Raw genomic sequence first — 72,089 nt, 5'->3', positions numbered from 1 at the left:
AATTAGATAGTGGAAGCACAATTTTCACGTGGCTCAAAGACTTTGATAAGGCTTCAAGAGTAAATTTGTCAGCATCTTCTTTGAGCTCGAAAATCTGACTCGGCCGTCAACTTCTTGACAATTTTTAATTTTCTGAACTTCGAGTGGAAGCACATGCTTAGATTTCATTAGGATTTTAGCAGCTTATTCATATCTTGCTTCTGAAAGGTTGCAAACTCCCTTCCCAGTGTTCATTTGTCCTTGTAGAGTGGAGGCGGAGACTGTAAAATGACTAAAAAATCTGGGAGGGTTTTTTTTTACACGTCGCCGAAAAATCGCCGTAAAATGCGAATTTTTCATCAAATGAGCACAACAAGCACTCGTTGGAAAGCTAATCAATTAAGCCGAAATATTCTGCAAACCGCGATTCCAATAAATGCAGTTCACTGGAAAAAAAAGAAAAAAACACATTGGATCTAGAGTCCAGACTCTTAAAAACATCGACAAGAAAAAATACTCTTGATTCAATCAGATTTAAGCTTAAATCAAGAACCAAGCCTCTTAATTTGAGCGGATTTCCTTTTGATTTAAGCTTAAATCTGATTCAATCAAGAGTCCTCTTTCTTGTCAATATTTTCAAGAGCCTGGACTCTAGATCCAATATGTTTTTTTTCCAGTATTTGCCCAACTCTCAGTTTTTTGGGACAGCCTTTGTATAATAATGTGAAATATAGATTATTCCAAGAGATTGATGATTGTTTCATGCAGTGGCGTGGCGTGTTTTGCGATATACATCGGTTGATCTGCCATTTTCACCTATGGAAAAGAATCGATAAACAGGGTGTCCACAACGTTCACCTTAACAATCGATGGTTTACCACAGCTTCAAATCGTCGCTCCTTTGACGTAAGGGCGTATCTCGATTTCCGCATGAGCCCCGGAAAACAGGGAGTTATATGGGAGACAGGGCTCACGTGGAAAATGAGATACGCCCTTACGTCAAAGGAGCGACGAAATGGGGAAATATCGATAGTCGATCATTCACGCCTCGCCCCTGGTTTCATGCCGTAGACAGTTAAGCCCTCCCATTTAAATTTTTCTCTCCTACGAAAAAAAAGAAGGCAGAAAAACAACAAACCACGAAAATTGGTGCGAAAAATTCCGATACTGAGGTGCATTTGGCTCCGACATACTGAGGAGCCTGTAGCGTTGCACAATCGCAGCGGTGCAACTCGCCGTGCAAGGCGCACTGTGAGGGCTTAATTTTCAGATACCTGCAAAGGATCTGTCCAAACGGGGAGTCGCACAACTCTGCCGTGCTAAGGAAAAACACCGCACGAACCTTCAGGCGTTGCCAAATTTTCTTCGATAAAACACGAATTCCCTGGTAAACCTATGAATATTTTTCTTCCAATTTCTCAGAGAATATTTTTTGTATTTCGATCTCAAGTCCCTGAAAATTTCAAGGGGAAATATTCATAATTTTCCTAGTAAATAAACATTTTATCAAAGGCAATTTGGCAACTCTCGAATGTTCATACGGCGTTCTTCCTTACCACGGCAGAACTTCTCCGCGTCATGTCCGCCGCATGTTTCCCCCAAATCGGGCCCGTAACACGATAATTCCCACAGCTTTCTTCCGTGAGAAGTCACTCGGGCTCCCATCTGGCCGCATCTTCGAGCATATTTCACTGTGGGGCCGGCCAGTGTCGTTTTCCCTTGTACGGCGGCGAGTGCAACGACACACCGTTGCCAGAGCACGCGTTCTACAGCGGTTTCAGTAAGGAGGGTAGGCGATATATCGGCCCACTTGGCAACCGTGCAACGCGGGGTTGCCGGCTAGGTACAGTGGACTCTCGATAATTCGAAATTGAAGGGAATCGGCTTTTTCTTCGAATTAGCGAGGTTTCGAAATAAGGAGAGTTCGAATTAAAGAGATTCCATGTGGAAAAATTTCGAATTAGAGAGGTTCGAATTATAGAGGGAAGGCGCCATCTGAATTCGAATTATAGAGGGACAAATGGACAGATGTAGTTGGTTTCAATCGGCTTTTTAGATGGGTACGAACACGATCCCAAGACGAAAATCGTGTGCCTCCTATTCTGCCGTGCTTAGGAAAAACGCCGTATGAGCCTTCAGGCGTTGCCAAGTTGCCTCCGATAGTACCGAATTAACTGGGTAAATTCTGAATTTTTTCCCCAAAATTGTCAGACAATTTTGTACGCAATTTAATCGAAAATATCTGAAAATTTCAAGGAAAAATATGCGTAATGTTGTCAAAAATACATGTTTTATCGTGGGAAATGTGGCAACCCTCGAATGTTTGTACGGCGTTCTTCCTTAGCACGGCAGTATTGCGATATATTCCAAATTTTTAGTCACAAATTTTATTTTATTAATATGTATAAAAAAACGACAACGACGCATCATCGGTTCTTCCAAAATTTCCTGTCGAATTCTCTTTTCTGTCTAGAAAAACGTTCGTTTAACATGATATTTTGGCTAGTTTTATTTTTAAAAAATTGAACATAATCGGAGGTGTTGAAACGTTGCAATGGACGTTCGCATTTTTTTTACTCTAGCCATCGACGTGACATGAAGTTTTCATCTAATCCTGGCGATTTCATCCATCCTAGAATATCGATTAATCAAATCGACTCAATTTTCGTTCAAAACCAAAATTAATTGGACCAATTTTGAATTCATGTAGTGTATGGAAATTGCGAAATCCATTTTCCCCCCAAAATACAACCTATATACTGTCGGTCCCATAGGTTACCATAGGTCCATAGTCCCATTGAGGACCCATACCTAGCTCTTTCGAGAATTCCTTTCGCTAAAATCGCAAGCGATTCTCAGGAAACGGTTGACTCAGTGTTTCTGTGTCTCGAAAAATAAGTCAAACTACATAACTATGAGCAGGGGCGGACTGGTAGTCGAAAAGTTAGGAGGAGACCTAAATGTAAGGGCCCCTCCTGTCGTTCGGGGGCCCCTCTAAGAAGGTCCGGGGCCCTCCCCTGGTAAATTTTGAAAATTTCACACTTTTTAAACACGTAGGCATTATTGGAGTTGGATTCTACAGTACTTGAACTTCAAAATAACCCATTCTCAGGATTCATCGGGGGTTCCTTCATCACAAATGCTTTTTGCGACCTTCCATGTCTCTTAGAGACAAATTTTCAAGGAATTCGGGGCCTTTTAGTGATTGAAAAATATAAGAAAATCACAACATTACGGGAAAAAAAAGATGACTCGAAAAAAATTCGCCCGGCAAATTGTTAGGGGGCGATCGCCTCCCCGCCCCCATGGCCAGTCCGCCCCTGGCGGCACAGGAAAGCCGAAAAACCAAGCGGGGACGCTACTTCAATATTAAACTTCCATCGCCCTGCTAAGGCGCAGGGATACAACTATTTGAACTCTCCGGAACGCGTGAGGTATCACGCCTCAATTGAAGGCGTTTGCGAATCTTCTGTATTTACATGACAAGATTTTCCAAATTTTTTCGCATTATATTGTAGATTTGAGTTCCTTTTATTATTTAGTTAAATTATTCCTGCTACTTTATTTTTAAATATTATGCAAAAATTATCTTTTGGCAAAATACAGTCCTGGCTTTAGCGCCCTTAAACTACGGCCTTAACGATCGAAACTGCAGTAGCGACACAGGAAAGCCGAAAAACCAAACCGGAACGCTACTTCAATATTAAACATCTATCGCCTTGCTAAGGCGCAGGGATACAACTCTTTGAACTCTCCGGAACGCGTGAGGTATCACGCCTCAATTGAAGGCGTTTGGGAATCTTCTGTATTTACATGACGAGATTTTCCAAATTTGTTTGCATTATATTTTGTTGCATTATAGATTTGAGTTCCTTTTATTTTTATTTCACATTTGACATTTTTATTTCACATTGGTTACGAGGAATTTGAACTGCCCGCTCACAAGGAACTCAAAGCTCTACGTGAGTCAAATCGCGCACTACAACGGTTTCAGCAAGCTTCTCAATCGAGCAATGTTCATTTCCCACCATGTGTTTTTCAAACTATAAGTAATTTGCTATAGCTGAGCCAAAGCGTCAAGATGAGGTTGCCAGATTTTTTTATCGCAGAGACGTTCATAATAACGTTTAGCGCGCGATGTGAATCACGTAGAGCATTGAGTTTTCATGAGCAGGTGGTTTGAATTTACGCATCAAGAATTATTGAATATCCTCGTTAGGAGTTGATTTTGGTCATTTTCGTTGTGCGCATCATGTTTTACGTGTAATTTTGGTTAAGAGGCATGTATCAGAATGCTGAAATTCGTACCTTGTCTAGTGGTCCATTGGATTTTTTACAGGCCACTTTCAGTTGTCTCTGAGCCCAACCAAGCCCGACCAGAATTAAGACGTATTTCTATCAAACGGAACTATGTGCATTGTGACATGAGCCCTGTTATGCATGCATTCTTATGGGTCTCGGGGCTCATGACTTAATGCACATAGTTCCGTTTGACAGAAACACGTCCAATTGAGACGTCGCATAGTGGATCGAGTCAATAGGAGAGGTGGGACATCATTTGGAAACTTTAAAAACTTAGAACTCCGTTAATACAATACTTTGGTGTACTAAAAGTGGTTCCATTGGTTTCCTTGAAATTTTCTTCTCGAAGCACCCCTTATAAATTAAAATATGACGAAAAAACCATCAACATTCGCAGTTTTAGTCGAAAATTTCATGTCTGGCTCAGTGTTTTACCTTCCCCTAAAATTTCAGGAGCCATCTTGGTCGGAAAGCCCAATGTTTAGGAGCCAAATTAAATTTTCGGCCATGGCGAATGGCACGGTGCGTATAGAGAGAGCTTGATTGCTATCGCTGCTTCCCGATAGCGAGTTCAATCTGTCAAATTTTTTAGGCGCCAACGATGGCCCAGCTCCCCCCCCCAAATTTTTAGGCGCCAAGGCCCGATTTTCAGGCGCATGGCGCCCGGGGAAGGCAGAACACTGGTTCGACCCCTCTCATTGACTCGATCCACTGCGTTGTAACTTTGAGTATAAAGCAGTGGCATGGCGTGAATTGCGATATATCGATTGTTATGCCATTTAAACCTCTGGTAAAGAATCGATTATTAAGGTGTTCGCTGCGAACACCCCGTTTATCGATCCTTTTCCACAGGTTTAAAAGGCGTATCAATCGATACATCGCAATTCACGCCACGCCACTGGTATAAAGGGACCCTATTCAGGGTTGCCGATCCGATTACCCATTTTTGAGACCACGATTAACCACCGGATTGTTTCTTTCCTCACCGATTACCCACCGGTTCCAATTTTACTCACACTTTACCCACAGACTCCAGCTTTACCCACTTTTACCCACCAGCTTCAACTTTACCCACGTTCACCCACCAACAACACCGAACTTTACCCACGATTACCCACCAGCCTCAACTTTACCCACCGTTTACCGCCAAATTTGAATTTTCTTACGGTTATTTCGTTGGATTTTAGTGAAAAAGAAAATACCCACAGATTATCCACTGTTGCCTGGATTACCCACGAATTACCCATTTCCCACCGATTACCCACCGGAGTTCAAAATACCCACGAAATGGGTAATTGCCCCACGAATCGGCAGCCCTGACCCTCTTTCAGTAGACAGGCAAAAAATTACAAAAAGAATCCCTGACACAAGTTCCTGCAACCGAGAAGCGGCATCAGCGTTGGTACGGCCGTCTGGTGCGAGAGCCCATCCGCGCGGCCGCTCACATAACCGACCACGACCAAATCGGAGATACCACTCGCCCCGTCGCCGAGGACGGCAATGGCAATACCAGTACCAGAAGTGGAGTACCCTTATAAAGCTCTGCCCATCGGCCCCCCTGGTCCCCCAGAGCCGCGCGGTGGCCAATTTCAACGCTCGTGGCGCAGCGCGGCGCACAGTGGCTCGAGTCGATCAGAGAGGTCGGACATGAAATGTTTGACTAAAATTGTAAACAGGGTGTCAACTAAAACAGGCTGGCCAAAAATCAGTGCTTTTACAGTACTTTCTCAGTACGTTCCCAAGATTTTCAGTGCCTCATCAACGGTAAAAATTAGGTACTTATGTAAACTATAAATGTAAACGAAATCCGAAAAATTTCAAACATTTGAATTTCTCGCTCAAATTGCGACAAGAATGACAACAAATTGGACTGAATTAAGCAGAAAGGAACCAACCCACATTTTGGAAAAAATATTGAGTTATGAGTGGTTTTGAACTCGACCACTGCTCTACTATCTATCGCCGAAAATTCAAAATTTTTGCTGGAGCAAATTTTGCAGAAATTGAATTTGAAGTTTATCTTTTACATTGAGTCTTATGCAAGAGCCAAACTTTAAACCTCTTTTTCTCGGTTCGCTCCCGATGTGGCTTGGTTCCTTTCTGTTTAACTCCGTCCAATTATAAAAAATTCCGGACCTTCCTGCGGAATCTTCCGGACCGCCCTTAAAAAATCAGCACTATTTCCGGACTTGTAGACACCCTGGCGAATTTTGACGTTTATTTCGTCACGATTTAAACTTCAAGGGATGCTATTAAAAGAAAATTTCACGAGGAAACCAATGGCACCACTTTTAGAACCTCTAAGTTCTGTATAAACGGAGTTATCAGCGTTTAAAGTTTCCAAATTCTGCCCGACCTCTCAGATTGATTCGATCCTCCACAGTGCGACGTGGAGGCACTGACTTTTGAGCCCAGAGGAGTACTCATGGAAACCGTCTCCGGTGCAAGGAGAACGCATTTGTTTGTTCTCGCATCCCCCCCCCCCCCCCCCCGGCGCGCGTTTACAATTGCATGTAACATCTGTTACCATGAGGGTCTTTCACTTTCGCACGGTGCACTTGCAGTCCAATATGACGATTATGCTCCCAGTCTAAGGAAGAACGCCGTATGAGCCATCAGGCGTTGCTTAATTTTCTTTGGTACCTGAATCACGAACTTTTTTTTTTTTTTTTATAAATTTTATTGATATTAACCAATACAATAAATGTCACTACTACCTAATTAACCTAAGGTATCTATTGACTATTTTTAATATTAAGTTAAAATTTTAAAAGTAAAGAACGTATAATAAGTATTCTAATACGATACTTATTATTCTAACTAACAGTATTTAATACTGCAGTTGTTGTCTTAATATAATATGTACCAAATATAAGTGTAGATATAACTTGTAAAGGGAAAACAAAACAAAAGAGAAAATTAACAATGTTAAGGGGCAAGATTTAATAAATAGATATCACGAACTTTTGGGAAGATTTTCAGATATTTTTCTTCCAATTTTGTACGAAATTTAATCTAAAATGTCTGAAAATTTCAAGGGAGAATATGCTCACAAGAAAACTATAACTAAACAAAGAATTGGACTGCATTTTGCAATTTGGAACTACAAATTCTGGTCCGGTTCAAAACAACGTATGTGCACGGAAAAAAAAAGAATTGCTGATTCAGCAATTCAATTGCTAAAAACAGTGAGTGCAATGTTTCAACGCAGATTTTACAACAAGAAAATGCTACTTCAACCATCCCCGTGGTTAAATTAGTTTACAATGTGGTTAAAGTAGCATTTTTTTGTTGTAAAATCTGCGTTGAAACATTAATTGCACTCACTGTTTTTAGCAATTGAACAGCTGAATCAGCAATTCTTTTTTTTTTCCGTGTGCCATTAGTTTTCCTACGCAAATAGGTAAGTGTTTTTTCAGATGAGCCAGAATTTATGGTTCCAAATGACAAAATGCAGTCCAATGAGGTCTCTGGTAATTTTCAGCATGCGTCACTGGTAAACTTTGGGCGAAGAGAAATTCGAAGTCCACAAAAAAGGTGCAGTATTATAAATGTGCCCTTGAATGTTCATATTTTATATTGAGTCTTATGAAGGGAACAGGTGTATTTTTTCCCTCTTTGCCAATTTTTTTCAGTAATAGTTCGTCCTCTTCATCTTTGGGGGGCCAAAGTAAACATTTCGAATTTCTTGATTGTTGATGGACGCTGTTGATATAAGATAAGAATGATTAACTTACCTTCTTGAAACATTTTCAAATTCTTGCAGCTACAATTCGTCAGCTTCTTTCAAGGGGCGAGCTTCTCATATTCAAAATACGGGGTATTTTTATGATTTGCGAAAAAGTGTGGAACTTTTGTCCATGGAAATGTAAAATCCGGAATAAGGCTAATCTAAAAACAGCAAGATTTTGTAAACGATGTTTGATTACCTATGATTTAATTCGCAAGTCTTCTCTCCAATTTTATTTCCCCTATTTTTGTACTAATATATATGCTAGGGTTAGTGGCGCAAAACCCCGGTTAAAATCGATCATTAAGGTGATTCGATGGACTCCATATTTTGTGTCAGAACGGCATGCTATATATCGCATCGATTGGTTCCATTTTTTCAGCTACTCGTCATTGTTTCTCCCATTTTGAGATCGCAATTCTGTTGTCAGGAGACTAAAGCACTCACTGACCAATTTTAACAAATAAATTCAACGTAATAAAGGCGTGGTTTTTTTAGAGAGAAAATATCGCATTCTAGTGCAGTTTCGATATTAGTATCGAATGCGATGTTTTCTCTCCAAAAAAACCACGCCTTCATTACGTTGAATTTCTTTGTTAAAATTGGTAAGTGAGTGCTTTAGTCTCCTGACAACAGAATTGCGATCTCAAAATTAGAGAAAAATGACGAGTAGCTGAAAAAATGGAACCAATTGATGCGATATATCGCATGCCGTTCTGACACAAAATATGGCGTCCATCGAATCACCTTAAAACTTTTGATAATCATTAAATTTTAAATCTCTTCAAAATTATGTTGCTCGGACTCATAGGATGCAGAATGCAGTCTCGTTATCTCCCCCAAGAACAGCGAGCTCCTGTCGAAAAGAAACAACAAACATACGTAACAGATGTGGTATCAAGAGGTTTTGAAGGCGTTTTATCCCTGTAAAATCATGGGCATCATCGCCGCGCGCTGTGCTGTGTGAAAAACCAAGTTTACGATCGCGTAGAGAGAGGAAGTTGGACGGGGCTCATTAAGAGAAACACATGTTTTTCGAGTGATTTCGAATTCGAATAAAATCTTCATCACCAATAACTATCAATTTAAAGAGGGTCGCAAAATTTAAGTACAGATCACAACATTGCCACCCACTCACAGTGCAATAGTGCATACGTTACTTCTTCGACCTCTCATACGGCCTCTCCCTCTAGATTTGTTTATACTATGCTGCCGTGCTAAGGAAGAACGCCGTTCGAACATTCAAGAGTTGCCAAATTCCCCTCGATAAAACATGTATTTTTGACAACATTCATGCATATTTTTCCTCGAAATTTTCAGATATTTTAGATTAAATTGCGTACAAAATTGTCTGGAAATCTTGGAAACTAATATTCGCAATTTTCCCAGTAAATTCGGTTTTTATCGGAGGAAACTTGGCAACTTCTGAAGGCTCATGCGGCGTTCTCCCTTAGCACGGCAGTATGTGTCCCTGCCTACTTGGTGATTTCAGCTTACAGTCACAAACACTGCTGTGCTAAGGAAAAACGCCGTATGAACCTCCAGACGTTGCCAAATTTCCTTTGATTTAACACAAATTTTCGAGAAAAGTTATTATTCTTTTTCTTCCAATTCTTCAGATTATTTTGTTCGCAACTTCACCTTGAGTTCCTGGAGATTTCAAGGGAAAATATTCATAAATCTCTTAAAAATACACATTTTACTGGAGGAAATTTTGCAACCCTTAAATGTTCATACGGCGTTTTTCCTTAGCACGGCAGAACACCGCAGAGTGCAGACACCCCTCCGGGTCGATTGTTAACCCTTTATTGCATAGCGTTGCATGAAAGCAACAAATGGTTTTCAGCTTTATTTCTATGCTGGAGTATTAAATTGAATCAAAGCAAGAAATAATTTTTTGGGGAACATTATATGTCTGATCTCCTTGCTTAGAAAAAACCATAAAAATCGATTCCAACCGACTATAGTGTCAAATAAAATACTGTATAATGTAGATTTTCTCTCCAAAATCAACGATTTGCTCATGCAACAAAGGGTTAAATCCCTATCGAACGATTCTGATCGATAAATCCTTATCTTAGCAATGCTTTTTATCGAAAGGTCATTCGATATCGATTCAACAATCTAACCGCAGAGGTCGTTCTCTGAGGAGCCGAAAAAGTGCCTCTTATCCACTATTTATGATCTTTTAGATGAGCCATGAAGACTGGTGGCGAAGCGCGAATGATCGATTATCGATTATCGATTATTCCCCATTTGAAGCTTGGTAAAGGATCGATTATGAAGGAGCCGTTGCGAACATCCTGTCTATCAATCCTTCTCCATAGGTATAAATGGCAGATCGATCGATACATCGTTAAGTACGCCACGCCACTGGTAAAGACTTTTGCCATGGACCCTTTTGATCAATGATACTCCACGTTATGAGCGCGCAGAATTTGGTTGATTTCACATCGAAAGAACTTTTAGAATGAAATTCTAAAGACAGGTGTCTAGAGAGACCCCGCAGTTGAAGAATTTTAACTGTTGTGCCGACCGACCTTGAGGTAATCCGAGGGACGCCATTTTTTGTGTCAGAGCGATGTGCGATATATCGCATCGATTTGTTCCATAATTTCAGCTACTTGTCATTTGGACTACACTTTGCAATTAGGAACTATAAATTCCGGCCCGATTTAAAAACAACGTATGTGCCATTAGTTTCCCTGTGCTCATAAGCGTTTTTTCAGATGAGCCAGAATTTATAGCTCCAAATTGCAAAATGCAGTTCTTTTTTTTTCGAATTTTGAGATCGCCCTTCTGTTGTCATAAGACTGAAGAATTCATGTACCAAATTTGACAAAGAAATTAAACGTAATAAAGGCGTGGTTTTTTTAGAGGAAAAATATCGCATTCGAGTGCAGTTTGGATATCAGTATCGAATGCGATATTTTTCCTCTAAAAAACCGCCGCCTTTATTTATTTAATACGTTGAATTTCTTCGTCAAAGCAGGCTCATAACAACAGAAGTGCGATCTAAAAGCCCTGGCCTGGATAGACGATCAACTTCCCGAACCAATTCCGATCAAAGTAGCATCAAAGTATCGGGAGTCATCAGTCTTGAACTCATTAATTTTATTCATTTTAAAATGAAAACTTGGCAGGAATGTTTCCCGTGGCAGGAAATGATGAATGGTGGCACTCCGTTCTGATCTTACTTTGAACAAAAAAGTGTGGCCCGTCAAAATTTGATGGTAGATGGTGACCACCAGTCATCAGCATGTATACTTTGATCGGAATTGGTTCGGAATTTGATCGTCTATCCAGGGCTAAAAATTCGAAACGAATGACAAATCGCTGAAATTGTGGAACTCATCAATGCGATACATCGCACGTCGCTCTGACACAAAAAATAGCGTCCGTCGAATCACCTTAGGTCCTAATTCTTCAACATTTTTGTTTTTGGTTCTTTTAAAAGGGATATCCTCCTTCCTAATTTTATCCTGGACTTAGTTTTTTGATAAATGAATAATTTTCTTCACGCATAAAAGTTTAGCTTCAATTCAATGATGCAGGTGCTGACTTGAGGGGTTCTTGACAATAACCTCCTTGATTTTTCCTTTCTCTGAGTGAAATAAAAAATATCGATGGCCTAAGTGCGAAACCATGTATCTACATTGCAGTGTCTCAAATGAAAAGTAAAGGTGTCTCAAAATTCAAAGTTGAAATGTTGATATACATATGAACTGATAAGAGCCTTATCAGCACCCGACGCCTTAGTTACATGGACTTGCTTCTGATAAATTATAATCTTGATTTTTTTGGTTTATTATTATTATTTATCTTATTTATTTATTTTCTTATTAGAATTTGAGTTGCACATCCGAAATTATTGTGCAGAATTAAAAATTATTACGAGATCAGGATAAAGGAAAAAGTAGAAAAGAGTTTTGCAAGCTGAATGTATTTTTACCGTTTTACAGTTTCAATGACAATAGAAAAACAAGTTAAGGAAATAAATTTGAAACGTGATGACTTGTGATTTAAGTGTAACACATACAATGCATTGGTCTGCACACGTTTGACAGTTCCCTCACAACCAACCAACATACAAATAATAAATTGCTTCACAATTGTTACAGTTGTTCGTTATTGTATATTTACTCTTCAGGAATCATTTCAACATAAAAGATCACGACATAACATGTCATTTTTTGTATTTATCGCATGCTATTCTATTTCTTATCGTACATATAATTTTCAATGGATCTCTAGACAAGGTATGAATTAAACAGTGGCGTGGCGTGCTTTGCGATATATCGATTGTTATGCCATTTAAACCTATGGAAAAGGATCGATAAACAGGGTGTTCGCAGCCAACACCTTAATAATCGATTCTTTACCATAGGTTTAAATGGCATAACAATCGATACATCGCAATTCACGCCACGCCACTGGAATTAAAGCACAGCGCGACTTGTTTTCTCTTCAAAACATCACGTGAAAAACGAATCACACGACGGAAAGTCTGAAAAGCAACTCCTTAACAAGATATAAGTGTTTTCAATTAACATTCGTTTAGTGGCAAAAATACAAACGACGTCATTTGTATAATCTAACTCCCATTTGATCCGTGTTAAAAAGACTTGTTAATATCTCGCTCAGGCGTTAATTTCCGAACTTCCTGTCGTGTGAATCGATTACGACATACAATCTTGAAAAGAGAAAATGTAACGTTTTCTTCTAATTCAGACCTTCCCTAGTGGCCTATTACAAAGAAATGTTAAGGTTTGAAAAATGGCCAGAGGCCATGACCAGAAGCTGCAATTCAAGACCAACATGAATTTTGAACATGATAATTTATACCTCTAAAAAAGTATGATAGCACAACCTGCAAACTGGGAGGGACCTTCTGTATTTGCCCCTACTTAATTCAATCTCATCTTAAACATAGTAACACAAACGAGTAAAAACTAACATATGGACTACGTTCCGCAGAACGTAGGAACTACAATTTGTGGTTTAGCTTGAAAACAACGTAAGTACCATTAGTTTCTTCCTCGTAGACATATGTTTTTTTTTTTTTTTTTTACTTTGACACTTTGACAAGTGCTCTTACTTCTCGTAGAAAAATGAAATATTGTTGCTGGAAATTAAATTTTTCAATCTTTTGATCTGCGCGGCAGAAAACTGATCGCACTGCCCTATTTTCAAATACACCAATTCTGGACTCATAAGAGAAACAAGTTGCTCAAAGAGCAATTCTGAGTAGCGACAGATGCTGAGCACTTGCAAGTCCGGTAAAATATGATCCGATTGGAAAATTTCCCCAGCGGTGAGTTCCGAAATGCGCGGGGCTTCGAGAAATAGGCCTCGTAGTTTTTTCCGTCCATTTTTACACGATCTGTCTGAAAAGAAAGTAAAAGAACTTGCGGAGCTTCCTGGTGCCGATGCTTGTCGCTGATGAGAATGAGATTTAGGTGTTTTTGCTTTCCACAAAGGAGTGAACTTTAAAAATGATAGCGCTAAGAGTAAAAAGTAAGGCTACTCATCATAATTTAGTTCGTATAATTGACTCAGATTTCTGCGAGAGGACTAAGTTCGGTTTTTGACACCCTAGCGACTTCTTCTACTAAAAACGTGATTCACTTCGGGCAAAGATGCACCTACCGTGTTACAGAAAAACGCCGCAAGAGCCCTCGGACGTTGCCATATTTCCCTCGATAAGAAACGAATTTACTGGAAAATTTCTGAATATTTTACCTCTAATTTCTCAGACGAGTTTGTTCACAATTTAACCTAAAAAATCTGAAAATTTCAAGGAAAAATATGCATAGCTTTCCTCAAAGATAACAATTTTCCGAGAGGCAATTCGGCAACATTCGAATACTCATAAGGCGTTGCCAAATTTCCTTTAATAAAACACGAATTTCCTGGTAAACTTATGAATGTTTTCTTTCCAATTTTTGAGATAGTTTTGCTTGCAATTTCACCTAAAGTTAGTGAAAATTGCAAGGAAAAACATTCAGAATTAATACATTCAGTTTAAATGAAATCGAAAGTTTTTCAGGATTAACTATGGAGGAGCGAGTAATTGATTCTGCCAATAATAGCAAAAGTGCGCTTTCTAAGATTTATTCGAGTCGCTCTAATTCGCCTCTCTATAAACGTGCTAAAAACTTTTCTAATGTGGATTCTAATACGGTTGATTTTGATCGGTATGTAGAATCTTTAGAGGCATACATGGGAACTTGTATTACAAAAAACGAGGCAGAAATAAAAAAAATTAACAAAGAATTGGAAACTCTGACCGAAAATGACAGAGAACAAAAGCAAGAGCTCGAGAAAGAAAAATCAATTTTCAAAAAGCTCAATGACCATTACGAATCCTTTTGATCGACTCTGTCGGCTCAGAAAAAGGAAAATACATCCCAAAAACAGTTTGGGAAATAGAGAGAGAGAATGAGAATGTGCCAAAATTTAAACCAATATATAAGAAGGCGCTAACAGATTTTGTGGAATCATTGAAGAGCGAAAATCTCGTCAATGACAGGGCGAAATTCATATTAGAAAACTGCCAATTTAAGCTGAACAATTTTTTTACCGGTGATAACGGAAACGAAGATAATCGAAACATCCCTGGCCAAAATATTAACTCATTAACATTTGGTACACCAAATTACGTTCCCACTCCTATTCAACGCACGGGTGCCTCTCCCAAAACTGTTTCATCGTCATCATACACAGGGGGTACTCATATTGATATGAATTTTGTTAATTTTAACCATCTTTTTGATGAAAATAATTCTCATAAGACTAATGTGCTCTCTGCCACTCTTCCACTGATGCCCACTATGCTGAGTTATTCTCCAATTTTTAATCGTAATGAAGTCTCTTATGCACAAATCTTATCACCGTCATCGTATATGGCTGTTCATGGTTGCAATCAAAATACTGTTGATCTGACTCAACTGATTCCCGATAATTACTTACTTTCCTACTCAGTGCCAAACCCCAGCTACTTTGTAGAAAATGTGCAATTGAACGGTAAAGCTCAAACTGAAGTATTGTGGTGATATAGATAAATGGCAACGTTGCGGCTTGGAGGGCAACAAGGCAGAAGCCACAGCACCACCTAGCCTGAGTTTTAAGCGGAGAAGAGAAATAGCGGCGGCCTGACCGTGTGCGAGGGAGGGAGACATGCAGTCACTGGCGCAAGTCAAACTACCCCTGTTCCCCCCTCTCGCAGCGACAGGCGCAGCCAGGCAACCCGGCCGTGAGCTCCACACAAAAGCCGGGGCCTGAATCTCAACTCCGGTGACTTTTTATGGAGCCATTATCACCGCCCGCTACACCGAATATTCACGCTCCAGAACCGCAGGGGGCTTTGGAGGGCCGTTGGGCTCTTGGCAAAGTGCGGGGGCCACAAGAGTCAGTCAAGAGTGTCCAACCAGGAAGAGCGCTCTTGCGGGGCCCCCAAATCAGCCAAACTGACCAGGGGCTACCTTGCTTGACCAGTGACAAAAGTCACACCAAGTTGCAACACCATATCGCAGCATCCCCTTCCCTGACCCAGATCAACCAATGAGCCAACTTTGGGGGTTGGCCGACGAAAAGTGGAGATGGAACGGAGCATGGATCCGGGGGCTTCTCGAAGAACGAGAGGAGGACACTCTTCTTCGGGACCTCGAGTAGGCATCGAGCTATTTTCTCCTTTTCTCCACTTTTTTTTTTTGGACCTCATATTTTGTGAGATTTTTGCTGTCATCTGACATTTTTGCTACCTGTTTGAGATACATATATTTATGAGATTTTCCGTTGTTCATTGACATTTTGTTACATATATATTTTTTTTGACATTTTATTATACGTTTCCGATCCGATCTCCGATTCTTTTTTTTTGTCTCATTCTATCCACCCGAGACTTTTCCACGATATTAACGCGTGTTATGACCATAGATTTTTGGAGAAATATTACAGTGAATCACTTGACAATTTCACGTCATCGTACATATATCGCCTTGAAACCGATGATTTGTCAATCCCGCAACTTTGGATTCGAAACATTGTCGCGTACATTTGTAAGAAGCCATATGTTCTTTATTTAGAAAAAATTAGCATATGTAGATTATACTTGAAATTATTCCACAGGAATGAGTATATTGCAGATTACATTTCTTATGAAAAAGACCTTCTGTCTTACCTTAAGCAGTTTAAGGATGAATATTATGTATTACGTAATTCAACGGCACCATTCTTATTCAAACTCTATTGGCTATATTTGAGTGACTACGTTGACTCGAATATCAGCACAGCAGAATGTAAATCTGTTTACACCCAAACATTCGTTGATTTAAATTTTTATAAGCCTCTGAAGAGGTTTGCCTCTGTAAACGATTCTTCTCTCTTTCCTAATTTGGATGAAAATTTATCTCCATCTCCCACTTCAGATGTGTCTTATCCTGTTAATTTTGCCACAACGTCGTATTCTTTAACGAGTCACAATACATGTCAATACCTTAAATGTAAAGAAAAAATCCCACCAACAGACACTTGGTGTTATGACCATAGCCTTTTGGAGAATTATTTCACGGAATCACTTGACAATTTCACGTCATCGTACATATTTCGCCTTCAAACAGATGATTTCACAATCCCGCGACTTTGGATTAGAAACATTGTCGCGTACATTCATAAGAAGCCATTTGTTCTTAATTTAGAAAAAATTAGCCGATGTAGATTATACGTGAAATTATTCCACGGAAATGATTATACTGCGGATTACATTTCTTATGAAAAAGACCTTCTGTCTTACCTTAAGCAGTTTAAGGATGAATATTATGTATTACGTAATTCAACGGCACCACTCTTATTCAAACTCTATTGGCTATATTTGAGTGACTACGTTGACTCGAATATCAGCACAGCAGAATGTAAATCTGTTTACACCCAAACATTCGTTGATTTAAATTTTTATAAGCCTCTGAAGAGGTTTGCCTCTGTAAACGATTCTTCTCTCTTTCCTAATTTGGATGAAAATTTATCTCCATCTCCCACTTCAGATGTGTCTTATCCTGTTAATTTTGCCACAACGTCGTATTCTTTAACGAGTCACAATACATGTCAATACCTTAAATGTAAAGAAAAAATCCCACCAACAGACACTTGGTGTTATGACCATAGCCTTTTGGAGAATTATTTCACGGAATCACTTGACAATTTCACGTCATCGTACATATTTCGCCTTCAAACAGATGATTTCACAATCCCGCGACTTTGGATTAGAAACATTGTCGCGTACATTCATAAGAAGCCATTTGTTCTTAATTTAGAAAAAATTAGCCGATGTAGATTATACGTGAAATTATTCCACGGAAATGATTATACTGCGGATTACATTTCTTATGAAAAAGACCTTCTGTCTTACCTTAAGCAGTTTAAGGATGAATATTATGTATTACGTAATTCAACGGCACCACTCTTATTCAAACTCTATTGGCTTTACTTGAGTGACTACGTTGACTCGAATATCAGCACAGCAGAATGTATATCTGTTTACACCCAAACATTCATTGATTTAGATTTATATAAGCCTCTGAAGAGGTTTGCCCCTGCAAACGATTCTTCTCTCTCTCTTAATTTGGATGAAAGTTTACCTCGATCTCCCTCTTCAGATGTGTCTTCTCCTGTTAGTTTTGCCAGAACGTCGTATTCTTTCATGAGTCTTAAACGAGATTTCAGACTTTGGAGGAAGACTAATTTAAATTGGCTATTCGATGTTTCAACAACTTTTCATTCTGAAACTTTATTTGAAATTCAATGAACATACCGTAGGCATTCCTGTTTGACGATTCGACTACTAATATCTACTTACCTTCGTTAGCAATTCTTTCTTTCGTTTATGATTGGTTTTTATCATATATGTTTTTCTTTTCTTGCCGATTAAGTATAGCCAAGAATTTTAGTAATATGGAAAAATATCAATGTTATAGTAGCACAATGTCAGAGATGACGTCACCCCTAGAGGGATTGTATTAGTTTGTAGTCTCTTGTAGATTTTCTCTCACGTTGGTCTCATCATGTAATTTCCTTTTTTTTTTGTATTCCCTTAACGAATAATAAAGTTTATTACGTCCTGGCCATTGGCGTTTTATGGCTTTAACCACGAGTTTTTTTTTGTTGCAACTTTACTACAATGAACACCAGGTTTTTAATTTCAGTGTAACATTTAAATTCTGTAATTTTCTGAATATACGGAGCTGATTGACTTAAAACACGCCAAGTCCGAGTTTTTCCTTTAACTCCATAAATTTTTTATTATATATTAACATTATTTATTTTTTATTATATAACGCAAACGCCGGCGGTCAAGATGACATTCCAAAGATGACGAATGACATCAAACAATCCATTGGGCATAGTAAAGATGCAAAAAACGCAAATTATGATGAGAAAACAACTGAAAGTAAGAACGTCGCGGAGAAGTCCCAAAGTTCAGGGAGCGTTCGCACATTAAAGAGTGACAAAAAGAGGTACTCGAAGGAATCGATTGTACATGCTGAGGATCACAAAAAAGCAAAGTGTGACGAAAAAACAGATAAAAGAAAGAAGGATCAAAAAATCGTCACCGAGAAGTCTAAAAACGCTGATAGCCTTAGCAGATTAAACAGTGACAAAAAGAAGCACTCGAAGGAATCGATTGTACAAGCTGAGGATCACAAAAAAGCAAAATGTGACGAAAAAGCGTCTCATAATTAGAAGACTGCAATTACAAACAGTTGTGCCAGAGGGTCTTATCTAATGTATATCTAAGAGGGTTATGTGTACTGATATCATCAATGTGTAATGATATGGCTTTTGCAACACAGGGAAGCATGAGACCGGCCACCACCGTGGCCGGAACAATACGCATACCAAGGGCGACAAGGATGCTTGCAGCCTGACCGGGCGTGAGAGGGAGACAGGTGGTCACTCGCCTCACCGGCCAAACTGCCCCAAATTCCTCTCGCGGCCACCCCGGCAAGTTTTTATGGGCCGTTATCACTGCTATGTTAAGGAGAGATTTCCCCCCTTTTCCCCCCGTTTCTGCGTCCACTCATTTTTCGGCACTCACGCTCCATTTAGTGCCCCCTCCCGCTTCCCATGGCCCCTCTGGTCCCGGGGCCGGGCCCGCTCTGAACTTATGATTCACTTGTCTCCCTTGCCCTACCGCACATTTGCCCTCTTCCATGCTCTCTCTCGCACATTTTGTATCAATACTTCACCAATAGATTTCGCTGTCTGGTCTTTCGGTTCGCGTTCCTCCACAGTTTTTCGTGTTTTGCATTTGATGGGGTCCGCGGCCGGAGCCAGCAGCCCCCGAGTCTGTCACCCAGCTCCTCGATTAGAAAGGCTTGGCTCTGCTCCTGCGACGTATGAGCGCGGACGGACCAAGTCCCTATTCGATTACCACCTTGCTTCCTTCCATTCACCTTCACCTTGCCAAGTCGCCGCCTCCGACACCGATTTGTGCTTGCACATTTCAAGCTAGGAATGGCATTGGCTCCCTGATCATCTCTCCGGTCGCCGCCTCCGACACCGGTTTGTGCTTTGCACACTCCAAGCTAGGAATGGCACGGGATTGTCCATCCTCCATCCTTGTGCAAGGCTAAATTTTTGGAAGGGAGCCTGGTTTCCGGCTCCCACCCCCCTTATTGTCGCCCTCCACTCGCCCATTAGTTTGCTATAGCCCCGCCCGCCATTTTTGTATTCGTAGTTAAGTTCTGTTTGTCGTTCTGATTTTGTAAGTTCAATAAATGCACCCCTTTTGTGAGCTTCCGATGATGGATTTCACACGTCATTAGAGGTTCATCTCTTTCGTGGTCTGAGGAAGCTCCAAAAAGCCCATAAGGCGTTTGAAGCGTCCCCCTCCCCCAAGTTAGCCCCTCTCTCTCTTTTCCTCCATTTTGGAGGTGGTCCCTCGGTTTCCCCCCTATTCCACCATATTGGCTGAGCCCCTCGGGATCCCCCCATTCAACCCCGTGACTGAGCCTCTCCCCCCCTCTCAGTCTCGTTCAGGGGGGGGGGGGGCGGGAGCCTTTTAGGCTCTTTCCGGCTACGGGGCCCACATGGGTCAGTTCAAACTGACCAGTCAAAAACCGTACCTTTGCGGGGGCCCCAAATCGGCCGGTCAGCCAGGGGCCAACCTGCCTGGTCCACGACAACGGCCATCCCGAAGTTGCAACGCCGTACCGAGGCATCTCTCCCCGACCTAGGACAACGAATGACAAACTTTGGGGGTTGGCCGGCGAAAGTGGCAAAAGGGAGGAAGAGAGCGAGGCCTGGCGCTCCCCGAAAGCGGAGGCCAGGGACTCTCGCCGCGACTCCCATGCGAGACGGATTTTCTTCGAGATTTGCTCCGATTTTGATCTTCCGTCCCATCTGATCTTGCCATATTATTTTTCTTGAGTTGTCCTGATTTTGCCATTTTTTATATTTTTCCCTGACTTTTATTCATCGTTGTTCATATATTTTTTTCCTGCATATTACATCTTATCCATCATATTTCTGACTTATATTTTTTCACATCATCCTAGATCCCCCCCCCCCCCCATAGCCCATCACACCGAAACTGTTTCATCGTCATCATACATAGGGGGTACTCATATTGATTTGAATTTTGTTAATTTTAACCATCTTTTTGACGAAAATAATTCTCATAAGACTAATGTGCTCTCTGCCACTCTTCCACTGATGCCCACTATGCTGAGTTATTCTCCAATTTTTAATCGTAATGAAGTCTCTTATGCAGAAATCTTATCATCGTCATCGTATATGGCTGTTCATGTTTGCAATCAAAATACTGTTGATCTGACTCAACTGATTCCCGATAATTACTTACATTCCTACTCAATGCCAAACCCCAGCTACTTTGTAGAAAATGTGCGATTGAACGGTAAAGCTCAAACTGAAGTATTATCTTCTGCCACAATGAACAACGCAAACGCCGAGGGTCAAGATGGCATTCCAAAGATGACGAATGACAACAAACAATCCATTGGGCATAGTAAAGATGAAAAAAAAGCAAATTATGATGAAAAAACAACTGAAAGTAAGAACGTCGCGGAGAAGTCCCAAAGTTCAGGGAGCGTTCGCACATTAAAGAGTGACAAAAAGAGGTACTCGAAGGAATCGATTGTACATGCTGAGGATCACAAAAAAGCAAAGTGTGACGAAAAAACAGATAAAAGAAAGAAGGATCAAAAATCGTCACCGAGAAGTCTAAAAACGCTGATAGCCTTAGCAGATTAAACAGTGACAAAAAGAAGCACTCGAAGGAATCGATTGTACAAGCTGAGGATCACAAAAAAGCAAAACGTGACGAAAAAACGTCTCATAATAAGAAGACTGCAATTACAAACAGTTGTGCCAGAGGGTCTTATCTAATGTATATCTAAGAGGGTTATGTGTACTGATATCATCAATGTGTGATGATATGGATTTTGCAACACAGGGAAGCATGAGACCGGCCACCACCGTGGCCGGAACAATACGCATACCAAGGGCGACAAGGATGCTTGCAGCCTGACCGGGCGTGAGAGGGAGACAGGTGGTCACTCGCCTCACCGGCCAAACCGCCCCAAATTCCTCTCGCGGCCACCCCGGCAAGTTTTTATGGGCCGTTATCACTGCCCCGCTGCACCGTGCATCCTCGCTTCCAAAACCACGGGGGGGAGGGGGCAGGGAGCCTTTCAGGCTCTTTCGAGCTACGGCGCCATTTTTGTATTCGTAGTTAAGTTCTGTTTGTCGTTCTGATTTTGTAAGTTCAATAAATGCACCCCTTTTGTGAGCTTCCGATGATGGATTTCACACGTCATTAGAGGTTCATCTCTTTCGTGGTCTGAGGAAGCTCCAAAAAGCCCATAAGGCGTTTGAAGCGTCCCCCTCCCCCAAGTTAGCCCCTCTCTCTCTTTTCCTCCATTTTGGAGGTGGTCCCTCGGTTTCCCCCCTATTCCACCATATTGGCTGAGCCCCTCGGGATCCCCCCATTCAACCCCGTGACTGAGCCTCTCCCCCCCTCTCAGTCTCGTTCAGGGGGGGGGGGGGCGGGAGCCTTTTAGGCTCTTTCCGGCTACGGGGCCCACATGGGTCAGTTCAAACTGACCAGTCAAAAACCGTACCTTTGCGGGGGCCCCAAATCGGCCGGTCAGCCAGGGGCCAACCTGCCTGGTCCACGACAACGGCCATCCCGAAGTTGCAACGCCGTACCGAGGCATCTCTCCCCGACCTAGGACAACGAATGACAAACTTTGGGGGTTGGCCGGCGAAAGTGGCAAAAGGGAGGAAGAGAGCGAGGCCTGGCGCTCCCCGAAAGCGGAGGCCAGGGACTCTCGCCGCGACTCCCATGCGAGACGGATTTTCTTCGAGATTTGCTCCGATTTTGATCTTCCGTCCCATCTGATCTTGCCATATTATTTTTCTTGAGTTGTCCTGATTTTGCCATTTTTTATATTTTTCCCTGACTTTTATTCATCGTTGTTCATATATTTTTTTCCTGCATATTACATCTTATCCATCATATTTCTGACTTATATTTTTTCACATCATCCTAGATCCCCCCCCCCCCCCCATAGCCCATCACACCGAAACTGTTCCATCGTCATCATACACAGGGGGTACTCATATTGATTTGAATTTTGTTAATTTTAACCATCTTTTTGACGAAAATAATTCTCATAAAACTAATGTGCTCTCTGCCACTCTTCCACTGATGCCCACTATGCTGAGTTATTCTCCAATTTTTAATCGTAATGAAGTCTCTTACGCAGAAATCTTATCATCGTCATCGTATATGGCTGTTCATGGTTGCAATCAAAATACTGTTGATCTGACTCAACTGTTTCCCGATAATTACTTACATTCCTACTCAGTGCCAAACCCCAGCTACTTTGTAGAAAATGTGCAATTGAACGGTAAAGCTCAAACTGAAGTATTATCTTCTGCCACAATGAACAACGCAAACGCCGACGGTCAAGATGGCATTCCAAAGATGACGAATGACATCAAACAATCCATTGGGCATAGTAAAGATGCAAAAAACGCAAATTATGATGAAAAAACAACTGAAAGTAAGAACGTCGCGGAGAAGTCCCAAAGTTCAGGGAGCGTTCGCACATTAAAGAGTGACAAAAAGAGGTACTCGAAGGAATCGATTGTACATGCTGAGGATCACAAAAAAGCAAAGTGTGACGAAAAAACAGATAAAAGAAAGAAGGATCAAAAAATCGTCACCGAGAAGTCTAAAAACGCTGATAGCGTTAGCACATTAAACAGTGACAAAAAGAGGCACTCGAAGGAATCGATTGTACAAGGCACTCGAAGGAATCGATTGTACAAGGCACTCGAAGGAATCGATTGTACATGCTGATAAAAGTCAGTTTTGCACTTCACGCATCTGTACTTTATATTTTAATGTTTCCCCAAACTAACGATCGGTCTGAAGCCGAATAAAGCATTCTTTTAAAACGAATCACATTGCTCGTGTTGCAGATCTCGGACAAGATATCCGGCAAAACTCATCTATACCTGTCGAAGAACTACATGTTGATTATAATATTAAGGAAAAACCTGACTGTCGGTGATCACGTCCGGATCTCGAGACTCAAAGCCATGTTCGAAAGATGAAAAAAACGCAAATTATGATGAAAAAACAACTGAAAGTAAGAACGTCACGGAGAAGTCCAAAAGTTCAGGGAGCGTTCGCACATTAAAAAGTGACAAAAAGAGGCACTCGAAGGAATCGATTGTACATGCTGATAAAAATCAGTTTTGCACTTTACGCATCTGTACTTTATATTTTAATGTTTCCCCAATTGCATTGCATCCGCCTTTTAGTCCGAGATCTGACTCATGTGGCTAGGCAAACAAACCTCAAAGAATTGTCTCCTAGACAAACTACTGAAGTTTTATGGGACTTCTTCAACGAGCACGAGTACGAAGATCCTGTTAGTTTAAGTGTAAAAACTTACCTAGAAGAAACTTACGCGAACGCTCGTACCTGGCAACAATTTTTTGCTCAACAAAACCTCATCCGTAAAATGTTTCACTTCTTGCTAATGAACGAGGATTAAATTTATTTTTTTGTCTTGGCTTAATACGTCTGCTCCAATTATTCGAGACTTAATAAACACCGTAAATAGTAGTAATTTGTTTAACCTTTCCTACGAAGCTACTATTGAATTTATTAAAGAGTGACAAAAAGAGGCACTCGAAGGAATCGATTGTACATGCTGATATCATTAATGTGACGTGGTAATTTCTGTATTTTTTCAGAAGTTCGAGTTGGAGCACGAGGAGAAGCCTGGCCGTTACTCACTTGTGAGTGACAGAGGTCCCGAAACCACCCTACGGGAATAAAAGCAATTACAAACAGTTGTGGCAGAAGGCCTTACCACGGAGGGGTTGGACGATTACTCGTGGGGTGAGATCATTCCCGGGAAACTGGGCCCACTATATTATGTCCTGTACCTATACTTGACCTTCCCAGATGGTGTACACTCGGGTTATAACACTCGGTTCAATTGTGCTGAGGCTCGAAACATAGCTCCGGACTGGTGGCTTCCGTGCGCTGGTTAAATGGTGGAGTGCACTTGCTCTGAGTAAGTACCTTTTGTATTGACCCGCGATTTCAGGCTTGGAGCTGATGGTCCATGGACCCGACACATATCGTCTATATGTGTACTGATATCATCAATGTGTGATGATACGGCTTTTGCAACACGAGGAAGCATGAGACCGGCCCCCACCGTGACCGAAACAATACGCATACCAAGGGCGACAAGGATGCCTGCAGCCTGACCGGGCGTGAGAGGGAGACAGGTGGTCACTCGCCTCACCGGCCAAACCGCCCCAAATTCCTCTCGCGGCCACCCCGGCAAGTTTTTATGGGCCGTTATCACTGCCCCGCTGCACCGTGCATCCTCGCTTCCAAAACCACGGGGGGGGGGGGAGGGGCAGGGAGCCTTTCAGGCTCTTTCGAGCTACGGGGCCCACATGGGTCAGTTCAAACTGACCAGTCAAAAACCGTACCTTTGCGGGGGCCCCGAATCGGCCGGTCAGCCAGGGGCCAACCTGCCTGGTCCACGACAACGGCCATCCCGAAGTTGCAACGCCGTACCGCGGCATCTCTCCCCGACCTAGGACAACGAATGACAAACTTTGGGGGTTGGCCGGCGAAAGTGGCAAAAGGGAGGAAGAGAGCGAGGCCTGGCGCTCCCCGAAAGCGGAGGCCAGGGACTCTCGCCGCGACTCCCATGCGAGACGGATTTTCTTCGAGATTTGCTCCGATTTTGATCTTCCGTCCCATCTGATCTTGCCATATTATTTTTCTTGAGTTGTCCTGATTTTGCCATTTTTTATATTTTTCCCTGATTTTTATTCATCGTTGTTCATATATTTTTTTCCTGCATATTACATCTTATCCATCATATTTCTGACTTACAATTTTTCACATCATCCTAGATCCCCCCCCATAGCCCATCACACCGAAACTGTTTCATCGTCATCATACACAGGGGGTACTCATATTGATTTGAATTTTGTTAATTTTAACCATCTTTTTGATGAAAATAATTCTTATAAGACTAATGTGCTCTCTGCCACTCTTCCACTGATGCCCACTATGCTGAGTTATTCTCCAATTTTTAATCGTAATGAAGTCTCTTATGCACAAATCTTATCATCGTCATCGTATATGGCGGTTCATGGTTGCAATCAAAATACTGTTGATCTGACTCAACTGATTCCCGATAATTACTTACTTTCCTACTCAGTGCCAAACCCCAGCTACTTTGTAGAAAATGTGCAATTGAACGGTAAAGCTCAAACTGAAGTATTGTGGTGATATAGATAAATGGCAACGTTGCGGCTTGGAGGGCAACAAGGCAGAAGCCACAGCACCACCTAGCCTGAGTTTTAAGCGGAGAAGAGAGATAGCGGCGGCCTGATCGTGTGCGAGGGAGGGAGACATGCAGTCACTGGCGCAAGTCAAACTACCCCTGTTTCCCCCCTCTCGCAGCGACAGGCGCAGCCAGGCAACCCGGCCGTGAGCTCCACACAAAAGCCGGGGCCTGAATCTCAACTCCGGTGACTTTTTATGGAGCCATTATCACCGCCCGCTACACCGAATATTCACGCTCCAGAACCGCAGGGGGCTTTGGAGGGCCGATGGGCTCTTGGCAAAGTGCGGGGGCCACAAGAGTCGGCCAAGAGTGTCCAACCAGGAAGAGCGCTCTTGCAGGGCCCCCAAATCAGCCAAACTGACCAGGGACTACCTTGCTTGACCAGTGACAAAAGTCAAGTTGCAACACCATATCGCAGCATCCCCTTCCCTGACCCAGATCAACCAATGGGCCAACTTTGGGGGTTGGCCGACGAAAAGTGGAGAAGGACCGGAGGATGGATCCGGGAGCTTCTCGAAGAACGAGAGGAGGACACTCTTCTTCGGGACCTCGAGTAAGCATCGAGCTATTTTCTCCTTTTCTCCACTTTTTTTTTTTTTGGACCCCATATTTTGTGAGATTTTTGCTGTCATCTGACATTTTTGCTACCTGTTCGAGATACATATATTTATGAGATTTTCCGTTGTTCATTCTTTCTGTTTTTTCTTTACAATAACTTTGATTACATCTTTCATATTTGCGTTCTTTTCTCCTTCTTTTCTTTCGGAGGCTGCCTCCAAGGTAGCCTCCGCAAACTTAAACATACGGGAAAAGGAAAACGAAATTTGTCTTAAATATTTTTCTTTTTCCTCCCTAGTGCGATGCAGTTTTCCCTCGAATCCTGCATACATTTTTGTAATGTGTCGAAGATGTACGCACCACAGACCCGACCACACAGCCCCGAGCACAGACTCGACTGAACTTTTTAAGATAGGTACATTGAAAGGAACGGTAAAATGGGACATAAATAATTCCGAAGTTTCAAAAAGAATTCTCTTCGATTATTTTGTGGGTGCTCAAGTGATGTGGTGTGGTGTGGCTGCGCCTGCTGTGATGAATCGGGTCATCTTCTGAATACATTAACGCAGTTATTTTTAAGAAGGCGTCGAAAGTAAAACCGGGTAGCGTTAAGTAGTTGGCACAGTCCAAACCATAGTTTTTCATCCCAAAGAGTCGGAACTCCTCGAACACATCACTGAGGAGGCACACGTCGAGTTTCACTTCTTAACGCAACAAGTTGCGCCCTGAGACCGGTGCCCAAGACAATGCATACCAGAGCGACGAGGATGCCTACAGCACGACCGGGCAGGAAAAAGAGAGACAAATGGTCACTCGCCGTACTGGGCCAAACCATTCAAAATCCCTCTCGCGGCCACCTGAGTTTTTTTTATGGGCCGTTATCACTGCCCCGCTGGACCACGCATCCTCGCTCCCGAAACGACGGGGGGGCCTAGGCTCTTTCGAGCTACGGGGTCAACACTGGTCAGCCCAGACTGACCAGTCACAAGCCGCGCCTTTGCGGGGGCCCCAAATTGCCACCCGACCAGGGGCCATCCTGCCTGGTCCACGACCCCAGCGACCCCGAAGTCGCAGCATCCCTCTCTCCTGACCTAGGACAACCAATGGCCAACTTTGGGGGTTGTCCGGCGAAAATGGCAAAAGGGAGGACGAGAGGAGTCCGGGGCCTTCCCGAAAGGGGAGGCCACGGCACTCTCGCCGCGACTCTCTTAGAGGACACATTTCCTTTTTCGAGAGACTTGCCCAGATTACCGATTTGGTTCAGCCCCATTTTTTTCTTTCTGATCTGATATTTTCCTGAGTTCCCGATTTCGTCACTGTTTTTTTTGTATTTCCTGAGTTTTTTTTTCGTTGCCATATTTTTTCACGTATTATATTCTTATCTGCCGTATTTCCGGACTTTTATTTTTTTTTATCATCATCCCCCGATTCTCCCCCTTTGCCATCACAAGCGTTCGCACATTAAAGAGTGACAAAAAGAGGTACTCGAAGGAATCGATTGTACATGCTGAGGATCACAAAAAAGCAAAGTGTGACGAAAAAACAGATAAAAGAAAGAAGGATCAAAAAATCGTCACCGAGAAGTCTAAAAACGCTGACAGCCTTAGCAGATCAAACAGTGACAAAAAGAAGCACTCGAAGGAATCGATTGTACAAGCTGAGGATCACAAAAAAGCAAAATGGGACGAAAAAACGTCTCATAATAAGAAGACTGCAATTACAAACAGTTGCGCCAGAGGGTCTTATCTAATGTATATCTAAGAGGGTTATGTGTACTGATATCATCAATGTGTGATGATACGGCTTTTGCAACACAGGGAAGCATGAGACCGGCCACCACCGTGGCCGGAAAAATACGCATACCAAGGGCGACAAGGATGCTTGCAGCCTGACCGGGCGTGAGAGGGAGACAGGTGGTCACTCGCCTCACCGGCCAAACCGCCCCAAATTCCTCTCGCGGCCACCCCGGCAAGTTTTTATGGGCCGTTATCACTGCCCCGCTGCACCGTGCATCCTCGCTTCCAAAACCACGGGGGGGGGGGAGGGGGCAAGGAGCCTTTCAGGCTCTTTCGAGCTACGGGGCCCACATGGGTCAGTGCAAACTGACCAGTCAAAAACCGTACCTTTGCGGGGGCCCCGAATCGGCCGGTCAGCCAGGGGCCAACCTGCCTGGTCCACGACAACGGCCATCCCGAAGTTGCAACGCCGTACCGCGGCATCTCTCCCCGACCTAGGACAACGAATGACAAACTTTGGGGGTTGGCCGGTGAAAGTGGCAAAAGGGAGGAAGAGAGCGAGGCCTGGCGCTCCCCGAAAGCGGAGGCCAGGGACTCTCGCCGCGACTCCCATGCGAGACGGATTTTCTTCGAGATTTGCTCCGATTTTGATCTTCCGTCCCATCTGATCTTGCCATATTATTTTTCTTGAGTTGTCCTGATTTTGCCATTTTTTATATTTTTCCCTGATTTTTATTCATCGTTGTTCATATATTTTTTTCCTGCATATTACATCTTATCCATCATATTTCTGACTTATATTTTTTCACATCATCCTAGATCCCCCCCCCCCCCCCCAATAGCCCATCACACCGAAACTGTTTCATCGTTATCATACACACGGGGTACTCATATTGAAAACTTTTCTAATGTGGATTCTGATACGGTTGATTTTGATCGGTATGTAGAATCTTTAGAGGCATACACGGGAACTTGTATTACAAAAAACGAGGCAGAAATAAAAAAAATTCACAAAGAATTGGAAACTCTGACCGAAAATGACAGAGAACAAAAGCAAGAGCTCGAGAAAGAAAAATCAATTTTCAAAAAGCTCAATGACCATTACGAATCCTTTTGATCGTCTCTGTCGGCTCAGAAAAAGGAAAATACATCCCAAAAACAGTTTGGGAAAAAGAGAGAGAGAATGAGAATGTGCCAAAATTTAAACCAATATATAAGAAGGCGCTAACAGATTTTGTGGAATCATTGAAGAGTCAATATTGACATTTAAAACGAATCACATTGCTCGTGTTGCAGATCTCGGACAAGATAACCCACATGTACCTGTTGAAGAACTTCATGTTGATTATAATATTAAGGAAAAACCTGACTGTCGGTGATCACGTCCGGATCTCGAGACTCAAAGCCATGTTCGAAAGATGAAAAAAACGCTAATTATGATGAAAAAACAACTGAAAGTAAGAACGTCACGGAGAAGTCCAAAAGTTCAGGGAGCGTTCGCACATTAAAAAGTGACAAAAAGAGGCACTCGAAGGAATCGATTGTACATGCTGAGGATCACAAAAAAGCAAAGTGTGACGGAAAAACGGAAGAAAGAAACGGAAAGAAGGATCAAAAAATCGTCATCGAGAAGTCTAAAAACGCTGATAGCCTTAGCAGATTAAACAGTGACAAAAAGAGGCACTCGAAGGAATCGATTGTACATGCTGATAAAAATCAGTTTTGCACTTTACGCATCTGTACTTTATATTTTAATGTTTCCCCAATTGCATTGCATCCGCCTTTTAGTCCGAGATCTGACTCAAGTGGCTAGGCAAACAAACCTCAAAGAATTGTCTCCTAGACAAACTACTGAAGTTTTATGGGACTTCTTCAACGAGCACGAGTACGAAGATCCTGTTAGTATAAGTGTAAAAACTTACCTAGAAGAAACTTACGCGAACGCTCGTACCTGGCAACAATTTTTTGCTCAACAAAACCTCATCCGTAAAATGTTTCACTTCTTGCTAATGAACGAGGATTAAATTTATTTTTTTATGTCTTGGCTTAATACGTCTGCTCCAATTATTCGAGACTTAATAAACACCGTAAATAGTAGTAATTTGTTCAACCTTTCCTACGAAGCTACTATTGAATTTATTAAAGAGTGACAAAAAGAGGCACTCGAAGGAATCGATTGTACATGCTGATATCATTAATGTGACGTGGTAATTTCTGTATTTTTTCAGAAGTTCGAGTTGGAGCACGAGGAGAAGCCTGGCCGTTACTCACTTGTGAGTGACAGAGGTCCCGAAACCACCCTACGGGAATAAAAGCAATTACAAACAGTTGTGGCAGAAGGCCTTACCACGGAGGGGTTGGACGATTACTCGTGGGGTGAGATCATTCCCGGGAAACTGGGCCCACTATATTATGTCCTGTACCTATACTTGACCTTCCCAGATGGTGTACACTCGGGTTATAACACTCTGTTCAATTGAGCTGAGGCTCGAAACATAGCTCCGGACTGGTGGCTTCCGTGCGCTGGTCAAATGGTGGAGTGCACTTGTCTGAGTAAGTACCTTTTGTATTGACCCGCGATTTCAGGCTTGGAGCTGATAGTCCATGGACCCGACACATATCGTCCATATGTGTACTGATATCATCAATGTGTGATGATACGGCTTTTGCAACACGGGGAAGCATGAGACCGGCCCCCACCGTGACCGAAACAATACGCATACCAAGGGCGACAAGGATGCCTGCAGTCCCTGCAGCCTGACCGGGCGTGAGAGGGAGACAGGTGGTCACTCGCCTCACCGGCCAAACCGCCCCAAATTCCTCTCGCGGCCACCCCGGCAAGTTTTTATGGGCCGTTATCACTGCCCCGCTGCACCGTGCATCCTCGCTTCCAAAACCACGGGGGGGGGGGGGGCTTCGAGCTACGAGGCCCACATGGGTCAGTTCAAACTGACCAGTCAAAAACCGTACCTTTGCGGGGGCCCCAAATCGGCCGGTCAGCCAGGGGCCAACCTGCCTGGTCCACGACAACGGCCATCCCGAAGTTGCAACGCCGTACCGCGGCATCTCTCTCCCCGACCTAGGACAACGAATGACAAACTTTGGGGGTTGGCCGGCGAAAGTGGCAAAAGGGAGGAAGAGAGCGAGGCCTGGCGCTCCCCGAAAGCGGAGGCCAGGGACTCTCGCCGCGACTTTTCTTCGACGATCCTTCCTTTTTTTATCTGTTTTTTCGTCACACTTTGCTTTTTTGTGATCCTCAGCATGTACAATTTTTTCACATCACCCTAGATCCCCCCCCCCCCCCCAATAGCCCACCACACCGAAACTGTTTCATCGTCATCATACACAGGGGGTGCTCATATTGATTTGCATTTTGTTAATTTTAACCATCTTTTTGATGAAAATAATTCTCATAAGACTAATGTGCTCTCTGCCACTCTTCCACTGATGCCCACTATGCTGAGTTATTCTCCAATTTTTAATCGTAATGAAGTCTCTTATGCAGAAATCTTATCGCCGTCATCGTACATGGCGGTTCATGGTTGCAATCAAAATACTGTTGATCTGACTCAACTGATTCCCGATAATTACTTACTTTCCTACTCAGTGCCAAACCCCATCATCAATGTGACGTGGTAATTTCTGTATTTTTCCAGAAGTTCGAGTTGCTCGACCACTTGTTACATACGCATTGGCCAAGAGTTTGACCAGTTTCCATTCTGTTTGCCTGTCCTTTATATTTGTGAGGCGGATGTCTCCTAATGAATATTACTACGGACATTTTCTATCTGTAGAGAGATACACACAAATCAAAATTACCCACCTGGAGTAAGAAGGCTTTTCCAAAAACATTGGGGCAAGCTATGGTCAGAGCTAAAGTCATCTCCATCGGCATAGAAGAAATATTGTAGTCTGGTTAAAAATTCCGAGGAGGAATCTAATGTTAAACAAGAGGTTTCGCAAGTTGGCTCCGGGAATCTGTAGCTGCAACCGCTCAGAATTAGCACTTCCAAACGTGAACAGGATTCAAGTATCACATGAGTATCAACTTCTTCAATCACCTGACGAAGTGATAACAAATCTCAGACGACATTCAAGAGACAAAAAGAGAGAATAAAGCAAGTATGTCCTCATTTTCTTCCTGATGGATCTATTAATTCTTCCAAAACGACAATATTTTTTTTTTTTTTTTTTTTTTTTTTTTTTTTTTTTTTTTTTTTTTTTTTTTTTTTACTTTAGCCACTAAGATATATGGATAGAATAGAGATATTCAGTATCCTGGTGAGCCCTACAAAGGCTTCAGGACGTGTTTGCTGATAAGAACAGTCGCTCTAAATGGAATGTTACTGGGAGTTTTAGATTGTTGAGAGAGGATTGAATTTTCGATAAATATAACAATACGAGAAAAAGGTTTTCCGAAGGGTCTTGAAAATACCTGTTGAGAAGTCAACAGTCGTTTTGAAAGAATCTTTTCTCTGGAATCTACGTGGAGTTAGCACGATAAGAGCAGTACTGAATGGCTTTCGTCATAGTTCATGCTGCATGAAAAGATGGCATAAACCTTCCTCAAATATTTGTTAAATCCACGTTTGACATTGAGACCACGTCTCGGTCGCACAGTATAAGCCAGGGAAAAAATCAATTCGAGAGAAAAGACGGAACGGACTAACGCGATTTTTTAGAAATAATTAGAGATGATGATAGGTAAGAGAAGAAGAACTTCACAATTGCCGCAGAATAAGTTTTAGAGGACCATTAATATATTATTCCCCGAATATTTACGCCATAACTTAGTTATATTTTAGAGTCCCTTTATACTGAGAGTCAAGACAACACCCCTCATGGAGTCACAAACGGGAATAAAGATTACAGAAATCGAACGTTTTTCGTAATCTTTGATCGGCCCATTCTCGAATTCCTTTCTTCGTTCCTTCCCTCATTCCGTTTGTTCCTTGCCGAACCCGTAATTCCCCGGTCCATTCCAGATTATAATCTTTGCAATCGGTGAAACTGTAATCTTTATTCCCGTCTGTGACACTGTGAAGGCCTAAAACACGGGAACCAATCAGAAATGGATTCACATTGTCTTGACTCTCAGTATAAAGGGACTCTAGTTATATTTTAATTACTCATTTTCTTTAAGAGAGAAAAAACGAAGAAGAAAAAGGAAAGGAACTCCATACAATGTTCTGATGAGCTCACGACGCAAAATAGAGAAAGTGACAGCTTACTTTCAGCTCCAACATTATGAGATGCTTTCCATGCTTCTGAAGGAGTAAGGTTATGTCTGTAAAGTCTAGTAAACAGCGCTCGCCATCAGTGACCCGTACCAAACTCAATTCTTTCAGTTTTTTTAGATTTATAAGAGGAGAGATCGAGTCATGATTAGTTGAACAGTCAAATCGTATTTTTGCAACGTTGGTATCTGGGCATAATATAGTTGCTAACTGAAATGCATCAACCGGTAGACTTCTTCGAGGAGTCCACTGGCTACGAACCTGATAAATTTAAGAAAAGTCAATGCTTAATAAAATAGATTACGATGAACGTCAAATAATGTTAATACGTTAAAAAGTAATCTGAATGGTTGTTACAGTCTGAGTAAGTTCACGATTTTTATAAGCACTAGTGATATAAATGAAGCTCCTAGTTTTTACTGAAATGCTCACAACCTGAACAAAACAACAAAACTTTGCACATGTGCAAAGTTTTACGCAAGAGCAAAATTCGACTTACAGATTTAAAAACAGAGCATAAAATATTTGCTCTACCCGAGTATCAGTAATATTAATACTGTTACAACGACAATAATAATAATAATTGTTCCGAAAGTAAAAAACTTCTATAATAAAATAAATTTTCTAAGCACAACAAAAAGCATTTTGAGCTTTATATCTAGGAAATCTAGAAAACGACCTAAGAGCAGCCAAGGAACAAGCTAAAACACAAGTCAGCACATTAGAGAAGTTGCACAGTACTGAAGCAAGCGAACTTAATTGCGTCACACAGACGTTAACGTACTTCACGTTTTTGAGCGCTGGATTCCAGACCTCGACGCAGATCATTCCCTTAATTTAACAATTATTAGTTTGTTCTGGGTTTAACTGTCCAGTACATGAGTACTTACTGACTATTCCTTTAAGTCAGCTCACTCTTTTGGTTTTGTACTCTAATTCGCATTGCAATGGAGCACGTCATCGGAACGCCTGATTATTATTATTCTTTCCTTCATAAATTTACCGAGGGCACCATCTACTATAACGACGATGTCATTCCACCTGGAGTAAACCCAATATGTTGATGGCATGAAACGATACGACATTGCTCTTATACCTGTCAAACTCCCTATTGCATTTGCGCGTCTGTCGAGAAAACCCTTATCCGCTCAGCTCGATGACGATCATGAACCATCATCACCTGTGGCTAGCGACGAAGAGGAAGTGCGCTTCATTTCTGAGTCAGGATATCCGGCACGTTATGAAGAGAAGGCTGGAACCCAGACTTCCTCGGCACCTTGAAGCCGACCTGATCAAAAGACCATTAGTAGTGAATCTTTACAACACGTCCCTGGGAGCAGCAGCCAAGAAGGCGTAGTTACCAGAAGAGGTAGGCAACCTATTAAGCGAAACGCATTGCCAAATGACGTTAGGATAAAAAAAAGACGTTAACGTACCTCGAATGCGAGGTCGACGTTGCACTTCGTTTTTCAACGCAACTTACTGTTCACTCACAGCAGAGCCTAAGCAAAGCCGGCTGGAATTGTTAATTGCATTTATATATAGACTTTAGATTTTACCAATCCCTCTTGAAAAAGACTTGTAGAATCGAAGTTCCCTAGGTTCAATGAGAATTTACACTGAGGACAAAACATTCCAAGTTCTTTCACACTGATTGCTTGTAGAATAGTTCTGACTTTCCTATTTTTTGACTGAGGGGCCGTACCTATCCTAGAGATCGAGGGTTTGTAAATTCTTAGATCTTATGGCCTTACATCACTCTCACGCAGTGAGGCTGTAAGGCAGAGCAGCAGGAATCCTATGCGGAGAATTTTGGAGGACAACTATCTGATTTTATACAGAAAAATGCCAGGCAGGCAGTTAACCTAAGATAAGGGAGCTTAAACTGATGAAGAAATCGAATTATCTTAGAAAAATACGCAAGAAAAAGGCGCCGTTCATCTACAGGCGATGGCATAACTCTCGTGTATTTTACATACGTAACAGCAGCCGGTGTCAAAATCCGCGAGATCTAAAGCATGGAAAATGTAGGGAAGCGAACCGAAGCTAAAAAGTCGAGGATTAAACGCTGGTAGAAAAAAAAATGAAAAAATAGAAAAATGATGTTTGACAACATTGCATCAAGCTGGCAGAATCTTTCTCAATATAACTCAAAAGGATGAAATAATTCCAACCTCGCTCTAAAAACCAAGAGTCAAATCAATGAAAACGCCGCACCATTTGTTATCAACGTCTATCGGTCGACAAGAAACAGCTTCTGACTTGCTTAACTTGGATGATGAAATGATGCAACCCTCATTCCCAAAGCCGAAAAGTAAATCAATGCCACAAGAATTAGGTAGGTGACAACAAAATGTATGATATCTCATGCGGCAATACATTGCGGGAATTACCATATTAGATACACAAATGCCGCTTACCACATAAGAAAAGTCCGCATCTAAATTTTTCAATTTATAAGCAGGCAACGGAAGATTTTGTTTCCAATCTTCAACATGCAGTTCGTACAGCGCGGCTGTCAACTGATAGTGACGTAAATATTTGAGCTTCGGGAAGGAAGTAAATAATTTTTGAATATCTGAGACAGAAACCTTGACAGTGCTTAGATGCAACTCTGTAATGGACTGATACTTGTTGTCAAAAATGTAATCGGGGATTTTCTGCCTCAGTGTCAACATAGACCTAGAATGAAATGACAGTGTTAGAGAGTTGAGAAGTGAAAACGACAAAATTTGCATTAGAAAAAGTTACGTGCGTAACATGTCTTCCGATTTGGAGGGAAATATTTCAATTTGGTAACACCAAAGGCATAGTTTACATTAATGCTCCGTTAAAAATGGGAGAGCGAGCTTTTCTATGAACTCTGCGGCCCGATTACACCAGTGGCGTAGCGTGCTTTGCGATATATCGATTGATACGCCACTCAAACCTATGGAAAAAGATCGATTATCAGGGGGTTCGCAGCGAATACCTTAGTAATCGATTCTTTACTATAGCTTCAAATGGGGAAATATCTATAATCGATCATTCACGCCACGCCACTGGATTACACAAACTATGTCAGCAACCATACGCAAGACATCGCATGCGGTGTCTTATCAAGCTGCTTTAAAAAGTCGGCCCGCAGGTGTCGATTTTCTTAGATATTACCATGAAAAAGTACTGTGATTAACATCCCATCTTTAGCGAAGTCGTTCGACACCAGCCAATGAATATTTTATGATGAAGATGAAATTGCAAAAATGCATATCTTGGGGCAGAATTTTAACCCCCCCCCCCCCTTCAATTTATTTTTAAAAAAAACTAAAGTAACATAATTGCCTGAAATGTTCACTAAATATTCTTCACATACATGGGGAACACTGACTAGCAATCCTGAGAATGGGTCAGTTGCGCTGTAACAGAATCGTACTTTGATGCTTGATTCTTGTAGATTACTAAAAAAATAAGATCCGTCCAAACAGCAACTTCCTACGCTCAACATTAAAAGAGATATCGCGCTTTGAAAAGTCGGGTTTTTAACGTCATCCACCGCGGTAATGACACCCTTGGTTTCTTCCTCTTCTGTTCGACCAGTGATGCAAAGGGCGCAACGTGTAGCTTCAACAACATTAAACATGAGCAAACTCGAGAAACAGACGGATTTGAGCTTCAAAGATCTTCTTATCAGGAGCACTTGACACGAATGCCGCGATCACACGCTGAATTTAGCAGCTGAATGTGGAAGTCAACAGTCATCGCCCAACGGCTGAAATTTAGCAAATTCGAGTTATTTTCATCCAGATGTGTATCAAATCTACTTGAATAGTTCAGACAAATTCAACATTAGTCCGATGGTTGCTGAGAATCGTAGTTGAATTTTGCGCGTCACGCGCAAAATTCAGGCATCGGGCCGATGACTTCCACATTCGAGCCACATTCAGCTCCCGCATTCAGTGTGTGATTGCGGCAGAAGAGAATCTTCGCCGGTTGGCCAGTTCACCACAGTTTGTTAATGTATAATGTCGTTGAAGTTTCGTGTTGCGCCCTCTGCATCACTGATCGAAAAGAAAAGGAAGAAACCAAGGGTGCCATTACCGCGGCGAATGACGTTAAAAATCCGACTTTTCAAAGCGCGATAACTAGAATAAAATAGAATAGAAATCACTTTATTCGTTAAAAATGCGCAAAAAGGCAAACAAACGGGTCAACTTAGATTAAACTTAATTGGTACTAATATTCAAAATTAGAAAAATGCATAATAGTTAAATTAGATAATTCTTCAAGTGAATTAGATTGAATAAACGTCTGGCACCAGTTCTCTAACTGCGTAGAATTCTTTCTTCACTAGGAATTCAGTGATCAATTTTGTGAATTTTTGCAATTCTGTGTTATCATCAATTTTTAAATCCTTTAAAGGAAGTTTATTGTAACACAGAAAACATTGCTTTACATACTCGTTTTCTCTTGGTGTTATGAACTTATTTTTATTTCTTGTGTTAAAATTGTGCTGATCTGATAATTTTGTAATTTTTTCTCTCTCTGTTTTACTCTGCTAAGCTCTGTTATACTGTTAGTACTGAAGGTAGGAAGTTGCTGTTTGGATAGAGTTTATAATTATTAGCTAATCTACAAGAATCAAGCATCAAAACACGATTCTGTGGCCGGCGCAACTGATCCATTGACGCGATCCTTCCTACCTTTTAAGTGATGTTTTAAAGTTGGGAGGTATTCTCTGCACCATTAATGTCTTAATTTAACCAGAGTAATCTATATATTACGTCAACGCAATTCATCATATCCGTCTGCGCTAATAATTTGAAGTTCGGTAAATGGATCTTTAGAGTAGAGACGAATTAAGATCTTGCGTTAGCAAGTCGGGACACTCGGACTTAAAACCGAAATGCATATTCCTAAATCATGCTTTACAGTTGCTACGGCCTGGATCTTCCAAGATGTATGTCCAACTGATAAATGGTTCTGGCTCCTACTATTGACTACATTTTAAAGATATTCGGTTTCCATTCCTTATATGCACTTTTACGATATTATTCGTTCGGACGGGGCTTTTTTTTCTCTGCAAGGTAGGATCAGGCTTTAGCGGTGCATGCTTTATTGCTTTACTCATAGCATCAATTTATTTTTTTACTTACTGAGAGGATCTCTGGGATTTTCTATGGTTGAAAGATCGATACTTGTATTGGCCTTAGTAGAATTATTTTCAAAAATAATCGATTCCAAAGGCCTAATTTAGTTAAATAACTTGATTTTAACTTACTTCTAAATCCTTTTTAAAAGCTTCAATTATTTAGTTTATTCTTTTAAATTAATTTAAATGTAATCCACCTCATTTTCAAAAAATTACGTGTTATGCCGTTCACATCTGAAAATCTTCGAAGCGGTGACCCCCCCCCCCCCCCTCCGGTAACCCTCTGAATGATGCCTTGGATTTCTGTATTTCATTCCTTGGAGTTCGGGCGCGTCTTGCTTCTATGCTCTGTCGCGGGCCGTGCTCTAGATAAACGGACCGAGTTTAACAGAAAGGAACCAAGCCACATCAGCGATTGCCAAGTTTAACTGGGCAATTGAATCTTTTACGAGAGAACGGTTGTTCGGATTCCTTTGAAAATTTTAAGGAATTTGCTTCGCACCGCGGAGAATTTTCACTGAAATTTGCACGAAAATCCACAAAACCGTTTTCATGTAAAAAATTAAATTGCCCAATTAAATTTGGCAATAGCTGACGTGGCTTGGTTCCTTTCTGTTTAACGCGGTCCAAATATGGTGAACAGCGGGCAGGACCACCCGGCAGCGTTTCCTTCAGTGGCGTGGCGTGAATTGCGATATATCGATTGTTACGCCATTTGAACCTATGGAAAAGGATCGATAAACAGGGTGTTCGCAGCGAACACCTTAATAATCGATTCTTTACCATAGGTTTAAATGGGATAACAATCGATACATCGCAATTCACGCCACGCCACTGGTTTCCTTTACTTGCTAAGGACGGACACGCATATTCAAGACCGGTGCTAAGCACGGAAAACACCCGTGCGTTAAACCAATAATACCTCAGAACGGATTCAGCCTCAATCAACCAGCTTGAAGATTCTTCCTCTCCTAAGGACTGTAAAAGTAAATGACTCGCCAATGTTCGACTGCGATGGAAATAATCCCCGTTGAAATCGACTGAAATGACATGTTTGGGTAGACTCAGTACCACATCGACATCAAGGGGATCCGATGTCGGTAAAAATAGTATTTGTCTCAGAGCCTACAACAAAAATGTTATACAATGAGTGAATAAATATTGAGATAATGGAGATGTTGCGTGTGTGAGGGATTTGCGATTTGACCATTGATTCTTATGTAAAAGTTCGCGAGAAACACGATGGTGCCACTGGTTTTCTCTGAAATCAACTCCCAAGCTCAAAAAAAGCTCTCAAGTTGAGGCCAAAATGGAGGGGATATCCCACGCTATCCTGAGAGTCCACCTCTACATCAAGACAAACTCTCCATGCAAAGATAGGGAGCAAATACATTAGCAGGGTTGCCGTGTTTTCAGTTTTGAAGTCCCCAAATAAAGTGGCAGCCCTGTCAATGTATTTGCTCCCTATCTTTGCATGGAGAGTTTGTCTTGATGTAGACGTGGACTCTCAGGATAGCGTGGAATATCCCCTCCATTTTGGCCTCAGTTTGAGAGCTTTTTTTGAGCTTGGGAGTTGATTTCAGAGAATGCCAGTGGCACCATCGCGTTTCTCGCGAACTTTTACGTAAGAATCAACAGTCAAATCGCAAATTCCTCACACATGCAACATCTCCATTGCTTACGCCTGGTGAGCGAGGCGGATATTTTCATTGTATCTCCTAAATTCGAAAGACGCTCAGAGGATTTAAAAGATGTAAGTACACGCGTGTGTGAAATTACCGCATTTTTGAAAAAAGTACAGTATTTTTTATACACGAATAGGGGTTCTCGCAATGCTGCGGCTAGTCAAAGCAAATAATCCAAATGGATACAGGAGCCACTACTTTGCACAGCCTCCAAATAGCTACATTTTGTTCGATAAACCCTACGCAAATAGTCAGCAGTATGACGCATGGGATGACCATGTCGCTGAAAACCGAGGTATAAACCGAACTAGTTCTTTAAACAGCTTTACTGCCTTGAATAATCTATCTCTTTTGCAGAAAATCAAAGGTGGCCGACGAGGTGTGCTAGATGGCGATGACCTTTAGGCCGAAATTTGAGGATCCGGTGGGATCTAGTAGTAAATTTCATGATTACCTAGAATTCATGGAATATGAAAAAGGAGAAAAGTTGGGGGCTGTCAAGGTATTTTCCGAACCTTGGTAACCCTGGTAAACTCTACGCAAATAGTCAGCAGTATGACGCATGGGATGACCATGTCGCTGAAAACCGAGGTATAAACCAAACCAGTTCTTTAGACAGCTTTACTGCCTTGAACCGAAATGGTATGCAAGATAAAAGCTATCAGGAAGAAAGCAGTCTGGGCGAAAGCGGAGAGTGCGCAGTTGAAGCTAGTCCTTCCAGCGATGCTGAGACTTTCTTCTCTGGCATTTAGACACTTTTCATAATTCGTGCGTTTAATTTTTTTCAATCCATTATTTTTTCTTAATTTTCCATATAATCCTCGTAATGTGATAAATAACTTTTTTTCATTACTTTAATTGAGTGAAATATCACTTGCATGCTGCTCTGATGCAACACACAGAATTTATAAACAACATTTTGAATTAACAACAAACAGCTATTGAGTTATCGAGCTCTCAATAAGTATTGCTTACATTTTTTTCTGTTCCCTATTATTATTTTTCCCCATTATTAGGTGTAGCTTGTAGATCATGCGCTACGTTTATGATCAGGAGGTCCCGGGTTCGATTTCCGGAGGGGTACCGGATGCCCAACCTTGTGGTACTTGAAATTTGAATTCTTTTCGATTGGCGGAACTGGAAGGTTCCGGCATTTTGGCCACTCCGATCTGCAGGTTTTGGGTGAGTGATTCGATGGTGATTCTTGATGGGGTGAGGAGGAGGAAATTTTAAGAAAAAGCGTTTTTTCATTCAACAGCCTTGAACACATTGGTCGAATTTTTTTTCAGCTGCCGCTTTGTGGATGGACTTACTGTAGTTTCTTTCAGAGTACTATTAGTCGGCGAACTTTCTACGCTGTTACGATCAAGGAGGTATAAAAATACTCGGTACAATTTAAAAAACCAACAGCAGCCTACATTCATGGATAAGGGAGGCCACAAACCTTGCATTGATTTTTCAAATTTTGAAGTATGTCGCGCTGATATGGCACCACAGCGGCGCGAATGGAGGCAGTCAAAAGTGAGGACCAGTCCTGGCTCCAAGAGCGGGTGTTCCAAGTAGCGAATAGCATAACATCCTCAAGTATTGATGGGGCTTGTTAGTTTTATAAACATACAAAAGTAAATTAGGCACACGGATCAAATTTGAACTATAGTACATCCTCGATTCGACTCCGACCCTTTGGTCGGGTCTCGGATCGTTTTTCGGCAGCGAAAGTATTGTCTCCAAATTTCGGATCGGTTAAATTTGAAAAAAAAAAAAATCTTCCCCAGAATGGAGATGTTGCATGTGTAAGGAATTTCCGATTTGACTATTTATTCCTATGTAAAAGTTTGCGAGAAACACGATGGTGCCATCGATTTTCCCTGAAATCAACTCCCAGTAGGGAGAAAATAGCGACTTGAGCGCAAAAGTTTTTAGCCTAATTGTGCAGAAAAATACGAATTAAATTACTGTGTTGTATGGGGATTATTGTTCAATATGACAACGCTGTAAAATGAAAGTATTGCATGTTGCCCCTTCAATATGCGGGTTATGCAATAGTGTAATGTTGCCCCTTCATTTTGCGGGTTATGCAATGGTGTATTTTTCAAGATGGCGCAGCAGCGTTGCCGAACGGTGCACGTAAATAAATGATTTATTTATTGGTGAAATTTTGCAACATTGCATTTTACAGAGTTGCCAGATGGGGCAAGAAATTAGTTGATTTTTTTCCGTACACTGTTGCCGGATTGTGCAAAAAATTCGGATTTTCGGACTTGTAAAAATTTTCCGTTTCGAGAGACCGTATCTAACAGTATGGGCCTGGTTTCGGAGACTGGAGATTAGGGTCTGATTCGGGAAATTGAAAAAATTTCGGAAAATTACCCTCGTCCGATCCGTTGCGGATCGATGCGATCCTTTTCCACTTTCGAAGATCGGAAAACTGTACTGACCGAATTTCGATACGACTTTTCGTTTTCGAGATTTCCGACTTGTAAAATTTTCGGCTTCGAAAGACCGTATCTTACAGTATGGACCTGGTATCGGATACTGGAGATTAGCGTCTGATTCGGGAATTTCAAATTTTTTACTGGTGTGCGCTTGGAGATGCGTATCGGGAACGTTGCGTTTTGGGATGAGCGACTGGGGAATGGATATTGCAAAGTTCAGCAGTTTGACGAATCAAAAATTTTTATTATTTTTTTATTGGATATTTACAGTTACAGTTTAAAAACAGTTCGCGTTTAGAAAACGCACTAAAAACGTGAGGGTTGTCAACCACAAACATCGATTCCTTCTCGTTCACCGAACTTTAAATCGACACTTATGTCATCGACTTTCCGATTGTTATTTTTCCGGGCCATCCTGACGAAACGGAACTTGCAGTCGGATGATAGGTACTTGGAGTACAGGTACGGAGCGGAGCAAATGAGTGCCAGTAAACTCAAGATGAATAGAAGAACGTCCGTCAAGGTAGAGGGTGCGCATTTGATTTCCTGACAGACCGGGCACATTGTGATGTTTGCTTCGGATGAGTTTTCCACCAGTGAGGATTTCACTCCAACAACAGCAATGATGATGGTGATGAGAATTATTTTATCAATCATGATTTCTTCCTTGCGATACTGAGAAGAGAATGCATACTATTTATACGAAATCCTTACTATAGAGAGCCGCTCTCCTCTGTCTGGTGTATAAAACTATGCGAATTGCACTCAATAGTCTGCATATCTTCAAGTCCTCTTCGTCTACTTAAAGATTTCAAAGTGAACATGTGAATACTATTATAAGCTCGAGGGTTTCCAATATCATCAAAAGTGAGACTGACGAGTTTTCTACTTGGAGGTAAATATATATAGTTTTCTTCCCGAGCGGAAAGAAACTGTAGAGTCATAATTTTCCTCAAAGTAAATATAGTAGTATTTGTTAATCACCAAACTCGGTTTCACTCAAGCAAACTGTGTAGTCATAATTTGTAGTAGTGTAATATAAAACTACGCTTTCATGCAAGTGGGGGAATTATCAATGCCAGTCGGGGGAACGTATAAATAGTGTCGAGGAAGTGTGATCGATCATTTCAAAACAAGAACTCGTCAAGTATGGACGCTCCAACCCTCAAATCACAATCGATCAGAGCGATGAACACCTTGGATACGGTATATGAGGCTCTCACTTTCAAATTTACAGGAATACGAGCAGAGCTTTTGAACAAGTTTGCCCGACTCCTTTTTCCTGACAAGTTGTTCCACCATCTTAAACTCAGCTCAATAGACACTTCCGATCCCGTCGGGTGTTACGGGTTAGTTGAGATAACGGAAAGATTTTGCCTTCTCCTAGAACGTGTCGCAGACGAGCACGAAATAATTTACTTCCTAAAGCAGGGGTACAAGAAAGTAGACGAAGAGGACTGGAAGATATGCAGACTTTTGAGTGCAATTCGCATAGTTTTATACACCAGACAGAGGAGAGCGGCTCTCTATAGTAAGGATTTCGTATAAATAGTATGCATTCTCTTCTCAGTATCGCAAGGAAGAAATCATGATTGATAAAATAATTCTCATCACCATCATCATTGCTGTTGTTGGAGTGAAATCCTCACTGGTGGAAAACTCATCCGAAGCAAACATCACAATGTGCCCGGTCTGTCAGGAAATCAAATGCGCACCCTCTACCTTGACGGACGTTCTTATCCCTCCTGCACTGTTCTCGACAACACTACCTCTTCACGTGCAGCCTAACGACCCGCCTTGATCGCAATTGGGTGGAGTTTAATCAAGTTCCTTCCTCGCCCCACTCAACACTGTGCCGTGACAAAAAACACGACACGATTGGTGAAGCTCAAATTAGTCTCCTCCCCCATCGTTGCCGTTGCCGCGGAGCGTGAGTTACCACCAGTGCTTAGTGAGACACGATTAGGTACACGTCTTTTGTCTTTATAGAAGATCCCGCGCAGTTTTATTAAGATTCAAAATGCGTTGCGTCATAAGTCTACACGGATTTAGAGCCAACACAAATAATATAATTGTAAAAGAGTGCAGTATAGCCACCGTTGACGGTAAGGGGATTTACCATTGGGTAGTGAAATCACCATTTGACTTTACAGAGTTAAACCGTGCCCGAAGAAGGGATGCCCATCATGTAACACAGTTTGTGCACGGTCTGAAATGGGAAGACGGAGAAGTAGAATACAGAGATTGGAAAATGAGCCTATTGAATTTTACGGACAAAGCCTCAACGATCTATGCCAAGGGAACAGAAATCACCAAGTTACTGTCACAGCTCACCGGCACTTCCGTTATCAACTTGGAAGATATGGGATGTCCTTCGCTCAAAGATTTGACTGGCCCTCCGCTCAAGTGCCTGCACCATACAATAAACAACCAGTCTGACGTTACTAGTACGTTAAAGAACGTTATTTCAGTGCGAGATTGGCTCATAAACTAGGAACATTTAAGCCACGTATCTGGTACCAGAGTTGACTTGTTCGATCCTAAATGGTAGTGAAGTGATTACTCATTGTTGCCAACGCGTTGTTACCAGTATTGAAGAAACATGTGAGTTTTTTGTTTTCTGTACTTGATGGCGTGTTAAAATGCAAATTTTATTGATATTATATGTAATTTAAGAGATATCCTACACATTTCTCATGTTTGCCTTTATTTATGTCAAGAATACTTTTACTGAACGTCGTCATTGTTAGTGAATGAAATAAATGAATTTTCATATTCAAACTTTAAATCCTATCCTTTTCATGTTTAGATCTGTAGACATTTTTTTTGGCATATTCTACGATGCTGTATTTTATCACTCAATGAAAGATTTCTGAACTAATAATTTCTTTTCCATCCGGTTCTTATCCGGTGTAGCTGTTGCTAACGCGTTGTTACCTGTATTGAAGAAACAAGTGAATTTTTTGCTTTCTGTACTTAATGGCGTCTTAAAATGCAAATTGTATTTATATTATATGTAATTTAAGAGTTATTCTACACATTTCTCATGTTTGCCTTTATTTATGTCAAGAATACTTTTACTGAACGCCGTCATTGCTATTAAATGAAATAAAAGAATTTTCATATTCAAAATTTAAATCCTATCTTTTCATGTTTAAATTTTTAGACATTTTTTTTGGCATATTCTACGATGCTGTATTTTATCACTCAATGAAAGATTTCTGACACTAATAATTTCTTTTCAATCCGGTTATCATCCAGTGTAGCTGTTGCTAACGCGTTGTTACCTGTATTGAAGAAACATATGAGTTTTTGTTTTCCGTACTTAATGGCGTGTTAAAATGCAAATTGTATTGATATTATATGTAATTTAAGAGAAATTCTACACATTTCTCATGTTTGCCTTTAATTATGTCAAGAATACTTTTACGGAACGCCGTTATTGGTAGTGAATGAAATAAAGGAATTTTCATATTCAAACTTTAAATTCTATCCTTTTCATGTTCAAATATGTAGACATTTTTTTTGGCATAATCTACGATGCTGTATTTTATCACTCATTGAAAGATTTCTGACAGTAATAATTCCTTTTCAATCCGGTTATCGTTCAGTGTAGCTGTTGCCAACGCGTTGTTACGTGTATTGAAGAAACATGTGAGTTTATTTGTTTTTTCTACTTAATGGCGTGTTAAAATGCAAATTGTATTCTATTATATGTAATTTAAGAAATATTCTACACATTTCTCATGTTTGCTTTTAATTATGTCAAAAATGCTTCTAATAAACGCCATCATTGCTAGTCGATGAAATAAAATAATTTGAACACCTTGGATATGGTATATGAGGCTCTCACTTTCAAATTTACAGGAATACGAGCAGAGCTTTTGAACAAGTTTGCCCGACTCCTTTTTCCTGACAAGTTGTTCCACCATCTTAAACTCAGCTCAATAGACACTTCCGATCCCGTCGGGTGTTACGGGTTAGTTGAGATAACGGAAAGATTTTGCCTTCTCCTAGAACGTGTCGCAGACGAGCACGAAATAATTTACTTCCTAAAGCAGGGGTACAAGAAAGTAGACGAAGAGGACTGGAAGATATGCAGACTTTTGAGTGCAATTCGCATAGTTTTATACACCAGACAGAGGAGAGCGGCTCTCTATCGTAAGGATTTCGTATAAATAGTATGCATTCTCTTCTCAGTATCGCAAGGAAGAAATCATGATTGATAAAATAATTCTCATCACCATCATCATTGCTGTTGTTGGAGTGAAATCCTCACTGGTGGAAAACTCATCCGAAGCAAACATCACAATGTGCCCGGTCTGTCAGGAAATCAAATGCGCACCCTCTACCTTGACGGACGTTCTTATCCCTCCTGCACTGTTCTCGACAACACTACCTCTTCACGTGCAGCCTAACGACCCGCCTTGATCGCAATTGGGTGGAGTTTAATCAAGTTCCTTCCTCGCCCCACTCAACACTGTGCCGTGACAAAAAACACGACACGATTGGTGAAGCTCAAATTAGTCTCCTCCCCCATCGTTGCCGTTGCCGCGGAGCGTGAGTTACCACCAGTGCTTAGTGAGACACGATTAGGTACACGTCTTTTGTCTTTATAGAAGATCCCGCGCAGTTTTATTAAGATTCAAAATGCGTTGCGTCATAAGTCTACACGGATTTAGAGCCAACACAAATAATATAATTGTAAAAGAGTGCAGTATAGCCACCGTTGACGGTAAGGGGATTTACCATTGGGTAGTGAAATCACCATTTGACTTTACAGAGTTAAACCGTGCGCGAAGAAGGGATGCCCATCATGTAACACAGTTTGTGCACGGTCTGAAATGGGAAGACGGAGAAGTAGAATACAGAGATTGGAAAATGAGCCTATTGAATTTTACGGACAAAGCCTCAACGATCTATGCCAAGGGAACAGAAATCACCAAGTTACTGTCACAGCTCACCGGCACTTCCGTTATCAACTTGGAAGATATGGGATGTCCTTCGCTCAAAGATTTGACTGGCCCTCCGCTCAAGTGCCTGCACCATACAATATACAACCAGTCTGACGTTACTTGTACGTTAAAGAACGTTATTTCAGTGCGAGATTGGCTCATAAACTATGAACATTTAAGCCACGTATCTGGTACCAGAGTTGACTTGTTCGATCCTAAATGGTAGTGAAGTGATTACTCATTGTTGCCAACGCGTTGTTACCAGTATTGAAGAAACATGTGAGTTTTTTGTTTTCTGTACTTGATGGCGTGTTAAAATGCAAATTTTATTGATATTATATGTAATTTAAGAGATATCCTACACATTTCTCATGTTTGCCTTTATTTATGTCAAGAATACTTTTACTGAACGTCGTCATTGTTAGTGAATGAAATAAATGAATTTTCATATTCAAACTTTAAATCCTATCCTTTTCATGTTTAGATCTGTAGACATTTTTTTTGGCATATTCTACGATGCTGTATTTTATCACTCAATGAAAGATTTCTGACACTAATAATTTCTTTTCCATCCGGTTCTTATCCGGTGTAGCTGTTGCTAACGCGTTGTTACCTGTATTGAAGAAACAAGTGAATTTTTTGCTTTCTGTACTTAATGGCGTGTTAAAATGCAAATTGTATTGATATTATATGTAATTTAAGAGATATTCTACACATTTCTCATGTTTGCCTTTATTTATGTCAAGAATACTTTTACTGAACGCCGTCATTGCTAGTAAATGAAATAAAAGAATTTTCATATTCAAAATTTAAATCCTATCTTTTCATGTTTAAATTTGTAGACATTTTTTTTGGCATATTCTACGATGCTGTATTTTATCACTCATTGAAAGATTTCTGACACTAATAATTTCTTTTCAATCCGGTTATTATCCAGTGTAGCTGTTGCTAACGCGTTGTTACCTGTATTGAAGAAACAAGTGAATTTTTTGCTTTCTGTACTTAATGGCGTCTTAAAATGCAAATTGTATTGATATTATATGTAATTTAAGAGATATTCTACACATTTCTCATGTTTGCCTTTATTTATGTCAAGAATACTTTTACTGAACGCCGTCATTGCTATTAAATGAAATAAAAGAATTTTCATATTCAAAATTTAAATCCTATCTTTTCATGTTTAAATTTTTAGACATTTTTTTTGGCATATTCTACGATGCTGTATTTTATCACTCAATGAAAGATTTCTGACACTAATAATTTCTTTTCAATCCGGTTATCATCCAGTGTAGCTGTTGCTAACGCGTTGTTACCTGTATTGAAGAAACATGTGAGTTTTTGTTTTCCGTACTTAATGGCGTGTTAAAATGCAAATTGTATTGATATTATATGTAATTTAAGAGAATATTCTACACATTTCTCATGTTTGCCTTTAATTATGTCAAAAATGCTTTTACTGAACGCCGTTATTGCTAGTGAATGAAATAAAAGAATTTTCATATTCAAACTTTAAATTCTATCCTTTTCATGTTCAAATATGTAGACATTTTTTTTGGCATAATCTACGATGCTGTATTTTATCACTCATTGAAAGATTTCTGACAGTAATAATTCCTTTTCAATCCGGTTATCGTTCAGTGTAGCTGTTGCCAACGCGTTGTTACGTGTATTGAAGAAACATGTGAGTTTATTTGTTTTTTCTACTTAATGGCGTGTTAAAATGCAAATTGTATTCTATTATATGTAATTTAAGAAATATTCTACACATTTCTCATGTTTGCTTTAATTATGTCAAAAATGCTTCTACTAAACGCCATCATTGCTAGTCGATGAAATAAAATAATTTGAACACCTTGGATATGGTATATGAGGCTCTCACTTTCAAATTTACAGGAATACGAGCAGAGCTTTTGAACAAGTTTGCCCGACTCCTTTTTCCTGACAAGTTGTTCCACCATCTTAAACTCAGCTCAATAGACACTTCCGATCCCGTCGGGTGTTACGGGTTAGTTGAGATAACGGAAAGATTTTGCCTTCTCCTAGAACGTGTCGCAGACGAGCACGAAATAATTTACTTCCTAAAGCAGGGGTACAAGAAAGTAGACGAAGAGGACTGGAAGATATGCAGACTTTTGAGTGCAATTCGCATAGTTTTATACACCAGACAGAGGAGAGCGGCTCTCTATCGTAAGGATTTCGTATAAATAGTATGCATTCTCTTCTCAGTATCGCAAGGAAGAAATCATGATTGATAAAATAATTCTCATCACCATCATCATTGCTGTTGTTGGAGTGAAATCCTCACTGGTGGAAAACTCATCCGAAGCAAACATCACAATGTGCCCGGTCTGTCAGGAAATCAAATGCGCACCCTCTACCTTGACGGACGTTCTTATCCCTCCTGCACTGTTCTCGACAACACTACCTCTTCACGTGCAGCCTAACGACCCGCCTTGATCGCAATTGGGTGGAGTTTAATCAAGTTCCTTCCTCGCCCCACTCAACACTGTGCCGTGACAAAAAACACGACACGATTGGTGAAGCTCAAATTAGTCTCCTCCCCCATCGTTGCCGTTGCCGCGGAGCGTGAGTTACCACCAGTGCTTAGTGAGACACGATTAGGTACACGTCTTTTGTCTTTATAGAAGATCCCGCGCAGTTTTATTAAGATTCAAAATGCGTTGCGTCATAAGTCTACACGGATTTAGAGCCAACACAAATAATATAATTGTAAAAGAGTGCAGTATAGCCACCGTTGACGGTAAGGGGATTTACCATTGGGTAGTGAAATCACCATTTGACTTTACAGAGTTAAACCGTGCGCGAAGAAGGGATGCCCATCATGTAACACAGTTTGTGCACGGTCTGAAATGGGAAGACGGAGAGGTAGAATACAGAGATTGGAAAATGAGCCTATTGAATTTTACGGACAAAGCCTCAACGATCTATGCCAAGGGAACAGAAATCACCAAGTTACTGTCACAGCTCACCGGCACTTCCGTTATCAACTTGGAAGATATGGGATGTCCTTCGCTCAAAGATTTGACTGGCCCTCCGCTCAAGTGCCTGCACCATACAATAAACAACCAGTCTGACGTTACTTGTACGTTAAAGAACGTTATTTCAGTGCGAGATTCGCTCATAAACTATGAACATTTAAGCCACGTATCTGGTACCAGAGTTGACTTGTTCGATCCTAAATGGTAGTGAAGTGATTACTCATTGTTGCCAACGCGTTGTTACCAGTATTGAAGAAACATGTGAGTTTTTTGTTTTCTGTACTTGATGGCGTGTTAAAATGCAAATTTTATTGATATTATATGTAATTTAAGAGATATCCTACACATTTCTCATGTTTGCCTTTATTTATGTCAAGAATACTTTTACTGAACGTCGTCATTGTTAGTGAATGAAATAAATGAATTTTCATATTCAAACTTTAAATCCTATCCTTTTCATGTTTAGATCTGTAGACATTTTTTTTGGCATATTCTACGATGCTGTATTTTATCACTCAATGAAAGATTTCTGACACTAATAATTTCTTTTCCATCCGGTTCTTATCCGGTGTAGCTGTTGCTAACGCGTTGTTACCTGTATTGAAGAAACAAGTGAATTTTTTGCTTTCTGTACTTAATGGCGTGTTAAAATGCAAATTGTATTGATATTATATGTAATTTAAGAGATATTCTACACATTTCTCATGTTTGCCTTTATTTATGTCAAGAATACTTTTACTGAACGCCGTCATTGCTAGTAAATGAAATAAAAGAATTTTCATATTCAAAATTTAAATCCTATCTTTTCATGTTTAAATTTGTAGACATTTTTTTTGGCATATTCTACGATGCTGTATTTTATCACTCATTGAAAGATTTCTGACACTAATAATTTCTTTTCAATCCGGTTATTATCCAGTGTAGCTGTTGCTAACGCGTTGTTACCTGTATTGAAGAAACAAGTGAATTTTTTGCTTTCTGTACTTAATGGCGTCTTAAAATGCAAATTGTATTGATATTATATGTAATTTAAGAGATATTCTACACATTTCTCATGTTTGCCTTTATTTATGTCAAGAATACTTTTACTGAACGCCGTCATTGCTATTAAATGAAATAAAAGAATTTTCATATTCAAAATTTAAATCCTATCTTTTCATGTTTAAATTTTTAGACATTTTTTTTGGCATATTCTACGATGCTGTATTTTATCACTCAATGAAAGATTTCTGACAGTAATAATTCCTTTTCAATCCGGTTATCATCCAGTGTAGCTGTTGCTAACGCGTTGTTACCTATATTGAAGAAACATGTGAGTTTTTGTTTTCCGTACTTAATGGCGTGTTAAAATGCAAATTGTATTGATATTATATGTAATTTAAGAGATATTCTACATATTTCTCATGTTTGCCTTTAATTATGTCAAAAATGCTACTACTAAACGCCATCATTGCTAGTGAATGAAATAAAAGAATTTTCATATTCAAACTTTAAATTCTATCCTTTTCATGTTTAAATATGTAGACATTTTTTTTGGCATAATCTACGATGCTGTATTTTATCACTCATTGAAAGATTTCTGACAGTAATAATTCCTTTTCAATCCGGTTATCGTTCAGTGTAGCTGTTGCCAACGCGTTGTTACGTGTGTTGAAGAAACATGTGAGTTTATTTGTTTTTTCTGCTTAATGGCGTGTTAAAATGCAAATTGTATTCTATTATATGTAATTTAAGAAATATTCTACACATTTCTCATGTTTGCCTTTAATTATGTCAAAAATACTTCTACTAAGCGCCATCATTGCTAGTCGATGAAATAAAATAATTTGAACACCTTGGATATGGTATATGAGGCTTTCACTTTCAAATTTACAGGAATACGAGCAGAGCTTTTGAACAAGTTTGCCCGACTCCTTTTTCCTGACAAGTTGTTCCACCATCTTAAACTCAGCTCAATAGACACTTCCGATCCCGTCGGGTGTTACGGGTTAGTTGAGATAACGGAAAGATTTTGCCTTCTCCTAGAACGTGTCGCAGACGAGCACGAAATAATTTACTTCCTAAAGCAGGGGTACAAGAAAGTAGACGAAGAGGACTGGAAGATATGCAGACTTTTGAGTGCAATTCGCATAGTTTTATACACCAGACAGAGGAGAGCGGCTCTCTATCGTAAGGATTTCGTATAAATAGTATGCATTCTCTTCTCAGTATCGCAAGGAAGAAATCATGATTGATAAAATAATTCTCATCACCATCATCATTGCTGTTGTTGGAGTGAAATCCTCACTGGTGGAAAACTCATCCGAAGCAAACATCACAATGTGCCCGGTCTGTCAGGAAATCAAATGCGCACCCTCTACCTTGACGGACGTTCTTATCCCTCCTGCACTGTTCTCGACAACACTACCTCTTCACGTGCAGCCTAACGACCCGCGTTGATCGCAATTGGGTGGAGTTTAATCAAGTTCCTTCCTCGCCCCACTCAACACTGTGCCGTGACAAAAAACACGACACGATTGGTGAAGCTCAAATTAGTCTCCTCCCCCAACGTTGCCCTTGCCGCGGAGCGTGAGTTACCACCAGTGCTTAGTGAGACACGATTAGGTACACGTCTTTTGTCTTTATAGAAGATCCCGCGCAGTTTTATTAAGATTCAAAATGCGTTGCGTCATAAGTCTACACGAATTTAGAGCCAACACAAATAATATAATTGTAAAAGAGTGCAGTATAGCCACCGTTGACGGTAAGGGGATTTACCATTGGGTAGTGAAATCACCATTTGACTTTACAGAGTTAAACCGTGCGCGAAGAAGGGATGCCCATCATGTAACACAGTTTGTGCACGGTCTGAAATGGGAAGACGGAGAGGTAGAATACAGAGATTGGAAAATGAGCCTATTGAATTTTACGGACAAAGCCTCAACGATCTATGCCAAGGGAACAGGAATCACCAAGTTACTGTCACAGCTCACCGGCACTTCCGTTATCAACTTGGAAGATATGGGATGTCCTTCGCTCAAAGATTTGACTGGCCCTCCGCTCAAGTGCCTGCACCATACAATAAACAACCAGTCTGACGTTACTTGTACGTTAAAGAACGTTATTTCAGTGCGAGATTCGCTCATAAACTATGAACATTTAAGCCACGTATCTGGTACCAGAGTTGACTTGTTCGATCCTAAATGGTAGTGAAGTGATTACTCATTGTTGCCAACGCGTTGTTACCAGTATTGAAGAAACATGTGAGTTTTTTGTTTTCTGTACTTGATGGCGTGTTAAAATGCAAATTTTATTGATATTATATGTAATTTAAGAGATATCCTACACATTTCTCATGTTTGCCTTCATTTATGTCAAGAATACTTTTACTGAACGCCGTCATTGTTAGTGAATGAAATAAATGAATTTTCATATTCAAACTTTAAATCCTATCCTTTTCATGTTTAGATCTGTAGACATTTTTTTTGGCATATTCTACGATGCTGTATTTTATCACTCAATGAAAGATTTCTGACACTAATAATTTCTTTTCCATCCGGTTCTTATCCGGTGTAGCTGTTGCTAACGCGTTGTTACCTGTATTGAAGAAACAAGTAAATTTTTTGCTTTCTGTACTTAATGGCGTGTTAAAATGCAAATTGTATTGATATTATATGTAATTTAAGAGATATTCTACACATTTCTCATGTTTGCCTTTATTTATGTCAAGAATACTTTTACTGAACGCCGTCATTGCTAGTAAATGAAATAAAAGAATTTTCATATTCAAAATTTAAATCCTATCTTTTCATGTTTAAATTTTTAGACATTTTTTTTGGCATAATCTACGATGCTGTATTTTATCACTCATTGAAAGATTTCTGACAGTAATAATTCCTTTTCACACCGGTTATCGTTCAGTGTAGCTGTTGCCAACGCGTTGTTACGTGTATTGAAGAAACATGTGAGTTTATTTGTTTTTTCTACTTAATGGCGTGTTAAAATGCAAATTGTATTGATATTATATGTAATTTAAGAAATATTCTACACATTTCTCATGTTTGCCTTTGATTATGTCAAAAATGCTTCTACTAAACGTCATCATTGCTAGTCGATGAAATAAAATAATTTTCATATTCAAAATTTAAATCTTTTCCTTTTCATGTTTAAATCTGTAGAAATTTTTTGGGCATATTCTACGATGCTGAATTTTATCACTCGATGAAAGATTTCTGACATTAATAATTCCATCTCAATCCGCTTATCGTCTTTACCTTGAGATTTAAAAACAATGCATCTAGATACATTTTCATAAATTCTAAATATTTATTTTAGTCAATAATCTTTCCGCGAATCCAGGCAAAGTGTCGAGTTCCATAAACTCGTGTGGAGCGGTAAGGAGATATTTAGAGGATTTTATGACCTATGATTCACTCCACTATGCTTCCGTGAAGATTAATTTTCATAAGAAAATCCGCAGGATTGAATGGGGTGATCAGTATGAGAAATGTAATGTGCTCATTTCGAACGCGAATCCAGGCGAAGCTTTCAAGATGCTTAATTTTAAGCTGCTGGTTTGTTACCCTAAATTAATGTTAAGCTTTAGGTTTCATGCCCCTGCCCTATCACCTTTGTTATAGATGGTATCCCTTAATATGTGCTTCAGTTTCCAGAAAAAGAACAGTAAATATAGGTGAAGTACATCACTTTTGAACACTAATATTATTCACAAATTTTAAGGTAAGAATGGCAAAAATTTGATTTGGGAGGGGCTCTTATTAAAAAAAAAAATTTCCGGACCCCCCTCTGGGGCCTTTGGGCTAACTCCGCGCAACCAACGATTTTGTACCCACTCTGCCTCTGCTAAGAGGATTAGTAAAAGCTCAATTTCGACCCGAACCTACACGAACCGTTGTTTTCAAATGGTGTTCTTTGGCTTTTATTTTTTCCAAGTTAATAATTCTATTTCGGCGATTGATACCGTCAGTGGGTCTAACACGAGCCTCGGGGGTATCATGAGCCGTTTGGAGATTTTTTATTTTTCTTGCCTGTGGCAGCACTGTCGCGAATGTAAACAACGAAAACAACAACATGATGTGATAGTGGCGTGTCTTGGCGGAATTTCAATGGTATAGGTATAAGAGTGATGAGTAAATGAATCAAAATGAGTTACGAATAAAATTGCTTTTATTCTATAACACAAGGCACGCACATAACCGAGTGGCTCACGCCATGCCAGCGTGTGCTTGCATTCCCTGTTTGATCTTAAGAAAAATCGGCCATAGAATGTATGAACTGCGGGAAGAGTCGCCCTGGCATCAGTTGGGGGCAAAAGCTCGGCTCAACTGTGTCCCTTTTAGCGAAAAAGCGGGTTCAGCAATCCCTTCGAGACTAGGTTGCAAGCGAAAACACGGGGAAGCAGACGTCTATGGATACGAGGCCCGCTGGTGGAAAATTCCCCCGCTCGGTCGGAAGGTATTTGTACGGCCTGTTGCAGGCGGAAAAGGTCGCCCTGGCATCGTTTGGGGGCTAAAGCTCGGCTCAACTGTGTCCCTTTTTGCGAAAAAGCGGGTTAAGCAATACCTTCGAGACTGCGTTGCAAGCGAGAACATGGGAAAGCAGACGTCTGTGGATACGAGGCCCCTCAGTTTATAACGCTGCTTGCCCCCCTCGGTCGAAAGGCATTTGTATGGCCTGTTGCAGGCTGAAAAAGTCATCCTGGCATCGGTTGGGGACTAAAGCTCGGCTCAATTGTGCCCTTTTAACGAAAAAGCGGGTTAAGCAATCTCTTGGAGACTGGGTTGCAAGCAAAAACACGGGGAAGCAGACGTCTGTGGAAACGAGGCCCGCTGGTGGAAAATTCCCCCGCTCGGTCGGAAGGTATTTGTACGGCCTGTTGCAGGCGGAAAAGGTCGCCCTGGCATCGTTTGGGGGCTAAAGCTCGGCTCAATTGTGTCCCTTTTAGCGAAAAAGCGGGTTAAGCAATCCCTTCGAGACTGGGTTGCAAGCGAAAACACGGGGAAGCAGACGTCTATGGATACGAGGCCCGCTGGTGGAAAATTCCCCCGCTCGGTCGGATGGTATTTGTACGGCCTGTTGCAGGCGGAAAAAGTCGCCCTGGCATCGTTTGGGGGCTGAAGTTCGGCTCAACTGTGTCCCTTATAGCGAAATAGCGGGTTAAGCAATCAATTCGAAACAGGGTTGCAAGCGAAAACACCTGGAAGCAGACGTCTGTGGATACGAGGCGCCTCACCTTACAACGCTGGTGGAGGCTTCCCCCGCTCGGTCAGAAGGCATTTGTATGGCCTGTTGCGGGCGGAAAAAGTCGCCCTGACATCCGTTGGGGGCTAAAGCTCGGCTCGCCTGTGTCCCTTTTAGCGAAAAAGCGGGTTAAGCAATCCCTTCGAGGCTGGGTTGCAAGCGAAAACACGGGGAAACACATGTCTGTGGATACGAGACCCGCTGGTGGAAGCTGTTTCCGCTCGGTCGGAAGGTATTTGTACGGCCTGTTGCAGGCGGAAAAGGTCGCCCTTGCATCGTTTGGGGGCTGAAGTTCGGCTCAACTGTGTCCCTTTTAGCGAAAAAGCGGGTTAAGCAATCTCTTGGAGACTGGGTTGCAAGCAAAAACACGGGGAAGCAGACGTCTGTGGATACGAGGCCCGCTGGTGGAAAATTCCTCCGCTCGGTCGGACGGTTTTTGTACGGCCTGTTGCAGGCGAAAAAAAGTCGCCCTGGCATCGTTTGGGGGCTAAAGCTTAGCTCAACTGTGTCTCTTTTACCGTAAAAACGGGTTAAGCCATCCTTTCGAGACTGGGTTGCAAGCAAAAACACCTGGAAGCAGACGTCTGTGGTTACGAGGCGCCTCACCTTACAACGCTGGTGGAGGCTTCCCCCGCTCGGTCAGAAGGCATTTGTATGGCCTGTTGCAGGCGGAAAAAGTCGCCCTGGCATCGTTTGGGGGCTAAAGCTCGGCTCAATTGTGTCCCTTTTAGCGAAAAAGCGGGTTCAGCAATCCCTTCCAGACTGGGTTGCAAGCGAAAACACGGGGAAGCAGACGTCTATGGATACGAGGCCCGCTGGTGGAAAATTCCCCCGCTCGGTCGGATGGTGTTTGTACGGCCTGTTGCAGGCGGAAAAAGTCGCCCTGGCATCGTGTGGGGGCTAAAGCTCGGCTCAACTGTGTCCCTTATAGCGAAAAAGCGGGTTAAGCAATCAATGCGAAACAGGGTTGCAAGCGAAAACACCTGGAAGCAGACGTCCGTGGATAAGAGGCCCCTCAGCTTATAACGCTGCTTGCCCCGCTCGGTCGGAAGGTATTTGTACGGCCTGTTGCAGGCGGAAAAAGTCGCCCTGGCATCGTTTGGGGGCTAAAACTCGGCTCGACTGTGTCTCTTTTACCGTAAAAACGGGTTAAGCAATCCCTTCGAGACTGGGTTGCAAGCAAAAACACCTGGAAGCAGACGTCTGTGGATACGAGGCGCCTCACCTTGCAACGCTGGTGGAGGCTTCCCCCGCTCGGTCAGAAGGCATTTGTATGGCCTGTTGCGGGCGGAAAAAGTCGCCCTGGCATCCGTTGGGGGCTAAAGCTCGGCTCGCCTGTGTCCCTTTTAGCGAAAAAGCGGGTTAAGCAATCCCTTCGAGGCTGGGTTGCAAGCAAAAACACGGGGAAACACATGTCTGTGGATACGAGGCCCGCTGGTGGAGGCTGTTTCCGCTCGGTCGGAAGGTATTTGTACGGCCTGTTGCAGGCGGAAAAGGTCGCCCTGGCATCGTTTGGGGGCTGAAGTTCGGCTCATCTGTGTCCCTTTTAGCGAAAAAGCGGGTTAAGCAATCCCTTCGAGGCTGGGTTGCAAGCGAAAACACGGGGAAACACATGTCTGTGGATACGAGGCTTTTACATAAGAATCGATAGTCAAATCGCAAATTCCTCACACATGAAACTTCTCCATTGTGCCTAAGTGACTCTTTCCTTCAGCGGACACTTTCAACGTACGTCGGACAGATCATTAACCCGTTCACTGGCTTTGTCCATTACAATGGGCATTACATTTCGGATGTTCAAAACTTGCGCCAATTCAAGTGGGGAGCTCTGATTTGACGTGAAGGCTTTCATATGCATCCAGTAGAGGCCCTTGACAAGTGCAGCTCTCAGTCAGACTTTTTGGTACTAACTATAAGATCCTTGAATGTCAGCGATTTTCAGTTTTTTCATAGAGATCAAAGGGCCTATTTATGTTGATATTGCATGTGTCTGAAGAGGTTAGGTATTAATTTTAAGGTTCCACGCAATCTATTACACCTCTATGAAGATATTCCCGCGCTCAGAAGTTTATTCGGAAAAATTTGTGAATCGCTACTTTTTTAAAAAGTAATGTCCATTGTAATGGACAAAGTCAGTCCATGCCTTAGGTGCAGGCAGTAGGCATGTCAATACATGTGCGAAGTTTCTGGTTTATTTTCGAGTGATACATATAATTCTGCCGTGATAGCGAAGAGAGCCGTAAGAGCAAAATTTTCGAAGTTTTCTTCAAAATTCGTCTAAACTCTTTTAGATGAAATTACTGAGGCAGCTAAAACAGCAAAATGCATCCTAATTTAATGAAAACGAGACGTATGCAAAAGCCGTAAGTGCACAAAAAATGACATAATTTTTTTCAAGACAGCCGTAGTTGCATGAGAGCCAATGAAAACAGTGCTTTCCAGTAAAGTGCCGCCCTCTTCTGCCAATTTCTAACCTGAAAATGTGTTTGTTGTGCGTCCAAGACGCAACCACGAAAGAATGCAGAAGATAGCACTTACAGCTGTCTTGCCTAACAATTAACCTAGCATGAAAATGAAAAATACCCTTTTTATGTAATGGAAATAAAATCCGTCGATTTTTAATCATCCATACGATTTCTAGGAGTCTTCCGGGCGATCAGTGGCAACTTGACAAAGAACGGAGGCTTCTTTCAATAAAATGTTCCGGTCAGAAGCTTCTGAGCCCGTTTTCTCAAAACTTCATTTTTGCACTTACGGCTCTCTTCGCTGTCACGGCAGAATTGTGCAACATATTGCCTCGAGGCAAAGTGCCATTAAGGAATACTGAAATTACTGGATAATTTAGATGGCTCCGATCTGGACCTTTCTGATAAGGAACAGGATGCACTTTTTCCCCAGCCTTTAAAGATACGTCACGTGCAGCGAAACGCATTTCGAAACATTTACATGCCCCCACCCTGATGGAAGTCCACCTCATGCAGGCTCCTGCGGCGGGAGGTGAGCTCGTGCAGAGGGACGCGAAACAAAGGTACAGTTTCGGAAATGCCATAATGGACCACAAGACAAGATACGGATTTCAGCATTCTGATTCATGATTCCTAACCAAAATTTTACGTAAAACACGATGCGCACAACGAAAATTACCGAAATCGATACCTTATTAAGATATTTAATGATTCTTAGTGCGTGAATTCAAACCACCCGCTCATGAAAACTCGATGCTATGCGTGATTCACATCGCGCGCTAAACATTATCATGACAGTCTCTGCGATATAAAAATCTGGCAACCTCAATATTGACGCTTTGGCTCAGTTATAGCAAATTGCTAATAGTTTGAACAACACATGGTGGGAAATGAACGTTTGCTCGATTGAGCGGCTCGCTGAAACCGTTGTGGTGCGCGATTTGACTCAAGTAGAGCTTTGAGTTTCTTGTGAGCGGGCAGTTCAAATTCCTCGTAACCAATGTGTAATAAAAATGTTCATAACTCCGTCAGGAGTTGATTTCAGTAATTTTCATTGCCCGAATCGTGTTTTGCGTGAGATTTTGGTTAAGAAACATGTATCAGAATCCTTTAATTCGTACCTTGTCTAGTGGTCCATTGTGCAACATAATGCCTCGAGGCAAAGTGCCATGAAAGAATACTGAAATTACTGGATAATTTAGATGGCTCCGATCTGGACTTTTCTGAGGAGGAACAGGATGCACTTTTTCCCCGTGTTCAGCCTTTAAAGATACGTCACGTGCAGCGAAACGCATTTCGAAACATTTACATGCCCCCACCCTGATGGAAGTCCACCTCATGCAGGCTCCTGCGGCGGGAGGTGCACTGAAAAAAGAGTTTGATGCGCAGAACGAGAATCTAGTGCGGCGTACCAGAATTTTTTAGTTATAAACTGACGTCACGTACTGGTTTATGCCGCGCACCAAACAAGTTTGGTAAGCGGCACGATTCATCTCGTTTACACCATCATCCACGGCAAATCATTCCGAGCTGTTACAAAAATGGCCGTTGCGTTGAGGTATCAACTACAAAGGTTTCGGACCCTTTTTCGGGTGCGTCAATTTAAAAGTCCCCGCTTTAATTTAAATGATTATTCTATTTTCCCGCTTCTTGGGTTGATAGTGCTGCTATCTTTAATAATTGATGTTTTTGCTATGAACAGTAAGTAAGGCAGGTTGTTGTTGGTCTGGATTGTTATCAGTGTCTTCGTCATCAAAACATGCCAATATTCTTTCTTGTATCTCTTTGACTTTAAACATTTAATTCTAATTTCACCCTATCTCATGTTTACTCTAGTATTCAACAGTTTGTTACATTACTTTTCCTAACATCGTGTCTTATGTGTGGAAAACCGCGATCGTACCAAACCGAAGTTCCGGCCATTACCAAGTTCATATCACTCAGATCCCTCACAATACATAATATCGGTAGTTTTTAGCATGTTTATTCGTTAAATATAATTACAATCAAGGATATATTTATCTTGAACATGTTCGAACCTAATTGGTTTTGTGATGCCGTGAAGTTTTGAAGCTACTCTAGCTCCTAAGTGCACTTGCCCACAATGTCGACCGAGACCTTAATCTCTTTGATTGTTTGTTTTCAAAGTAAGATTACTTTGTGCTTTTTCCATTTCCTAGTTGTCTAGAAGTTTTCATTTTATAATCTTTTCAAACGAAATTTTACTTCGCTTTTCCCTTGTCCACCTCTGAGAATGTTAAATACCAGGGCAAGATGTTGATGGATGCATGATACGCTAGATTGCCTGGGTACCATGATTTACTTGATAATTTTCCTATTTCATCTAAAACTCTCTTATACCCATGAAAATTCAATGTTTTGTGCTTAGAACTACAGAGAGATACATCAATGCACCAAAATATGTGCTCAACCGGAGAAATTCTTTAAACGCTTTTCTTCTATGATTTGGGATTTCCTGAGCGACTGCGCTAAACAGTTTCAAGGCTAATAAGGATACTTATTCCTCTCTCTATTAATCGTTAATTTGTAAATAGAAACTGTCGGTCTTGGCTTTAGATTGAATGATGAAAAATACCACCCTTACTCACCATCTTGTGCCCCTGAGTAACATTTTACATGGTTACCTTATCAATATTCATTACCTACTTTAACGCTCCAAGTAATCGCTTACAACCAGCTTCTATTCTGTACCCTGTGATTTTTGTGATTTCCTATTACTCGAAAGTTCTTGATCAATGATTGCTAAATGGCTAGTGTAAAACATCAGGTTGACAGCTTTTCTCTTGTGAGTTAGAGTTAGCATTACTCAAAATCAGTGTTTCTTATGTTTTCCTTATTCATCCTTCATATCCACCGTGCTCATGAACATAGGTTTTTTTACACCATTACCTTTCTTGAAATCTGATTCTTAAAGTAAATGTGTCAGTCTACTGGACATTTTACTAAAAAATCAGTTCACAGAAATTATCATCGTTATGGATCTACCTACATTGAAATTCTTTGTACCCAACTGCTGTCAGATCTTACTACTGGATTTTTCAAATTGTGAAGCCTGAAGGTGAGTATCTGCTATTAAGCATCTTAAACTGTATCTTTTCTTCAAAAATGTGACATATATTCTATTAGCCAAAGTGTAAAATCACGTATCTCCATTATGAAATGAGATCCGAGAATGTTAGTATTTGCTCCGCCTGGCTGATTGAGATTCATAAACATTCCGCGAGGCGCAGCACCGCGCAGCGCTGTACCAAACGAGTTTCGTGGCGCGCGCCATTCGAATTGGTGGCCGCCACTAGGCAGCTCCGTACAGCACCTCAAACGGGTACCTACCACACCAGTTTCGTATAGCGCGTTATATCATTTTTTTCAGTGTGAGCTCGTGCAGAGGGACGCGAAACAAAGGTACAGTTTCGGAAATGCCATAATGGACCACAAGACAAGGTACGGATTTCAGCATTCTGATTCATGATTCTTAACCAAAATTTTACGTAAAACACGATGCGCACAACGAAAATTACCGAAATCGATACCTTATGAAGATATTTAATGATTCTTGATGCGTATATTCAAACCACCCGCTCATGAAAACTCGATGCTATGCGTGATTCACATCGCGCTCTAAACATTATCATGACAGTCTCTGCGATATAAAAATCTGGCAACCTCAATATTGACGCTTTGGCTTAGCTACAGCAAATTGCTAATAGTTTGAACAACACATGGTGGGAAATGAACATTGCTCGATTAAGAGGCTTGCTGAAACCGTTGTAGTGCGCGATTTGACTCAAGTAGAGCTTTGAGTTTCTTGTGAGCGGGCAGTTCAAATTCCTCGTAACCAATGTGAAATTAAAACATTGATATCTTCGTTAGGAGTTCGTTTCAGTAATTTTCGTTGTGTCAATCGTATTTTACGTGAAATTCTGGTTAAGAAACGTGTATCAGATCGCTCAAATTTGTACCTTGTCTAGTGGTCCATTATTTCGCGTCTTCGCTCACTCGAGGTGACAGGAGGTCACCCGAGCTCACCTCCCGCCGCATGAACACACATGAAGCGGACGTCCACCACCAGGGCAAGATATTCAACAACGCGTATTCAAAACTTCCCAATCTGAGCATTTTGACGGGGCTATTCAAATGAAAATCTCAAATCGTTTTACCTTTCAACACTCCCAACAGTATTGATTGATCGGTCGGGTATGGATTCGTTCTCTGAAGTTTTCAGGATCTACCTTAGTTTTTGGGTAAGATAATTTCTTATCCAGAAATCCGTCATTTGTTTTCATACAAGGTCGGCCGTTTTACGCTGACAATTCATTACTTATCCGTTTGATCACCTACCTACACTATCGTAAACATTTTGGGCAGATATGTGACTATATTCTTAGAAAAGATTGACTGGTTATAGCCGATCTCGCAACTTTGCGATCTTCGTTTGCTGTTACGTTTATTTGTCTGGAAAACTACCAAAGATCGAGAAACGCCTTCGCACTTACCTAATTTCTGCACTAGCGTGCTCCTTTTGGCAGGCTCCTCTACATTTTTCAATACGGAAACGAATACTTCAATGCAGAGATTGTACAAACTGCGAGGACACTTGAAATTCAGAAAGCTCATTTATGCTGATTCAAATAACCGTTAACTTTAGGACTACTCAAGTTGACTGCATTGGCACGGCTCATGACAAAGCAACGGAACGACAATACGGGGGGTTGACGCGGTAGCGCGAAAAAGTTCAAGTTCAAATTGCTTCATTCATAAACGGACCCCCAGGGATCGATATCGGATCCCTCCGGTACCATGCTTCGCCGACCTGTATAACCGGAATGGGAGTTTATACAGGGTGAACGAGCGGTGAGGGTGCTCCCTCACTTCTCGCGAGAAATACGGCAGCGATTGCATGAAACGAAACGAAATCACGCACGATGAAAGCCTTTCATTTGTTTCAGGTAGAATTGAAACGCTTAAAAACGAAGTTACAATGTTAACAGGAGCTTATCCGATTAAGGTGATTCGATGGATGCCACATTTTGTGTCAGAACGGCATGCGATATATCGCATCAATTGGTTCCATTTTTCGGCTACTCGTCATTTTTCTCGAATTTTGAGACATGTTGACTTTTGATACGATGCTCCACAGCATCCCACATCTTGATGGGCACTCTGTTCTCTCCGTGAGCGGCCCCAACCCCCCTTCCCAGCACATGTTTGCGGAAATGTTCCGATCCTTATTTACAGAGACCAGCTAACTTCTGCCAACCGCCGCCGGACTACGAAGGGTTTCGCAGACGCCGTCCTAACCCCATCCCTGCGGGTTACGAAGCGCCGTCTCCCATGCCGGGCCTTCCGCGGTTCCCCCGCCCTCCCCAAGGCTCCCTTCTCGAGGCTATCCGCCCTTGTTAAGAATGCTCGAGCCTTTGGTCCCTTGCTCTCCCGTCCCACCACAGTCTCCGCCGCCAGCCAACCCGTGGTGGTCGGAAGACCCCTTACGCGAATTCGGATTCGAACGCTTTTTCCCGCGGACTCCCCCTGCCGTGCCATCCCCTCTGCCGTCCGTGTACGAGCTAGACCCGGGCAACCCCCTCCGGAGCACCTGTGGAACCGCGAAAAATAAAAAAGCTAATCAAAATATTCACATAAATGAAGTGAAAAGACCTAAATTTCATCAAAATTCGATTTCTGTTCCGGATAAATAATTTGCTGTCTACATTTACTTCTACTCCTTTCATACCCATATTATAGTTATATTCTAGTCATTATGAATAAATATACCATTGAAAAATGCCCGGCATTAGAACCAGATGATGATGATGGTTTCGTGCCCATTGACTGGGAGAAGGCAAAACGCGAATACGCGGACTATTTATTAGAGGAGAGGATCGAGAATCATAAAAAAATTCTTAGCCCTTCAAAATTCATTTAAAACACCTATCAGAACGAAACCATTTACGATGTTTTGTCCAACATGTATCATTACGAATCTATCGGTCTATCTATATCCAATTTTCCTCTGCTATTTGTGTTTCTGTGATGATATGGCGTTTGCAACACGGGAAAGCACATACCAAGGGCGGCGAGGATGCCTGCAGCATGACCGGACATGAGACAGAAAGACAGGTGGTCACTCGCCCATCGGCCAAACCACCCCGAATTCTTCTCATAGCCGCCCGAGTTTTTTTTATGGGCCGTTATCACTGTCCCGCTGCACCGTGCATCCTCGCTTCCAAAACCACGGGGGGCCCAGAGAGGCTTTTAGGCTCTTTCGAGCTACGGGGCCAACACTGGTCAGCCCAAACTGACCAGTCAAAAACCGCGCCTTTGCGGGGGCCCCAAATCAGCCGCTCGACCAGGGGCCAACCCGCCTGGTCTACGACCACAGCGTTCCCGAGGTTGCAACGCCGTGCCGCAGCATCCCTCTCCCCTGACCTAAGACAACCAATGGCCAACTTTGGGGGTTGTCCGGCGAAAATGGCAAAAGGGAGGACGATAGGAGTCCGGGGCCTCCCCGAAAGAGGAGGCCACGAGCAGGGTGAAAATGCCGACTTTAGCCCAGTAAATTATCCAACAGCGTTGCATGATTGTGCAGAAAAATATGAATTAAATTACAGCGTTGTGTAGGGATTATTATTCAATATGGCAACGCTGTAAAAAGACAGTATTACATGTTGCCCCTTCAATATGCGGGTTATGCAATGGTGTAATAATGCCCCTTCATTTTGCGGGTTATGCAGTGGTGTATTTTTCAAGATGGCGCAGCAGCGTTGCCGAACGGGGCACGTAAATAAATGATTTATTTATTGGTGAAATTTTGCAACATCGCATTTTACAGTGTTGCCAGATGGGGCAAGAAATTAGTTGATTTTTCCGTACAGTGTTGCCAGATTGTGCAAAAAAAATTCGGATTTTCGGACTTGTAAAATTTTTCAGTTTCGAGCGACCGTATCTTACCATATGTGTCGGTATCTGATACTGTAGATTAGGGTCTGATTCGGGAAAATTGAAAATTTTTCGGAAAATCACCCTCGTCCGATCCGGCGCGGACCGATGCGATTCTTTTACGCTATTGAAGATCGGAAAACTGTACGGACCGAATTTCGATACGAGTTTTGGTTTTCGAGATTTCGGACTTGTAAAATTTTCGGCTTCGGAAGACCGTATCTTACAGTATGGGCCTGGTATCTGATACTGGAGATTAGGGTCTGATTCGGTAATTTCAAATTTTGTACTAGTGTGCGCTTGGAATGGATATTGCAATGTTCAGCAGTTTGACGAATCAAAAATTTACAAATCAACTTATATCGAAAGAACAACTGAAAATATGAGGGCTCAGAAACTCGTCACTCAACAGGTCAGTAAAAGTGGGCGAAACAGTACATGTAGAAGCGAAAGTACATCTAAAAACGACAAAAATGATGAAAAGACAATTAGAAATGACAGAAAAGATAAAACAACAACTAAAAGTGACAGAAAAGATGGAACAACAACTAAAAATGACAAAGAAGACGGAGGAACAAGTAGCTGTATCAAAGGAGATGCAAATAACAGTAGAATGAAAACTACTGACCATGAAGGTGAAGATGAGTCCGATGACGAAGGAGACGAGGAAAACCTGTTGAAACAATTCAAGAAACAAATAAAAAGATCCGCTTCATTCAATGCTATGCCTCTTGCTGAAACAATGGAATATCTGAAAAAGAATCGAAATCCAATGATGAGCAATCGATGTATTGCAGAAGCCCTTCGTGGAAGAATTGTCCCCGCCTTAGACAAAGAATTTTTGAAACGGTTCAAAATCGAAGAACACCAAAGGAACTCTTCTATGTATGAAAGAAGCTTACTGAGAGAACTGAAAGCTCCGAAAAGATCTTCGTTCCAACAATCTCGGAACCACCAAAATCAACCGGCATCGCTCAAAGTGGTATTTTCCAATTTTCCTGATAATTGTGACCTGAATGCAACCGTGTATCCTGAACACGTTGGGGAGGAAAATATAACAATTTCTTCTGTCATTTCGAAAGTACTCTCAGAAATTAACCATCCGTTTGAAGGTAGTTTTAAAGTACAGAGTAGTCATTTCGGTAATGTTCTTCGTCAACACTCAGTTGCATTTGCAACAAAAGATCATGTTACACCGCATCACTTCTTCCGAAAAGAAACTAATCATACAAGTGATCCTTGCCTCTTTCAAATTTGCTACGGTTGTATTCCTAAAGCATACGAGACGGAATTAGTCCATTTATTTAACATTTCAATCAAAGAGAGCATCAAGAGAAAAGAGAAAAATATAAGGTTCATAGAGGGAGAGATAGAAACGACATTTGTTTCATTGTGGTTAGTCACCACTCAAGATTTGTGCGATTGGGACGAAGAGAAGCGTAGAACAAAACAAAAATGCATCTTAGCATACCTTTTCTACAGAATGAAGAACATCTGCCAAAACATGAATGGAGTTGAGCTTAAGGTGAAAAATCCATCTGAAAATAAATACACAGAGTGTCTCACTAAATTTCAAGAAATTTGTGACAACATCTGGAGATTGGCGAATTTTCAGTTGGATAGGCAAACTTGTACACTGTCAAAAGCCGTGATGGTTTATATTAAATTGAATTTCCAAACCATCTACGACGTTTTGTCGAGCATGATGTCTCATTACGAATCCATCGGTGACGTTACAAAACAAAAACAAACCCAAACAGATATATTAACATGGTTCAGATTCTTTAGAGAAACCAAAACCTATCACTATTTATCGCCGAACACTTCTGAAGCTGTGTATGTTGTCCAGCGACAGATTGTAGATCAAATTGAAGATAATTATACAAAAACTGGAACAGTAGTTAACATAAGTGGTCAATCCGAAATTCCCAAAGGAAAACAACTGAAAAATTTCACATACCTCTCCAGCGTTTCGGTAAAGACTTTATTTTCTGAATACATAAAGAAATCCAAGAGTGTGCAAAAAAAATTGCTACACAGTCTCAATTCATTTTTAATTTTAGTGTTTGAAGATCTCATAAGTTTCCTATCCAGAAACTTTTATATGTATTTACCATTTAAATTGAAAATGACACATTTAGAAACTTTTATAAATTATCACATGCAGAAATTAAAAATTACGCATTTCACAAGCCAATCTCTAAATGCATCCGTCTCAGACCCGAAAGCTGCGAAAATTTTAAGACAAAAACTGGTGCAAAAATTGAAAATAGCATTTGGAAACCAGAGAGTCCGACCGGAATCTATCGTAGTTCAAAATTTTGACGTGGGAATTATGGAGCATTTTTTGAAATATTTCATTGCCCTCGTTTCATATGCAACAAGTTTAATTCGTCCTTGCGATGTAGACGTAAGCAATGACGAAGTAGAGCAAATTGTTCGTCAAACCGATCGATCCGCCTACGCGAGATATCCTGTGGACGAGAAAGGAAAGAATGATGAATTGTGGGGGAATTTCATCATTGGCAATATGGAAAGTTTCATCGAACAAAGAATGAATACGATGGACTCTTTAAATTTTCATTCGACGGATCAATTCGTGCATGATAGTGATGATAGTGATTTCGATTATGAATCTGAGGTTGAAAGAATGGAGTGCTCGGAAGATTCGCTAGATTCGTTCGAGAGTGACCAGAGCGATGAAGAGGAATGCGAATGGAATGATAAAGAAGAAATTGATAACGTTGATCACGTCGTTCTCGATGAAAGCGCCGATCGAAAAAAGCAACCTTCGTCATATACGTTCGTTTCTGACACTGAAAATGATTCTTCTTGTGATATGCCAATGCAACGTGGTAAGAAATCGAAAATTTGTTACAATATCAAACCTCGACAAAGAACGAGCAATCGGTCCCGAATAAAGAACAGGAATGTTACCAAAAATGAAGAAGTTTCAAACGTGAGAACAATCGTTGAAGTTCCAAATCGCACGGAAATTATCACCCCTATGTCTGAAGGAGCGAAACGAAAAGCCAATTTTAAAATGGAAAGACGCCGGAAGTGTAAGCTTTGTAATGTAAAATTATCAAAAGAAGTTCTCTTGCTTGAAGAGAAACTCGCTGTTTGCACCTGCCTGGACTGTTTTGCTCAGCTAAATAATCTTCTTCGTGACAAGGGCGGAGACGTTAACTCAGTTCTATCATTTATTGCTGAACGCATTAAAGCAAAAGCTCGAGCCCCCGTTGCTTTCACAGATGACGGTAAATTGTTACTCGAAACAGATATTAAATACATGGCGCATACTAGTCGCAAGAATTACAATCTTTATAGTGAAGCAAAGAGAAATTCAAATACCAATAGTTCTCCTACAAATAGTCACGATAAGGAATTCCACCAAACACCGAACGAAGTTGATACAGAAAATATCCAAATCTTACGTGAAAAAGCACCAACTGATGAAACCAATGCGACAGTGGATGTGTCCGCGTCTGAATTGATGATGCCCAACGTCACGTCGATACCTTCATTCGATGAAGTTGAAATGGCAATCGCTTCAATCATTCCAACAGGAAATGAGTACAACTCGGGATTAGTGGCCGAATCGATGGAATTCATGGATCCAACATTCATCTTGGTACGTCGTTCAACTGAGATATTAAGTAATGTAATGTAATGGCAATAAGTCCAAAAATTTTAATTTAAGTCAAAAACTGAAGTATTATCTTCTGCCACAATAAAAAACGCTAACGCCGACGGTCAAGATGCCATTCCAAAGATGACGAATGACAACAAACAATCTATTGGGCATAGTAAAGAGGAAAAAAAAGCAAATTCTCATGAAAAAACAACTGAAGGTAAGAACGTCACGGAGAAGTCGCGAAGTTCAGGGAAAGTTGGCACATCAAAGATTGACAAAAAGAGGCACTTGGAGGAATCGATTGCTGAAGATCACAAAAGAGCAAAACGTGACGAAAAATCAGATCCAAGAAAGATGGATCAAAAAATCATCACCGAGACGTTTAAAAACGCTGATAGCGGTAGCACATCAAAGACTGCCAAAAAGAGGCACTCGAAGGAATCGATTATACATGCTGAGGATCACAAAAAAGCAAAACGTGACGAAAAAACTGGCAAAGGAAAGAAGGATCAAAAAATTGTTACCAAGAAGTCTAAAAACGCTGATAGCGGTAGCACATCAAAGAGTGATAAAAAGAGGCATTCGGAGGAATCGGTTGTACATGCTCAGGATCACAAAAGAGCAAAACGTGACGAAAAAAAAGATGAAAGAAAGAGGGATCAAAAAATCGTTACCGAGAAATCTAATAATAGGTGTAATAATGCCCCTTCATTTTGCGGGTTATGCAGTGGTGTATTTTTCAAGATGGCGCAGCAGCGTTGCCGAACGGGGCACGTAAATAAATGATTTATTTATTGGTGAAATTTTGCAACATCGCATTTTACAGTGTTGCCAGATGGGGCAAGAAATTAGTTGATTTTTCCGTACAGTGTTGCCAGATTGTGCAAAAAAAATTCGGATTTTCGGACTTGTAAAATTTTTCAGTTTCGAGCGACCGTATCTTACCATATGTGTCGGTATCTGATACTGTAGATTAGGGTCTGATTCGGGAAAATTGAAAATTTTTCGGAAAATCACCCTCGTCCGATCCGGCGCGGACCGATGCGATTCTTTTACGCTATTGAAGATCGGAAAACTGTACGGACCGAATTTCGATACGAGTTTTGGTTTTCGAGATTTCGGACTTGTAAAATTTTCGGCTTCGGAAGACCGTATCTTACAGTATGGGCCTGGTATCTGATACTGGAGATTAGGGTCTGATTCGGTAATTTCAAATTTTGTACTAGTGTGCGCTTGGAATGGATATTGCAATGTTCAGCAGTTTGACGAATCAAAAATTTTTATTGGATATTTACAGTTACAGTTACAGTTTCAAACAGTTCGCGTTTAGAAAACGCAAACACGTTTCGAAAACGCAAACTATGCCCAATGGATTGTTTGTTGTCATTCGTCATCTTTGGAATGGCATCTTGACCGTCGGCGTTAGCGTTTTTTATTGTGGCAGAAGATAATACTTCAGTTTTTGACTTAAATTAAAATTTTTGGACTTATTGCCATTACATTACATTACTTAATATCTCAGTTGAACGACGTACCAAGATGAATGTTGGATCCATGAATTCCATCGATTCGGCCACTAATCCCGAGTTGTACTCATTTCCTGTTGGAATGATTGAAGCGATTGCCATTTCAACTTCATCGAATGAAGGTATCGACGTGACGTTGGGCATCATCAATTCAGACGCGGACACATCCACTGTCGCATTGGTTTCATCAGTTGGTGCTTTTTCACGTAAGATTTGGATATTTTCTGTATCAACTTCGTTCGGTGTTTGGTGGAATTCCTTATCGTGACTATTTGTAGGAGAACTATTGGTATTTGAATTTCTCTTTGCTTCACTATAAAGATTGTAATTCTTGCGACTAGTATGCGCCATGTATTTAATATCTGTTTCGAGTAACAATTTACCGTCATCTGTGAAAGCAACGGGGGCTCGAGCTTTTGCTTTAATGCGTTCAGCAATAAATGATAGAACTGAGTTAACGTCTCCGCCCTTGTCACGAAGAAGATTATTTAGCTGAGCAAAACAGTCCAGGCAGGTGCAAACAGCGAGTTTCTCTTCAAGCAAGAGAACTTCTTTTGATAATTTTACATTACAAAGCTTACACTTCCGGCGTCTTTCCATTTTAA

The 72,089-nt window shown here is 41.2% G+C and overlaps 1 protein-coding gene across 2 annotated transcripts; it reads right to left on the bottom strand.

Moving 5' to 3' along the window:
* Positions 1 to 11,935: 11,935 nt before the first annotated feature.
* LOC109034354 (uncharacterized) lies at positions 11,936 to 64,715 on the bottom strand. Of its 2 annotated transcripts, none has more exons than XM_072303792.1 (7): positions 63,882 to 64,715; positions 41,718 to 41,869; positions 39,511 to 39,713; positions 35,881 to 36,142; positions 33,455 to 33,721; positions 32,047 to 32,284; positions 11,936 to 13,398 (listed from the first exon to the last, which is right to left on the bottom strand). In XM_072303792.1, the coding sequence occupies exons 1-7, from the start codon at positions 64,000 to 64,002 to the stop codon at positions 13,106 to 13,108; spliced, it is 1,536 nt and encodes a 511-aa protein (XP_072159893.1). In that variant the 5' UTR covers positions 64,003 to 64,715; the 3' UTR covers positions 11,936 to 13,105. The 2 variants fall into 2 exon arrangements, with proteins under 2 accessions (XP_072159893.1, XP_072159894.1); XM_072303793.1 differs by having other exon boundaries at positions 11,936 to 13,394.
* Positions 64,716 to 72,089: the final 7,374 nt, after the last annotated feature.

This window comes from Bemisia tabaci, chromosome 8, assembly GCF_918797505.1.
Source record: "Bemisia tabaci chromosome 8, PGI_BMITA_v3".
In the NCBI taxonomy this organism is placed as follows: Eukaryota; Metazoa; Arthropoda; class Insecta; order Hemiptera; family Aleyrodidae; genus Bemisia; species Bemisia tabaci.
This window is presented reverse-complemented; position numbering and strand designations above follow the sequence as displayed.

Coding starts and splice junctions, on each gene's coding strand:
- LOC109034354 (XM_072303792.1), bottom strand. CDS start 64,002: ATGAGCTTTCTGAATTTCAAGTGTCCTCGCAGTTTGTACAATCTCTGC. Junction 39,714..41,717: donor ATTTGAAAAATCAATGCAAG/GTTTGTGGCCTC, acceptor TTTTTGTTGTAG/GCTCTGAGACAAATACTATT. Junction 13,399..32,046: donor GAAAAGCCTTCTTACTCCAG/GTGGGTAATTTT, acceptor CTTTCTTTTCAG/ACAGATCGTGTAAAAATGGA.